Below are 71,907 nucleotides of genomic sequence, written 5' to 3'. Positions count from 1 at the left end.
TATGTATATTCATGTAAATAGAAAGGTCTCTGTTGAAGGCGGGCAGTGCCCCCTGCTGTCTGTCCAGTGAAAGTGTCTCAGACCAAACAGTTTGTCTGTGACGAAGGTTGTAGCAGGGGACGGGTTTCTTTGTAACACGGGTCACAGGTTGTAGCAGGGGACGGGTTTGTTTGTGACAGCATGTAGAAGGGGACCGGTTTCTCTGTGATACGGGTTGCAGCCGGGGACCGGTTTCTTTGTAACACGGGTCACAGGTTGTAGCAGGGGACGGGTTTGTTTGTGACAGCATGTAGAAGGGGACCGGTTTCTCTGTGATACGGGTTGCAGCCGGGGACCGGTTTCTTTGTAACACGGGTCACAGGTTGTAGCAGGGGACGGGTTTGTTTGTGACAGCATGTAGAAGGGGACCGGTTTCTCTGTGATACGGGTTGCAGCCGGGGACCGGTTTCTTTGTAACACGGGTCACAGGTTGTAACAGGGAACAGGTTTCTCCTAAACCTGACACAGGTTGTAAGTGGGGCCAGATCTCTCTGTGACACAGTCACCTTCCACCTCGTAGACATAGTCACAGCGATGGGCATAGTCCATGAGAGGAGCCTCTGACAGGGTACAACTCTGGACACTCTGGCCACCGAAGGAGATCACTGTGTCCCTCTGCACAAAACACACACACAGAGAGAGGGAGAGAACACAGTTAGTCAAAGAGCAGATTCAAACACAGTAAAACCTGGTAGTATATAGTTGTATTGTGGAGCGGTTAGGGATGGGGTCAGTGTAAAGGTAGTATATAGTTGTATTGTGGAGCGGTTAGGGATGGGGTCAGTGTAAAGGTAGTAGTGTTGTATTGTAGAGGGGTTAGGGCTGGGGTCAGTGTAAAGGTAGTATATAGTTGTATTGTAGAGGGGTTAGGGATGGGGTCAGTGTAAAGGTAGTATAGAGTTGTATTGTAGAGGGGTTAGGGATGGGGTCAGTGTAAAGGTAGTATAGAGTTGTATTGTAGAGGGGTTAGGGCTGGGGTCAGTGTAAAGGTAGTATAGAGTTGTATTGTAGAGGGGTTAGGGATGGGGTCAGTGTAAAGGTGGTATAGTTGTATTGTAGAGGGGTAGGGATGGGGTCAGTGTAAAGGTAGTATAGTTGTATTGTAGAGGGGTTAGGGATGGGGTCAGTGTAAAGGTAGTAGTGTTGTATTGTAGAGGGGTTAGGGCTGGGGTCAGTGTAAAGGTAGTATAGAGTTGTATTGTAGAGGGGTTAGGGATGGGGTCAGTGTAAAGGTAGTATAGTTGTATTGTAGAGGGGTTAGGGATGGGGTCAGTGTAAAGGTAGTATAGAGTTGTATTGTAGAGGGGTTAGGGATGGGGTCAGTGTAAAGGTAGTATAGAGTTGTATTGTAGAGGGGTTAGGGATGGGGTCAGTGTAAAGGTAGTATAGTTGTATTGTGGAGCGGTTAGGGGGGGTCAGTGTAAAGGTAGTAGTGTTGTATTGTAGAGGGGTTAGGGATGGGGTCAGTGTAAAGGTAGTATATAGTTGTATTGTAGAGGGGTTAGGGATGGGGTCAGTGTAAAGGTAGTATAGAGTTGTATTGTAGAGGGGTTAGGGATGGGGTCAGTGTAAAGGTAGTATAGTTGTATTGTAGAGGGGTTAGGGATGGGGTCAGTGTAAAGGTAGTATAGTTGTATTGTAGAGGGGTTAGGGATGGGGTCAGTGTAAAGGTAGTATAGTTGTATTGTAGAGGGGTTAGGGATGGGGTCAGTGTAAAGGTGGTATAGTTGTATTGTAGAGGGGTTAGGGATGGGGACAGTGTAAAGGTAGTATAGTTGTATTGTAGAGGGGTTAGGGATGGGGTCAGTGTAAAGGTGGTATAGTTGTATTGTAGAGGGGTTAGGGATGGGGTCAGTGTAAAGGTAGGTATAGAGTTGTATTGTAGAGGGGTTAGGGATGGGGTCAGTGTCAAGGTAGTATAGAGTTGTATTGTAGAGGGGTTAGGGATGGGGACAGTGTAAAGGTGGTATAGAGTTGTATTGTAGAGGGGTTAGGGATGGGGTCAGTGTAAAGGTAGTATAGAGTTGTATTGTAGAGGGGTTAGGGATGGGGTCAGTGTAAAGGTAGTATAGAGTTGTATTGTAGAGGGGTTAGGGATGGGGTCAGTGTAAAGGTAGTATAGAGTTGTATTGTAGAGGGGTTAGGGATGGGGTCAGTGTAAAGGTAGTATAGAGTTGTATTGTAGAGGGGTTAGGGATGGGGTCAGTGTAAAGGTAGTATAGTTGTATTGTAGAGGGGTTAGGGATGGGGTCAGTGTAAAGGTAGTATAGTTGTATTGTAGAGGGGTTAGGGATGGGGTCAGTGTAAAGGTAGTATAGAGTTGTATTGTAGAGGGGTTAGGGATGGGGTCAGTGTAAAGGTAGTATAGTTGTATTGTAGAGGGGTTAGGGATGGGGTCAGTGTAAAGGTAGTATAGAGTTGTATTGTAGAGGGGTTAGGGATGGGGTCAGTGTAAAGGTAGTATAGAGTTGTATTGTAGAGGGGTTAGGGATGGGGTCAGTGTAAAGGTAGTATAGGTTGTATTGTAGAGGGGTTAGGGATGGGGTCAGTGTAAAGGTAGTATAGTTGTATTGTAGAGGGGTTAGGGATGGGGTCAGTGTAAAGGTAGTATAGAGTTGTATTGTAGAGGGGTTAGGGATGGGGTCAGTGTAAAGGTAGTATAGAGTTGTATTGTAGAGGGGTTAGGGATGGGGTCAGTGTAAAGGTAGTATAGTTGTATTGTAGAGGGGTTAGGGATGGGGTCAGTGTAAAGGTAGTATAGGTTGTATTGTAGAGGGGTTAGGGATGGGGTCAGTGTAAAGGTAGTAGTAGTTGTATTGTAGAGGGGTTAGGGATGGGGTCAGTGTAAAGGTAGTATAGAGTTGTATTGTAGAGGGGTTAGGGATGGGGTCAGTGTAAAGGTAGTATAGAGTTGTATTGTAGAGGGGTTAGGGATGGGGTCAGTGTAAAGGTGGTATAGTTGTATTGTAGAGGGGTTAGGGATGGGGTCAGTGTAAAGGTAGGTATAGTTGTATTGTAGAGGGGTTAGGGATGGGGTCAGTGTAAAGGTAGTATAGAGTTGTATTGTAGAGGGGTTAGGGATGGGGTCAGTGTAAAGGTAGGTATAGAGTTGTATTGTAGAGGGGGTTAGGGATGGGGTCAGTGTAAAGGTGGTATAGTTGTATTGTAGAGGGGTTAGGGATGGGGTCAGTGTAAAGGTAGTATAGAGTTGTATTGTAGAGGGGTTAGGGATGGGGTCAGTGTAAAGGTAGCTAGTAGTTGTATTGTAGAGGGGTTAGGGATGGGGTCAGTGTAAAGGTAGTATAGTTGTATTGTAGAGGGGTTAGGGATGGGGTCAGTGTAAAGGTGAGTGATGTAGGGGGTAGGGGGGCGTGTAGGGGGGCCCGGCCAGAGTTAGCGTTTGACTCCCTCCTCTCAAAGTCCTTCTTACAGAGGTGGCACATGATGCCTGCAGCCAGGGCATCTCCCAACACATTGATCATGGTCCGGAAACGATCCCTGCCAGACACAACCAACACAGGGAACTTAGATGTACTGTTTAAAGTATCTATGGTAGGGTTCTGTCAGACACTTACAGGACCCAGTCCACAAACACTCTCACTGTCAGACACTTACAGGACCCAGTCTACAAACACTCTCACTGACAAACACTTACAGGACCCAGTCTACAAACACTCTCACTGTCAAATACTTACAGGACCCAGTCCACAAATACTCTCACTGTCAAACACTTACAGGACCCAGTCCACAAACACTCTCACTGTCAAACACTTACAGGACCCAGTCCACAAACACTCTCATGGTCAAACACTTACAGGACCCAGTCCACAAACACTCTCACTGTCAGACACTTACAGGACCCAGTCTACAAACACTCTCACTGACAAACACTTACAGGACCCAGTCTACAAACACTCTCACTGTCAAATACTTACAGGACCCAGTCCACAAATACTCTCACTGTCAAACACTTACAGGACCCAGTCCACAAACACTCTCACGGTCAAACACTTACAGGACCCAGTCCACAAACACTCTCACTGTCAGACACTTACAGGACCCAGTCCACAAACACTCTCACTGTCAAACACTTACAGGACCCAGTCTACAAACACTCTCATGGTCAAACACTTACAGGACCCAGTCTACAAACACTCTCACGGTCAAACACTTACAGGACCCAGTCCACAAACACTCTCACGGTCAGACACTTACAGGACCCAGTCTACAAACACTCTCACTGTCAAACACTTACAGGACCCAGTCCACAAACACTCTCACGGTCAAACACTTACAGGACCCAGTCCACAAACACTCTCACTGTCAAACACTTACAGGACCCAGTCCACAAACACTCTCACTGTCAAACACTTACAGGACCCAGTCCACAAACACTCTCACTGACAGACACTTACAGGACCCAGTCCACAAACACTCTCACTGCCAAACACTTACAGGACCCAGTCTACAAACACTCTCACTGTCAAACACTTACAGGACCCAGTCCACAAATACTCTCACTGTTAAACACTTACAGGACCCAGTCCACAAACACTCTTACTGTCAAACACTTACAGGACCCAGTCTACAAACACTCTCACGGTCAAACACTTACAGGACCCAGTCCACAAACACTCTCACTGTCAAACACTTACAGGACCCAGTCTACAAACACTCTCACGGTCAAACACTTACAGGACCCAGTCCACAAACACTCTCACGGTCAGACACTTACAGGACCCAGTCTACAAACACTCTCACAGACAAACACTTACAGGACCCAGTCCACAAACACTCTCACTGTCAAACACTTACAGGACCCAGTCCACAAACACTCTCACGGTCAGACACTTACAGGACCCAGTCGATGGCCACGATCAGTGTGATGTCAGCGGGCGGCAGCCCCACAGAGGTCAAGACGATCACCATGGTAACCAGGCCCGCCTGCGGAATCCCAGCAGCCCCGATACTGGCCGCTGTCGCTGTGATACTGAAGAGACAAGAGCAGGGTCAGGGTGTGTGTGTGTGTGTGTGGTTGCTGTGATACTGAAGAGACAAGAGCAGGGTCAGGGTGTGTGTGTGTGTGTGTGGTTGCTGTGATACTGAAGAGACAAGAGCAGGGTCAGGGTGTGTGTGTGGTGTGTGTGGTTGCTGTGATACTGAAGAGACAAGAGCAGGGTCAGGGTGTGTGTGTGTGTGTGTGGTTGCTGTGATACTGAAGAGACAAGAGCAGGGTCAGGGTGTGTGTGTGTGTGGTTGCTGTGATACTGAAGAGACAAGAGCAGGGTCAGGGTGTGTGTGTGTGTGTGGTTGCTGTGATACTGAAGAGACAAGAGCAGGGTCAGGGTGTGTGTGTGTGTGTGTGTGGTTGCTGTGATACTGAAGAGACAAGAGCAGGGTCAGGGTGTGTGTGTGTGTGTGTGGTTGCTGTGATACTGAAGAGACAAGAGCAGGGTCAGGGTGTGTGTGTGTGTGTGTGTGTGTGTGTGTGTGTGTGTGTGTGTGTGTGTGTGTGTGTGTGTGTGTGTGTGTGTGTGTGTGTGTGTGTGTGTGGTTGCTGTGATACTGAAGAGACAAGAGCAGGGTGTGTGTGTGTGTGTGGTTGCTGTGATACTGAAGAGACAAGAGCAGGGTCAGGGTGTGTGTGTGTGTGTGTGGTTGCTGTGATACTGAAGAGACAAGAGCAGGGTCAGGGTGTGTGTGTGTGTGTGGGTGCTGTGATACTGAAGAGACAAGAGCAGGGTCAGGGTGTGTGTGTGTGTGTGGTTGCTGTGATACTGAAGAGACAAGAGCAGGGTCAGGGTGTGTGTGTGTGTGGTTGCTGTGATACTGAAGAGACAAGAGCAGGGTCAGGGTGTGTGTGTGTGTGGTTGCTGTGATACTGAAGAGACAAGAGCAGGGTCAGGGTGTGTGTGTGTGTGTGTGGTTGCTGTGATACTGAAGAGACAAGAGCAGGGTCAGGGGTGTGTGTGTGTGTGTGGTTGCTGTGATACTGAAGAGACAAGAGCAGGGTCAGGGTGTGTGTGTGTGTGGTTGCTGTGATACTGAAGAGACAAGAGCATTGTCAGGGTGTGTGTGTGTGTGTGTGTGGTTGCTGTGACACAAAGTAACTAAGAGAGTAACAGAGAGAGCTCTTGTGTAGACAGTCCTGACCTGATGGTGACCAGCTGACCAAAGTCCAGTTCGTACTCGTTGACTTGAGCGATGAAAATGGCTGCCACGGCCTCGTAGAGGGCTGTCCCGTCCATGTTGATGGTGGCTCCCACTGGAAGGACAAACCTGGCGATCTGTCTGTCCACTCCACAGTTCTCCAACAGACACTTCATGGTGATGGGCAGGGTGGCGGAACTGGAGGAGGTTGCCAGGGCGATGACCAGAGCCTGTAGCAGGCCTCTGATGTAGGTGAAGGGGTTTTTGCGTGTGATTACAAAGTAGAAGAGCGGCAGCAGGATGAGTCCGTGGACAAACAGGCCGGCTAACACTGTGATGAAGTACATCCCCAGCTTCTCTCCCAGGTGGGCGGGGTCATGCATGTCCAGGATCTTCCCTGCTACCAGGAACACAATGCCGAAAGGGAAATACCTGGAAAAAGATCAATAAATTATAAATACCTCAAAATAAATTAGGCAAGCAAGCAATGGGCCCTTGTGATTCTGTCTCTGTCCACCAGGCGTTGTCATGCCACCTGTGTTTTGGGCTTCCTAAGAACTAAAGCAGCTTTGGTTTGACCTGGCTCACCTTGATGACCTGCTACACCTGAAATGCAGACATATACTGAGCTAATGACTAAGGTCTAGGGGGAGGAGGGAGGGAGGAAGATGTGTTGGTGAGATCCACTTCTAATCTCAATCTAAATGAATCCTCCCATTCTCAATCTAGCCAGATCAGGGTTACCAGACCTTTACATGTGAAGGAGAGTTCAGACAGGTGACTTTGCTGTGTGTGTCTCAACAACTCACCACATGGCAGCGTTGATGATCTTCATAACACACTCGTTGACACACTGACACACATTGACCAATGGAGCGCCTCTCTCGCCCATCTTCCCCAGGAGCAGGCCTGCACAGAGAAAACACACAGGGTCAGAAGCAGGCGTGATTGGAAGGGTGTGTGTGTACTCGTGTATCCAGTGTGTCATTTGTGTGTGTTCACTCATGCATACTGTGTGTGTGTGTGTGTGTGTGTGTGTGTGTGTGTGTGTGTGTGTGTGTGTGTGTGTGTGTGTGTGTGTGTGTGTGTGTGTGTGTGTGTGTGTGTGTGTGTGTGTGTGTGTGTGTGTGTGTCACCCATAGTAGCAGAGAAGATGACAATCCCCAGTACGTTCATGCCAGAGCTGTGGCCAGGGACGATCTTGTACTTGATGTCTGGAGCTGGGGTGATCTCCAGGAAGACAGGGTGGCCCAGCTGAGGGTTGTTGTGGTCGGGCATCACGTAGACGTAGTTAGCCTGGGACTCCACCACACTGGAGGCCACTATGGGCACCAGGTCTGTACGGTACTGTTGAAAGGTTGCCTCTATCAGATTGGAGGGAATCATATTCCTGTCAAAGGGAGAATAACATGTTAACTATAAAGTCTACAACGTTATTGGATATGATGGGAGTTATTCCCTGAGTAATGGGGTGATAATAAAACTTTTTATATGATGTGTGATGTTATATTGTCATATGATTTGTTCCGATTTTTTAAGTGAAATCTCTACCTTCAGGTGGACAATCTATTCTATTCTGCTGACCCTGTCCTGTGTTCCGGTAGCCCTGTCCTGTCACACTGAGCATATAACATGTCAGAAGGTTGGGTTATCTTCTTTCTGTTATCGTCTCAATTCTATCCTGAGAAGGGTCAATTTCTCCTGGTCCGGCCAGAAGCCAAGAGGTCCTCTATCTCAGAAAGACTTAACAAGACCCTGGACAGAGAGCTTGCTGGCAGATACTCATAGACTTCCAGTCATAGCGCTAACGCTGGTTAGCATTGGCTTGTAAAACTACCTCTAATTTCCTTCATACTGGACACAGAGACATAAAAATGGTATCCAGAAGTTCGTCTGACTCTGGGGAAGTAGATAAAGGGTGTCATTGCCAAAATCCAGAAGTATCCCTTTAAGCTGTCAACCAAACCACAAAACTTGTAGATAGACACAAGGAAACCGAAAGGTTACATTTCCCAAAAGCCAAAGTCCTTGCTCTGACTAGGGTCGTTGTTGACTAAAATACTCTTCATAGTTGGTCTCGTATTCTCCTGCAACGTCAAAATGTTTCAGGTGTTCTGCAGCCTTCCTAATTAGCATGTCGAAGTAATAAAGTTGTAAGAACGATGTCAAAATGTGGTAACATCACCAGGCTGGTTGCCTGTGTTGGTGGTTAAGAGTCCTCATCATTAGGAGTCCTGGTGTATTCATAAAGGATCATGTTAAGGCCACTGCCCCAGGGCCTGTCAGCCTATCAGACGTGTCACAAATGACCTAAAGCACCTCTGACAGTCATACAGTCTACATCCGCCTGCCCGTACACAGCTTTCACTAAAAATACCCATAATCCTCTGGGCTTTGGAGGATTCTTCACACGGAGGGCCTAAGCCACTGTCGATCCTCCACCGCCCTGCAGTGTGTTCTGGGCAAAGCATTTAGGACACGGTGTGTTCTGAGAAGAAAGAGACTTCGTCGTCACCGGGGTAAGTTGAGCCAAGGGGTAAGTCGAGCCGCCCTTGTTTCTAGGAAACCATACACAAAATGTATAATTTGACCAAATATTTAGGATGAGGTCATGATTTTATGGAGTCTGTGAAGGAAGAAACCACATGGAAAAAGTGGTAAGCAAGTTAGGTACAAAAAATAGATTTGCACCATGTCAAATTAATTTATTGTGTTAGAGGTTTCATAATGCTTGTATCTAAACCAAAGTAGATAAGAAAAAAATTGTTCTTGGGGTCTCTATAAGCTTCAATATGAGGTCCTAATCCTAGCATGAACGTGCATCCTTGTAGTTGTGTGGGCTAATACAGTCAAAGTGTTTGCCTTGGGGTATGTTGAGCCATGGCAAGTTGAGCAAATTCAAGTGTTGTCTTCCCAGGCATAATGGAAGGCATTATTGCTGGGATATGAGGTAACAACAGGGCCTGGTCTATGTTAAAAGAGTTTTAAAAAGTACAGTGTTAATTAGGTGTTAAGGCAGTGTTAAAAGATGCTTAAAATGATTAAAAAACAAAAAGTGATTGTGTTGAATTGTGTTTGGGAAATAAAGATAGACATAGTTTTAAAAGGTAGTGGTAATATTTCATTCAGTACAGACATTTGTAGGCGGCTTAACTTACCCTGTCTCACGGCTCAACTTACCCCATACCCAGGGTAAGTTGTGCCAAGAGACCACTTTGTTTTGGAAAAGCTATGTTTTTCCAGGTATACATGCTGAAATATATATACATACAGTATCTTTGTTAGAAATAATGCTGTATTTCCCTAGACTGAGTGATACTGAATGTAAAAAATGTCTCAACTTCCCCCACTCTCCCCTAATGATGCCTATTATTAACATGGCCCGCTGGAGGGTTGACTTGTTTCAGAAGTGAATGTGAAAAATAGAACCAATAGAATAGTCCCAAATGTGCAAATCCCTCAAGCCACGTGAGCTAAATGACCTTGTACTGGTGTTGTTGTTTTAAATGCTATTTACGACCTAAAGACCCCCTACTTAATACAAGCTTCCAGGTAGCTGTATTTAGCTGTACTAGGGGGACTGGGTTGGACTGGAGTTCACTGGTTCTGTATTGGTTTACTGGTCTAAATGATTCAATCCAAACAGAACCACAACACTGCTGGTAACAAAAAAAGAAAAGATCTGATTCCTTGAAGAGTCAGTATTAGCAAGCTATTTAGCTAGCATGGTCTTAACCCCTTTAGCTAACCCTCCACAAATCTTAAACCTAACCTTAACCTTTTAACCTAACTCCTAAACTTAACCCTAACCTTAACCCCTAACCCCTAGCCTAGCTAACATTAGCCAGCTAGCTAAAATTAGCCACCTAGCCACCTTGCTAGAATTTCATAACATATCATACTTTTTACAAATTCGTAACACATACTACAAATTGTATTCGTAGCATATCATACGAAATGGGTGATGGACATCACAAATTAATACATACATTACAAAACGTAACATATCATACTACATGGTGTGTCCCGGATTTACGTACAGAATAATACGAAATGCTCTGAGACCAGGTTGGGGATTCAATCAAAGGCGCGTTGGACAAGCCCATTGCTCTTGACTTTTAAAGGTAATTTACGCTTGAGCTGGAATCCGCAGCGTTTACCATGAATGCAATATCCACCAACGTCAGGAAACTTGCCTTTACAAGGCACATTTTTCCATAATGCAATGTGCTTGTATACAACACGCCTTTTGTTGAATCCCAGCCCTACAAAACCTTTATGGTTTAGACTTAGCAGAGGAAAACTGGAGTTCACTGAGTTCACTGGTTGACTGGTTTATTTATGGGTTAATCCACACAAACCCCGACAGGAAGAATCAAATCTAAAATATTTGATTCTTTCTAACGTCTGTATTATCAGAGCAGACAGAATCTGTTGTCTGAGTCTTGTGGAAATCTGGAATCTCGTCCCGTGAGGGATGTTAAGGATGAAAAGGTGGGAGCTAAATAACTTAGACTGACTAAAGACAGAAAACTCTGGAATCTGGTACAGCCAACTGCTGATACAGGCAATGTGTCTGTTGACCATACTATTCAAATATGCCCCACAAGATACTTCACCATGTGTATGTGCACACGTGCGCATTTGTGTGCGTGTGTCTGTCCGTGCGTGTTTGCATGCGTGCGTGTGTGGGTAAATGCTAGCTTGTGTGCGTGTTTTTGTCCGTGCGTGTTTGCATGCGTGCGTGTGTGGGTAAATGCTAGCTTGTGTGCGTGTGTCTGTCCGTGCGTGTTTGCATGCGTGCGTGTGTGGTTAAATGCTAGCTTGTGTGCGTGTTTTTGTCCGTGCGTGTTTGCATGTGTGCGTGTGTGGGTAAATGCTAGCTTGTGTGCATATGTACCGGATGAGGTCCAACAGAGCGTCAGCAGAAGTCATAACGGGCCCTGACCCTCCTCTGTGCCCGTCCTTCTCTGTGCCCGTACCAGGGTGGATGACCAGCACCAGGATGATGCCGACGATGACAGCGATGAAGGTGGTCCACAGGTAGTAGGTGATGGTTAGCACCCCCAGCCGCCCGCTGGCCTTAGTGTCCATGGCTGACAGCCCTGACATCAGACTGGCCACGGAGTTAGGATTCATAGAGCATTCAGTTAATGTTGTATTTTATTCGAATTCAGAGAGTATTCTGATCGCATTCTCTTTCTTTAGAACTCCTAGAGTATTCATTTAGTGTTGTATTCCATTAGAATCCATAGAGTATTCGATTAGCATTTTATTCCATTATAATGTATAGAGCGTTCTATTGAAGTAGCATGGGTTGTGGTGTAGACCGGGGAGAAGAGCAGTAGGGACATGGGGAACAGACAGTAGTGATGATGTGTTACCTGGACGTGATGAGAGGCAGGATCAGCATCTTCAACATCCTCATCAGCAGTTCTCCAGGGAATGAGAAGTAGATCTTAGCCTGGAAAGGGGAGACACACAACACTCTGGGTCAGGGGACATGCTGTACATGGCAGACCTGGGGCAAATACATACAGTTGGTAAAATACTTTCAAATAAATGAGGTGTGCACCGTTTGCACTTTAGGGACTATTCTATTGGTTCCATTGTACCAGGCCAGCTAAGTCAAACCCACTTCTTGGTCTGGTGCATGGTATGTTATATATTTTTGGTTTTACATTGCGTTACATGATTTTACATGACTAATAAAGTTCAATCAATCATTCTCAGGTGACGTGCTTTCCCATTGGGCTATGCCTGATGCTGTGTATTTGTTGACAGGTTGAGGTTAGCGCGGATGCAGATTACAACAGTGCGTCAGATAATTAGAAGCTGCTGACCCATTAATCCACTACTGAAATAGTGGATGTCAAGGGTTGGATAACCATGGCTGCTATTGACCCAGGTAGAGCAGTTGTGAAGTCCAGCCTCTACTCTAGCTAGCTGAATCAGTACTGTATAACTGGGATGTGCAGGTTATGGTTCAGTTGATATTGTTGCATTGCATCTGTTCTGAATTCAATACAGCAGTTATCAATCTGCAGTCAGAGTAGGTTCCCATGTCAACAACATGGTACAAGCTTTGTGAGTCAGGGTTTTATGTTGTGTGAAAGTGTCTTGCTGGTCACTCTCTCTTCGGTCTCTGTCTGCACTATCCCAGTGTAAGGTCCTCTCAACCAACCCCTCCGTGGTTTACTATCCCCCTGTCTAAGACCCAGAGCCCTCTGTGTTAACACTATCCCCCTGTCTAAGACCCAGAGCCCTCTGTGTTAACACTATCACACTGTCTAAGACCCAGAGCCCTCTGTGTTAATACATCACCCTGTCTAAGACCCAGAGCCCTCTGTGTTAACACTATCACCCTGTCTAAGACCCAGAGCCCTCTGTGTTAACACTATCACCCTGTCTAAGACCCAGAGCCCTCTGTGTTAACACTATCCCCCTGTCTAAGACCCAGAGCCCTCTGTGTTAACACTATCACCCTGTCTAAGACCCAGAGCCCTCTGTGTTAATACATCACCCTGTCTAAGACCCAGAGCCCTCTGTGTTAACACTATCACCCTGTCTAAGACCCAGAGCCCTCTGTGTTAATACATCACCCTGTCTAAGACCCAGAGCCCTCTGTGTTAACCGTATCACCCTGTCTAAGACACAGAGCCCTCTGTGTTAACCCTATCACACTGTCTAAGACCCAGAGCCCTCTGTGTTAACACTATCACCCTGTCTAAGACCCAAAGCCCTCTGTGTTAACCCTATCACACTGTCTAAGACCCAGAGCCCCCTGTGTTAACACTATCACACTGTCTAAGACCCAGAGCCCTCTGTGTTAACACTATCCCCCTGTCTAAGACCCAGAGCCCTCTGTGTTAATACATCACCCTGTCTAAGACCCAGAGCCCTCTGTGTTAACACTATCACCCTGTTTAAGACCCAGAGCCCTCTGTGTTAACACTATCACCCTGTCTAAGACCCAGAGCCCTCTGTGTTAACACTATCACCCTGTCTAAGACCCAGAGCCCTCTGTGTTAATACATCACCCTGTCTAAGACCCAGAGCCCTCTGTGTTAACCGTATCACCCTGTCTAAGACACAGAGCCCTCTGTGTTAATACATCACCCTGTCTAAGACCCAGAGCCCTCTGTGTTAACACTATCACCCTGTCTAAGACCCAGAGCCCTCTGTGTTAACCGTATCACCCTGTCTAAGACACAGAGCCCTCTGTGTTAACCCTATCACACTGTCTAAGACCCAGAGCCCTCTGTGTTAACACTATCACCCTGTCTAAGACCCAGAGCCCTCTGTGTTAACCCTATCACACTGTCTAAGACCCAGAGCCCCCTGTGTTAACACTATCACACTGTCTAAGACCCAGAGCCCTCTGTGTTAACCCTATCACACTGTCTAAGACCCAGAGCCCCCTGTGTTAACACTATCACACTGTCTAAGACCCAGAGCCCTCTGTGTTAACACTATCACCCTGTCTAAGACCCAGAGCCCTCTGTGTTAACCCTATCACACTGTCTAAGACCCAGAGCCCCCTGTGTTAACACTATCACACTGTCTAAGACCCAGAGCCCTCTGTGTTAACCCTATCACACTGTCTAAGACCCAGAGCCCCCTGTGTTAACACTATCACACTGTCTAAGACCCAGAGCCCTCTGTGTTAACACTATCACACTGTCTAAGACCCAGAGCCCCCTGTGTTAACACTATCACACTGTCTAAGACCCAGAGCCCTCTGTGTTAACACTATCCCCCTGTCTAAGACCCAGAGCCCTCTGTGTTAACACTATCCCCCTGTCTAAGACCCAGAGCCCTCTGTGTTAACACTATCACACTGTCTAAGACCCAGAGCCCTCTGTGTTAATACATCACCCTGTCTAAGACCCAGAGCCCTCTGTGTTAACACTATCACCCTGTCTAAGACCCAGAGCCCTCTGTGTTAACACTATCACCCTGTCTAAGACCCAGAGCCCTCTGTGTTAACACTATCCCCCTGTCTAAGACCCAGAGCCCTCTGTGTTAACACTATCACCCTGTCTAAGACCCAGAGCCCTCTGTGTTAATACATCACCCTGTCTAAGACCCAGAGCCCTCTGTGTTAACACTATCACCCTGTCTAAGACCCAGAGCCCTCTGTGTTAATACATCACCCTGTCTAAGACCCAGAGCCCTCTGTGTTAACCGTATCACCCTGTCTAAGACACAGAGCCCTCTGTGTTAACCCTATCACACTGTCTAAGACCCAGAGCCCTCTGTGTTAACACTATCACCCTGTCTAAGACCCAAAGCCCTCTGTGTTAACCCTATCACACTGTCTAAGACCCAGAGCCCCCTGTGTTAACACTATCACACTGTCTAAGACCCAGAGCCCCCTGTGTTAACACTATCACACTGTCTAAGACCCAGAGCCCTCTGTGTTAACACTATCCCCCTGTCTAAGACCCAGAGCCCTCTGTGTTAACACTATCACACTGTCTAAGACCCAGAGCCCTCTGTGTTAATACATCACCCTGTCTAAGACCCAGAGCCCTCTGTGTTAACACTATCACACTGTCTAAGACCCAGAGCCCTCTGTGTTAATACATCACCCTGTCTAAGACCCAGAGCCCTCTGTGTTAACACTATCACACTGTCTAAGACCCAGAGCCCTCTGTGTTAATACATCACCCTGTCTAAGACCCAGAGCCCTCTGTGTTAACACTATCACACTGTCTAAGACCCAAAGCTCATCTCATCTCTCTGTAGAATACCTGAGTGCTATAAACCTTAGGCCCACTAGAACCAAAACCTTGTTGCATGGCTCAATAGCTGTGTGTGTGTGTGTGTGTGTGTGTGTGTGTGTGTGTGTGTGTGTGTGTGTGTGTGTGTGTGTGTGTGTGTGTGTGTGTGTGTGTGTGTGTGTGTGTGTGTGTGTGTGTGTGTGTGTGTGTGTGTGTGTGTGTGTGTGCGTGCGCCTCCGTACCTGCGTGGAGAGGTTGAAGCTGCGGAGGGAGAAGCCGAGCACACAGCCAGAAACCACGGCGATGACCGAGAGCGTCAGCAGCCCGTTGCGTTTACAGTAGCCCTTGATGTACGCCCAAACCTTCACAGAGACCATGCTCTTTATAATGTGTTTTATGCACTCCATCCTGAGGCCCAGTTACTCCACGGGCTGAAGGAAAGAGAGGCGTGAAGAGATAGGCCTGGTGACCCAAGATCCTGCCTTACGTCCAGTCAATTAATGATTCCCAAACAGGTGGGTCGCGAGTCACTGGTGGGTCCCACCTGATTCCCTTTAGGTCCCTGTTCAGTATCCTGTCCTGGCTTGAAATATGTCTCTAGTCCTCCTTGACGGTTCACAAGAAAACTCCAAAAGCTTTAGGTGGATTCCCGCTGTAAAAGGTTCATGTGGTGAGTCAAGGCAGTAAAATCACTAAGGACCGATCCCGGCCATTGCAGAAACTGAAGGATAGCTGACGATGCAGCAGGACTGGCTATCTGTGCGTCCAGCCAGAGAGTCAGTCAGTCAAACACTTTCTGATCTAAACGGTTGTCAGAGAGGAGGTGGAAGTGGACAGAGTAAGTCTCTGTAAACCTCCGTCTCCTTCAGGAGATTAAGCCCATGAAAATAATGCTTCCTAGACACACACACACACACACACACACACACACACACACACACACACACACACACACACACACACACACACACACACACACACACACACACACACACACACACACACACACACACACACACACACACACACAACATCCCCTTGGGATTAGCAGGTTGTAGGTCAGTAGCAGTCTCTGACACTGAGGTCTCACTCCCATTAATAACCCATTATGTCTTATTACCACTGACTGACTAGGAACTCGCTTTATTCAGAAAGAATCAGGACTGCTTAAGTCAGTTAATTTCAATAATTATTTCAAAGTTGACCCCGTCTGAAAATAACAGTTGTCAAAGTCCTGAATGACAGTGAATGACAGTGAGGTACGTTGATATGAAAATCAAGCATTAACAGTGCCTTCGGAATGTATTCAGACCCCTTGACTTTTTCCACATTTTGCCACTGTCACGATTCCCACCGACGGTGGCGCCCCCTCCTGCTCGGGTGGCGCTCGGCGGTCGTCGTCACCGGCCTATTAGCTGCCACCGATTCCCTTTGCTTTTCCCTTTTTTTAAAAAATTTTAGACACCTGTGGTCAATTAGCCATTAGAAGGGCTATTTAGGTTAGCTGGCCCGCTCCTTTTCGTGCGGGATTAATTGTTGTTTCCGACTGTCTTGTTCATGTTCGGCTTGGCATTGTCACACCTTATTTATTCCCCTGTGTTTGGGAACTTTGGTTTTGTTTCTCAAAGTGTTAGTAAAAAACCACACTCCCTGTGCTCGTTGCTTCCTGCGCCTCATTCCTAAAGCACGACTACCAACGCCGTTACAGAATCCCGCACCACAGTAAAGGCAGGGAATCAGCGGAAGCAGCGGGCACTCCTCTGCCCTCGATGGAGGAACGCGTGCTCCACCACACGACAGTCCTACATCGCATCGGATCGGCAATGGACCAGATGATGGAGAGGATGGACCGATGGGAGAGAAGTGGTATCCTCTCTCCACCTCCACCTCCACCTCCCCCGATACAGCCATCTTCGCCTCCCATGACGTCTGGCTCTGGCGCGCTTCGTTTGGCGCTCCCGAGGGAGTACGATGGGGCGGCGGCTGGGTGCCAGGGGTTTTTGCTCCAGCTTGAGCTGTACCTGGCCACCGTCAGACCTGCTCCCACGGGGGAGGAGAGCGTGAGTGCCCTCGTTTCCTGCCTGACGGGCCGAGCTCTGGAGTGGGCTAATGCGGTCTGGAACGGTCCAGACTCGGCGAGGGACCACTACCCAGAGTTCACCCGCCGCTTTCGGGCCGTGTTTGACCACCCTCCGGAAGGAAGAGCGGCGGGTGAACGGCTGTTCCACCTCAGGCAGGAGATGAGGAGTGCTCAGGACTTCGCGCTGGAGTTCAGGACCTTGGCTGCTGGGGCGGGGTGGAACGACAGGGCCCTCATAGACCACTACCGCTGCAGTCTCCGGGCGGACGTCCGCAGGGAGCTGGCCTGTCGGGACACAGCTCTGTCCCTGGACGAGCTGATTGATATGTCCATACGTCTGGACAATTTGCTGGCTGCCCGTGGGCGTTCGGAGAGGGTCCTGCCCATTCCACCCCCGTGCACCCCCGCCCCTACCCCTATGGAGGTGGGGGGGGCCGTGCCAAGGGGCACCGGAGGAGGTGGCTCCTCCTGCACCAGCTGTGGTCGGAGAGGACACATGGCCGACCGGTGCTGGAGGAGCCAGTCTGGGAGTCGAGATGGCAGGCAGAACACTTCTCGGTCACCTCAGGTGAGTCAGCACCAGATTCACCCAGAACCCCCTGTTGGTCACCTGTTTTTACCTGTTTTTTTTACTACATTTTTCCCCTCTTCCCAGCATAGGGCGCTAGTCGATTCAGGCGCAGCTGGGAATTTTATGGATCGTGGACTTGCCATTAAGCTGGGCATTCCGCGGGTGCCGATAGATTCCCCTTTCCCCGTGCACTCCCTAGATAGCCGACCATTAGGGTCAGGGCTAGTCAGGGAGTCTACGGTGCCACTGGACATGGTAACGCAGGGGAATCATATGGAACGCATTAGTTTTTTCCTTATTGATTCGCCTGCGTTTCCGGTGGTGCTGGGGGTCCCCTGGCTGGTCACAAACCCTGTATTTCGTGGAAACGGGGTTCTCCAGGGGTGGTCAGAGGAGTGTTCAGGGAGGTGTCTAGGAGTTTCCATAGGTGCCACGTCGGTGGAGAGTCCAGACCAGGTGTCCACCGTGCGCATTCCCCCTGAATACGCCGATTTGGCGATCGCTTTTTGTAAAAAGAGGGCGACTAAATTACCACCTCATCGACAGGGGGATTGTGCGATAGATCTCCAGGTAAACGCTGCGCTTCCCAGGAGTCACGTGTACCCCTTGTCACAGGAGGAGACGGCGGCTATGGAGACATATGTCACGGAATCCCTGGGACAGGGGTACATTCGGCCCTCCATCTCACCCGCTTCCTCGAGTTTCTTTTTTGTGAAGAAAAAGGAGGGAGGTCTGCGTCCGTGCATTGATTACCGAGATCTAAACGCTATCACGGTGGGGTTTAATTACCCACTACCTCTCATCGCTACGGCGGTGGAATCATTTCACGGAGCACAGTTATTCACAAAATTGGATCTCAGGAGCGCGTATAATCTGGTGCGTATCAAGAGGGGAGACGAGTGGAAAACCGCCTTTAGTACCACATCAGGCCATTATGAGTACCTCGTCATGCCGTATGGGTTGAAAAATGCTCCAGCCGTCTTTCAATCCTTTGTTGACGAAATTCTCAGGGACCTGCATGGGCAGGGCATGATTGTCTATATCGATGACATTCTGATATATTCCGCCACCCGCTCCGCGCATGTGTCCCTGGTGCGCAAGGTGTTTGGTAGACTGCTGGAGCATGACCTATACGTTAAGGCTGAGAAGTGTGAGTTTTCCAAACGAGCCGTCTCCTTTCTGGGTTATCGCATTTCCACCACAGGGGTGGTGATGGAGTGTGACCGCGTTAAGGCCGTGCGTAATTGGCTGACTCCGACCACGGTGAAGGAGGTGCAGCGGTTCTTAGGCTTTGCCAATTACTACCGGAGGTTTATCCGGGGTTTTGGCCAGGTAGCGGCTCCCATTACCTCACTGCTGAAGGGGGGGCCGGTGCGTTTGCGATGGTCGACGGAGGCGGACGGAGCCTTCAAGAAGTTGAAGACGCTGTTCACCGACGCACCCATGTTGGTGCACCCGGACCCGTCTTTAGCGTTCGTAGTGGAGGTGGACGCATCCGAGGCTGGGGTGGGTGCCGTGCTATCACAGCGCTCGGGTACGCCATCGAAACTCCGCCCCTGCGCTTTCTTTTCGAAGAAGCTGAGTTCGGCAGAGCGTAACTACGATGTGGGGGACAGGGAGTTGCTAGCGGTGGTCAAAGCTTTGAGGGTGTGGCGGCACTGGCTTGAGGGGGCTAAACACCCCTTTCTCATCTGGACCGACCACCGAAACCTGGAGTACATCCGGGCAGCGAGGAGACTGAATCCACGTCAGGCGAGGTGGGCCATGTTCTTCGCCCGGTTTAGGTTTACCATCTCCTATAGACCGGGTTCCCTGAATACTAAGGCCGACGCGCTGTCCCGTCTCTATGACACGGAGGACCGGCCCATCGATCCAACTCCCATCATTCCAGCATCTAGGCTGGTAGCTCCAGTGGTATGGGAGGTGGACGCGGACATCGAGCGGGCATTGGTGTTGGAACCTGCGCCTGCGCAGGTGCCCGTGGGGCGCATGTATGTGCCGCTCGGTGTTCGTGATCGTTTGATTAGGTGGGCGCACACGCTACCTACTGCGGGTCATCCTGGTGAGGCGAGGACAGTGCGGAGTCTAAGGGGGAAGTACTGGCGGCCCACCTTGGCTAAGGACGTGAGGTCCTATGTCTCTTCCTGTTCGGTGTGTGCCCAGAGTAAGGCTCCTAGGCATCTACCGAGAGGGAAGTTACAGCCCCTCCCCGTTCCACAACGACCATGGTCGCACCTGTCCATCGACTTCTTAACAGATCTTCCCCCCTCTCAGGGGAACACGGAGATTCTGGTGGTTGTGGATCGGTTCTCTAAGTCCTGCCGTCTCCTCCCATTGCCCGGTCTCCCTACGGCCCTGCAGACTGCGGAGGCCCTATTTACCCACGTCTTCCGGCACTACGGGGTGCCGCAGGACATTGTCTCTGATCGAGGTTCCCAGTTCACATCCAGGGTCTGGAAAGCGTTTATGGAGCGGCTGGGGGTCCCGGTCAGTTTGACCTCCGGTTATCACCCCGAGAGCAATGGGCAGGCGGAGAGGGTGAACCAGGAGGTGGGCAGGTTCCTGAGGTCGTATTGCCAGGACCGGCCAGGGGAGTGGGCGAGGTATATTCCCTGGGCTGAATTAGCCCAGAACTCACTTCGCCACTCCTCAACTAACATATCACCCTTTCAGTGTGTGTTAGGTTACCAGCCGGTCCTGGCACCATGGCACCGGAGCCAGACCAAGGCTCCTGTGGTGGAGGACTGGGTTCAGCACTCCAAGGAGACCTGGAGAGCAGTCCAGGACTCACTAAAGGAGGCCAGTGTGCGGCAGAAGAGGAGTGCTGACTGCCACCGCAGTGAGGCGCCCGTGTTCGCACCGGGAGACAGGGTCTGGCTCTCGACCCGGAACCTGCCCCTCCGCGTGCCCTGCCGGAAGCTGGGGCCGCAGTGTGTGGGGCCCTTCAAAGTCCTGAGGAGGATAAACGAGGTGTGTTATCGGTTGCAACTCCCTTCCTATTACCGTATTAACCCCTCGTTTCATGTGTCTCTCCTCAGGCCGGTGGTAGCTGGTCCCCTTCACGAAGATGAGGTGCCGGAGGTCCCTCCACCCCCTCTGGACATCGGGGGTCCCCGGCGTACAGCATACGGGCCATTCTGGACTCGAGACGCCGGGTGAGGGGCCTGCAGTACCTCGTGGACTGGGAGGGGTACGGCGCGGAGGAGAGGTGCTGGGTGCCGGCGGAGGACGTCCTGGACCCATCTATGTTGAGGGATTTCCACCACCTCCGTCCGGATCGCCCTGCGCCTCGCCCTCCGGGTCGAACTCGAGGCCGGTGTCGGCGCGCTGCAGGAGCCGTGCGTCAGGAGGGGGGTACTGTCACGATTCCCACCGACGGTGGCGCCCCCTCCTGCTCGGGTGGCGCTCGGCGGTCGTCGTCACCGGCCTATTAGCTGCCACCGATTCCCTTTGCTTTTCCCTTTTTTTTTTTTTTTTAGACACCTGTGGTCAATTAGCCATTAGAAGGGCTATTTAGGTTAGCTGGCCCGCTCCTTTTCGTGCGGGATTAATTGTTGTTTCCGACTGTCTTGTTCATGTTCGGCTTGGCATTGTCACACCTTATTTATTCCCCTGTGTTTGGGAACTTTGGTTTTGTTTCTCAAAGTGTTAGTAAAAAACCACACTCCCTGTGCTCGTTGCTTCCTGCGCCTCATTCCTAAACCACGACTACCAACGCCGTTACAGCCACGTTACAGCCTTACTCTAAAATGAATTAAAAAATCAATCTACACACAATATCCCATAATAACAAAGCGAAAACAGGTTTTTAGAAATGTTTGCAAATGTATATATATATATATATATATATATATTTTTATAGAGAGAGAAAATTACATAAGTATTCAGACCCTTTGCTATGAGACTCTAAATTGAGCTCAGGTGCATCCTGTTTCCATTGATCATTCTTGAGATGTTTCTACAACTTGATTGGAGTCCACTTGTGGTAAATTCAATTGATTGGACATGACTTGGAAAGGCCCACACCTGTCTGTATAAAGTCCCACAGTTGACAGTACATGTCAGAGCAAAAACCAAGCCATGAGGTTGAAGGAATTGTCCGTAGAGCTCCAAGAGGATTGTGTCGAGGCACAGATCTGGGAAGGGTACCAAAACATTTCTGCAACATTGAAGATCCCCAAGAACACAGTGGCCTCCATAATTCTTAAATGGAAGAAGTTTGGAACCACCAAGACTCTTCCTAGAGCTGGCCGCCCGGCCAAATTCAGCAATCAGGGGAGAAGGGCCTTGGTCAGGGAGGTGACTAAGAACCCGATGGCCACTCTGACAGAGCTCCAGCGTTCCTCTGTGGAGATGGGAGAACCTTCCAGAAGGACTACCATCCCTGCAGCACTTCACAAATCAGGCCTTTATGGTAAAGTGGCCAGACGGAAGCCACTCCTCAGTAAAAGGCACATGACAGACCACTTGGAGTTTGCCAAAAGGCACCTAAAGGACTCTCAGACCATGAGAAACAAGATTCTCTGGTCTGATGAAACCAGTATTGAACTCTTTGGCCTGAATGCCAAGCGTGACGTCTGAAGGAAACCTGGCCCCATCCCTACGGTGAAGCATGGTGGTGGCAGCATCATGCTGTGGGGATGTTTTCAGTGGCAGGGACTGGGAGACTAGTCAGGATCAAGGGAAAGATGAATGGAGCAAAGTATAGAGAGATCCTTGATGAAAACCTGCTCCAGAGCACTCAGGACCTGGGGTGAAGGTTTTACCTTCCAACAGGACAACGACCCTAAGCACACAGTCAAGACAACGCAAGAGTGGCTTCATGACAATTCTCTGAATGTCCTTGAGTGGCCCAACCAGAGCTCGGACTTGAACCCGATCGAACATCTCTGGAGAGACCTGAAAATAGCTGTGCAGCGATGCTCCCCATCCAACCTGACAGAGCTTAAGAGGATCTGCAGAGAAGAATGGGAGAAACTCCCCAAACACAGGTGTGCCAAGCTTACAGCGTCATACCCAATAAGACTTGAGGTTGTAATTGCTGCCAAAGGGGCTTCAACAATATACTGCGTAAAAGGTATGAATACTTATGTAAATGTTTTATTTCAGTTTTTTATTTCTATATATATATGCAAACATTTCTAAACGCCTGTTTTTACTTTGTCATTATGGGGTATTGTGTCTAGATTGATGAGGGAAAAAAGTATTTAATACATTTTAGGATAAGGCCGTAACCTAACAAAATTAAATACTTTCCAAATGCACTGTAGGCCTAATAAATGGTTTGTGAAGGATTAAAGTAACATCCACTACAGCTAAAACAATCAAACAAAACATTGCAACACTTTGGAAGCTAAATCAAGACAGCCAATCAAAAAAAGCAACAAAACACTGATCCTTATTGGGCTCCTCAGTTGGATCCCTACAGGAATATTTAACCCTATACTGGAAAAAACAACAGGTCTACAACCACTGCTGTGGGCTTTTTAATCGTTCCCCCCTTCCCCCCGTACCACTGGTGAAGGATGTTCCTTTGTTGTGTGTTGTTGCCAAAGCTTAGTGATTATTTATCCTCGTTGGTCTATTCAGGGCCCACAGGTGCTTCTCCCAGCAGTTATAATGTCAGGACTTAAAGGGATTGCCTGCTGGCTGCGAACAGTATGGCAGCTGCATACATGGCGGGTGTGCGTGTATGTAAGTCTAAGTCTAAGTCTGTGTGTGTGTGTGTGTGTGTGTGTGTGTGTGTGTGTGTGTGTGTGTGTGTGTGTGTGTGTGTGTGTGTGTGTGTGTGTGTGTGTGTGTGTGTGTGTGTGTGTGTGTGTGTGTGTGTGCGTGCGTGCGTAAGTGTCAGTATAGGCGTGATAGAAGGATATACATGTAAACAGGGCTGAAAAGTGAGCAGGAATATATAAATACTTATGGTAGTGTACTAGTGGTAATATATACATGTAAACAGGAGTAATGGTGACCAGTAGCAGGATAAATAGATAGATACTAGTGGTAATATATACATGTAAACAGGAGTAATGGTGACCAGTAGCAGGATAAATAGATAGATACTAGTGGTAATATATACATGTAAACAGGAGTAATGGTGACCAGTAGCAGGATAAATAGATACTAATGATAATATATACATGTAAACAGGAGTAATGGTGACCAGTAGCAGGATAAATAGATAGATACTAGTGGTAATATATACATGTAAACAGGAGTAATGGTGACCAGTAGCAGGATAAATAGATAGATACTAGTGGTAATATATACATGTAAACAGGAGTAATGGTGACCAGTAGCAGGATAAATAGATACTAATGATAATATATACATGTAAACAGGAGTAATGGTGACCAGTAGCAGGATAAATAGATACTAATGATAATATATACATGTAAACAGGAGTAATGGTGACCAGTAGCAGGATAAATAGATAGATACTAGTGGTAATATATACATGTAAACAGGAGTAATGGTGACCAGTAGCAGGATAAATAGATAGATACTAGTGGTAATATATACATGTAAACAGGAGTAATGGTGACCAGTAGCAGGATAAATAGATAGATACTAGTGGTAATATATACATGTAAACAGGAGTAATGGTGACCAGTAGCAGGATAAATAGATACTAATGATAATATATACATGTAAACAGGAGTAATGGTGACCAGTAGCAGGATAAATAGATAGATACTAGTGGTAATATATACATGTAAACAGGAGTAATGGTGACCAGTAGCAGGATAAATAGATAGATACTAGTGGTAATATATACATGTAAACAGGAGTAATGGTGACCAGTAGCAGGATAAATAGATAGATACTAGTGGTAATATATACATGTAAACAGGAGTAATGGTGACCAGTAGCAGGATAAATAGATAGATACTAGTGGTAATGGCAATCAATAATAATTTGAGCAGCAGCATAGGTGTGAGGGGGAGCAGTAGTAGGTAGACAGTTACATTTTAGTCATTTAGCAGACGCTCTTATCCAGAGCAACTTACAGTAGTGAATGCATACATTTCATTTTCATTTCATGCATTTCTTTCTTTTTTTTTGTACTGGCCCCCCATGGGAATTGAACCCACAACGCTGGTGTTGCACACACCATGCTCTACCAACTGAGCCACTGGTCTGTGTCTCGGGTGGCTGGAGTCTTTTCCAGGCCTTCTCAGACACGGCCTGGCATGTACGTCCTGGATGAATGGTAGCTCACCCCCAGTGATGCACTTGGCAGTCCGCACCACCCTCTCCAGGGCCTTCCGGTCGAGGGCGGTGCAGTTGGCATACCAGACGGTGATACAACGAGTCAGGATGCTCTTGATGGTGCAGCTGTAAAAGTTCCTAAGGATCTGTTAACACATACTCTCCAAGGACCTTGATGACTGCCTAGTGTTTCCTTTACAGACAGTGGTTAAGAACCAGGACATTATCCTGGGTGAGAGCTTTAGAATGGGCTTTGGTCAGATGACAATAAAAAATGTTTTTGGTGGTGAAGCCTGATCTGAGTGTCCCATAATGTAGCTGCCTGACTTTTAATATCATGTCTGTCCCATGTCCTGTCTATATCATGTCTTTCCCATGTCCTGTCTATATCATGTCTGTCACATGTCCTGTCTATATCATGTCTGTCACATGTCCTGGCTATATCATGTCTGTCCCATGTCCTGTCTATATCATGTCTGTCCCATGTCCTGTCTATATCATGTCTGTCACATGTCCTGGCTATATCATGTCTATCCCATGTCCTGTCTATATCATGTCTATCCCATGTCCTGTCTATATCATGTCTGTCCCATGTCCTGGCTATATCATGTCTATCCCATGTCCTGGCTATCTCATGTCTATCCCATGTCCTGTCTATATCATGTCTATCCCATGTCCTGTCTATATCATGTCTGTCCCATGTCCTGTTTATATCATGTCTATCCCATGTCCTGTCTATATCATGTCTGTCCCATGTCCTGTCTATCTCATGTCTATCCCATGTCCTGGCTATCTCATGTCTGTCCCATGTCCTGGCTATCTCATGTCTGTCCCATGTCCTGGCTATCTCATGTCTGTCCCATGTCCTGGCTATCTCATGTCTGTCCCATGTCCTGGCTATCTCATGTCTGTCCCATGTCCTGTCTATCTCATGTCTGTCCCATGTCCTGGGTATCTCATGTCTATCACATGTCCTGTCTATATCATGTCTATCCCATGCCCTGTCTATATCATGTCTGTCCCATGTCCTGGCTATATCATGTCTGTCCCATGTCCTGTCTATCTCATGTCTGTCCCATGTCCTGTCTATATCATGTCTATCCCATGCCCTGTCTATATCATGTCTGTCCCATGTCCTGGCTATCTCATGTCTGTCCCATGTCCTGGCTCTCTCATGTCTGTCCCATGTCCTGGCTCTCTCATGTCTGCCCCATGTCCTGTTTATCTCATGTCTGTCCCATGTCCTGGCTATATCATGTCTGTCCCATGTCCTGGCTCTCTCATGTCTGTCCCATGTCCTGGCTCTCTCATGTCTGTCCCATGTCCTGGCTATCTTATGTTTGTCCCATGTCTGTCTATAGCATGTGTTTACCCTTTTTTATGCCATGTCATCCCATGTTCTATCTGTGTGTCCTGCCTGCGTGTAGAGACATGCCATGTCCATTCCACGTGACCTGTCGATCAGACAATGGCCGCTAACTCCAATTCAATCAGCTAATCCCTGCCCTGGACAATGGACAGGATGAAGGATGACCAGTAGGACACACACACACACACACACACACACACACACACACACACACACACACACACACACACACACACACACACACACACACACACACACACACACACACACACACACACACGACAAACGTCTTGACCCTCCTGTATCTCCTGACGAGTGATTCATTGTGACCTCTTCCTTGATTCCTAGAAAAGAGGATTATCAGTAAGGCCCTGTCCTCTCGACTGCAGGAGCCTGTTCAAACCCTCCACTGATGTAAGGAATGGTCATGTGCTGTAATGCTTACTAGCGTACTAGAGGCAAGGTGCAACCTTTCATATCTGGCCTCTGACACACACACACTTCATCCCAAAGCCTAGGACTAAGAGGCATGGAGAGGCAGCCTTTAGTTACCACACCCCCAGCCTCTGGAATATCCTGCCAGAGAACCTGAGGGGGGCCAAAACTGTGGACATCATTTAAAAGAGCTCCTAAAATATTTTTAGCTTTGCTTTTCCGCAGGGTGCTTTTCAGTCGTTCAGTTTTTATTGTTACTAGAGCGTTTTTTTTCCTCTTATGTTTGTTGTGTAGTAAATTTAAAATTTCATTGTTTATATTTGTTTTTCCCTGTGAAGCACATTGTGTTGTATTCCATGTCTGAAATGTGCTATAGAAATAAAGCTTGATTTAGGTCAGCCGTATCAGCTGGAGGTGAATGTCATCCTCTGACTGATGTCCAGTCTAGTTTACTCAGGATTAGGTCTGGGAGATGCCCCAGTGTGGTACAGGACAGGTACTGGTGGAGGCATTAGGAGGTTGTGTGTGTCTGAGCATGTTTTTATTTTTGATTTTTTTCCCACCTTTATATAACCAGGTAGGCTAGTTGAGAACAAGTTCTCATTTGCACCTGCGACCTGGCCAAGATAAAGCATAGCAATTCGACACATACAACAACACAGAGTTACACATGGAATAAACAAAACATACAGTCAATAATACAGTAGAACAAAAGAAAACAAAAAGTCTATATAAAGTGAGTGCAAATGAGGTAAGTTAAGGCAATAAATAGGCCATGGTGGCGAAGTAATTACAATATAGCAATTAAACACTGGAATGATAGATGTGCAGAAGATGAATGTGCAAGCAGAGATATTGTGGTGCAAAGGAGCAAAGGATTTTGTACGTTTGCCCACTGACAAAGAAATGATCAGTCTATAATTTTAATGGTAGGTTTATTTGAACAGTGAGAGACAGAATAACAGCAAAATAATCCAGAAAAACGCATGTCAAAAAATGTTATAAATTGATTTGCATTTTCATGAGGGAAATAAGTATTTGACCCCCTCTCAATCAGAAAGATTTCTGGCTCCCAGGTTTCTTTTATACAGGTAACGAGCTGAAATTAGGAGCACACTCTTAAAGGGAGTGCTCCTAATCTCAGTTTGTTACCTGTATAATAGACACCTGTCCACAGAAGCAATCAATCAGATTCCAAACTCTCCACCATGGCCAAGACCAAAGAGCTCTCCAAGGATGTCAGGGACAAGATTGTAGACCTACACAAGGCTGGAATGGGCTACAAGACCATCACCAAGTAGCTTGGTGAGAAGGTGACAACAGTTGATGCGATTATTCGCAAATGGAAGAAACACAAAAGAACTGTCAATCTCCCTCGGCCTGGGGCTCCATGCAAGATGTCACCTTGAGGAGTTGCAATGATCATGAGAACGGTGAGGAATCAGCCCAGAACTACACGGGAGGATCTTGTCAATGATCTCAAGGCAGCTGGGACCATAGTCACCAAGAAAACAATTGGTAACACTACGCCGTGAAGGACTGAAATCCTGCAGCGCCCGCAAGGTCCCTCTGCTCAAGAAAGCACATATACATGCCCGTCTGAAGTTTGCCGATGAACATCTGAATGATTCAGAGGACAACTGGGTGAAAGTGTCGTGGTCAGATGAGACCAAAATGGAGCTCTTTGGCATCAACTCAACTCGCCGTTTTTGGAGGAGGAGGAATGCTGCTTATGACCCCAAGAACACCATCCCCACCGTCAAACATGGAGGTGGAAACATTATGCTTTGGGGGTGTTTTTCTGCTAAGGGGACAGGACAACTTAACCGCATCAAAGGAACGATGGACGGGGCCATGTACCGTCAAATCTTGGGTGAGAACCTCCTTCCCTCAGCCAGGGCATTGAAAATGGGTCGTGGTTGGGTATTCCAGCATGACAATGACCAAAAACACACGGCCAAGGCAACAAAGGAGTGGCTCAAGAAGAAGCACATTAAGGTCCTGGAGTGGCCTAGCCAGTCTCCAGACCTTAATCCCATAGAAAATCTGTGGAGGGAGCTGAAGGTTCGAGTTGCCAAACGTTAGCCTCGAAACCTTAATGACTTGGAGAACATCTGCAAAGAGGAGTGGGATAAAATCCCTTCTGAGATGTGTGCAAACCTGGTGGCCAACTACAAGAAACGTATGACCTCTGTGATTGCCAACAAGGGTTTTGCCACCAAGTACTAAGTCATGTTTTGCAGAGTGGTCAAATACTTATTTTCCTCATTAAAATGCAAATCAATTTATAACATTTTTGACATGCGTTTTTCTGGATATTTTTTATTCTGTCTCTCACTGTTCAAATAAACCTACCATTAAAATTATAGACTGATCCTTTCTATGTCAGTGGGCAAACGTACAAAATCTTGCCCAGAAATGAATACGCTATTGTCCGGTTGGAATATTATCGCAATTCTACGTTAAAAATACCGTAAAGATTGATCGTAAACAACGTTTGACATGCTTCTAAGTACGGTAATGGAACATTTTGACTTTTTGTGTCTGAAATTACGCTCGGGCGTTATGCATTTGGATAGTGACCTGAACGCACAAACAAAACAGAGGTATTTGGACATAAATATGGATTATTTGTAACAAAAACAACATTTCTTGTGGAAGTAGCAGTCCTGGGAATGCATTCTGACGAAGATCAGCAAAGGTAATACAATATTTCTAATACTAATTCTGAGTTTATGTTGCCCCGAACTTTGCGGGTGTCTGAATAGCACGCCGTGATGGCTGAGCTATGTACTCAGAATATTGAAAAATGTGCTTTCGCCGAAAAGCTATTTTGAAATCTGACACAGCGGTTGCATAAAGGACTACTGTATCTATAATTCTTAAAATAATTGTTATGTATTTTGTCAACGTTTATGATGAGTATTTCTGAAATATTTGTGCTCATTCACCGGAAGTTCTGGAGGCTAAACATTTTCTGAACATCACGCGCCAATGTAAAATGCTGTTTTTGGATATAAATATGAACTTTTCGAACAAAACATACATATATTGTGTAACATGATGTCCTAGGAGTGTCATCTGATGAAGATCGTCAAAGGTTAGTGCTTCATTTAGCTGTGTTTTCGTTTTTTGTGACATATCTCCTTACTTGGAAAATGGCTGTGTGGTTATTTTTGTCTATGTACTCTCCTAACATAATCTAATGTTTTGCTTTCGCTGTAAAGCCTTTTTGAAATCGGACAATGTGGTTACATTAAGGAGAAGTGTATCTTTAAAATGGTGTAAAATAGTGGTATGTTTGAGAAATTGAAAGTATTCGATTTCTGCTGTTTTGAATTTCGCGCCATGCTATCTTGTCAAACAATCCCGTTAACGGAATCCTATCTCGAAGGGGTCCCCAAGAAGTTAAACACACAAAAACAGTTCAGCAGCATTGTTAAACATTTTATATTGTAAGCATGTAAGTTTCATTTCTGTACTGTACTTTAACACATCACTGACTGTAGTGTGTGGTCATGCTTCATCGATGATATTGGAGGGAAGTAAAAGACTTTGTAATAAATATTTATAGACTATATTATACAATATGAATATCATATTTGTATCTTCATATTAAAGTTGCTGAAAGTTCTTCAAGGTTCTTGTCCAGTTTAACCCTTACATGTCATCTCTCCTTCCCCCTCATCCTCTCTCTCCTAGTGGGTGTGGTACCTCCCTCCCTGACCGTTCTACTTCCCTCCAGTGAGGAGCAGGACCAGGGGAATGTGGCCCTAGTGTGCCTGGCCAACAGGGGCTTCCCGGGGGGGTTGGAATCTGGGTTGGAGGCTGGGGGCCGGGGGGGCCTTGCAGGGCAGCCAGAGCCTGGAGGTCCTGGAGAAGGATGGTCACTACAGCTGGAGCAGCAGCCTCACTCTCCCCACTGACCAGTGGAGGAAGGCTGGCTCAGTCACCTGTGAGGCCTCCCTAAAGGACCAGACCCCCATCACTCACACACTGGAGCCACACCACTGCTCCCAGTAGACACCCTGTACACAGAGAACATCTACCTATCTGTCATTCTATCATTCTAAATATCTATCTAGAGCTTCAGCTCTGGTCATCAACTTGGGATTCTGCATCTTTAAATCTGTACCTGTGTTTTATTGTTTCTGCTTTTAGATTGGAAATGTTAACAAAATAAAATACTTTGTATTCATGTCAAACAAGGTGTCCCTGATTTTTATTATGTAAAGAAATAGAAGTGAATATCTGTGGACTTGTGGTTGTTAAACAAAGACTAAACTGCTCTGTAACAACATGAACATCAGAAGGTTGGTAGGGGTGAGGGAGGGTGAGGGAGGATGGGTAGTGGGTAGACCCCCTGGGGACAGTGAATATCTGGGGACAGGAGCAGAACCACATCCTCTTACCATTACAGACATGGGAGGGGGTTATGGGATATAGCTGTTGGTTTTGATTGTGACTAAACTATTTGGTGAATTTGAGATTCATTTGTGAGTTGTATCCAGATGTCCTGACCATTGGTGGTAAAGTAGTGTTTTTTTTATCACCAGGACCTGAGTTGTGTGTTCAGTGAACCAGTGTTTCATATCATAGTCTGTTGTTCCTCAACACCTGCAGTAGATCCCAGCTGCAGCAGTACAGTCTCTGTGCAGTCTGACTGAGGGAGGTTTTTGTACGACTCTAAATCACTGTGTGATCACTGGGCCTTCATATACACCCATACCATAGTAATCTCCTGCATCTTCAGCTTGGAAACCAGTGATTGTAAGAGTGTACTCAGTACCTGATCTACTGCCACTGAATCTAGATGGTGTTCCAGACTGAAGGGTTTTTACTTTATAGATGAGGAGTTTAGGAGCCTGTCCAGGTTTCAGCAGGTACCAGCTCATGTCATCACCAATGCCTGAACCTCCTGTAGCACTGAGAGACACAGTCTTTCCCAGACCAACAGACTTTGATTCATCAGCTTGATTCAGGAACTTATTTGCAGATGACTCTGAAATGAAACAGTGTATAACAATTTTTGATTAGTCACAATAATCTAAATAAAGGCATCGGAAAGTTGTACAAACAGTAGCAAACTACTGTACTCAAATCTTCTCTGTTTCTTAACAGATGCTGTCCTAATACGACCGTTCAGAAAGGTCAGAGACATTCTCACCCTGAGTCAGGAACCCCAGAGTGATCAGCAGTGGAATCAGTGATATCATCATCATCCTCATCTTCATCATCATCATAATCTGTGCATCTGAGAAGACTGAACAGACTGAACCCAATGCTGCTAACACTGAAGTCTTAAAGTGTCTGGACCAGTGAGATCTCAACAGGTATGCAAAACACCACTCTATAGGCTGCCGGGTGTGTGAAACAGAGAAAGGGGAAGGAGAGAGAGAGAGACAGAGAGAAAGACAGAGAGAGAGAGAGACAAAGAGAAAGACACAGAGTGAGAGAGTGACAGATAACTTTCATATCTGTTATTTTGCTGTTAGCTGTGAGTCATTCCATCCTAAGGGGAATTTCAATCAAAGGATGATTACTATAGAGACATAGGCACACCCCAAAATCAAAGTTTGTCAGACATTACTATATTATACCTCCATTATACCTACATAGTCTTATGTAAAGCTGAGTCCAAATTCCATTTCATTTCAGGATGAACCTCACACTGGTATACCATTCCTCAAATGTTAATAGTCTGAATCGAAGACTTCACAAAATGTTAAGGTACCTGTTTATCAATGGCTCGGATATTTGCAGGTTGATGGCGTCCTCTTGTGGTAAAGGGGTGTCATGCTGAAGTTCAGTTCAGACCATAGAGTATGATAGCGAATTCTAGATGGAGAAAACCAGTTTCTGCGTAGGGAAGATCTCAATTGAATACTCATCATGTCCTCTCTCCTCGCCTCCTTCTCAAAACCCATTGGAGGAGAAGGACAGAGGGGAGGGACCTCTGGTTTTTCTTTCAATGGGTTTTGAGAAGGAGACGAAGAGGGAGGAGAGAGGACTCAACAGGGTGGGGAATCCTAAGGGTTAGCGAAAGATCAAATAATTCCATCCAGGTCATCAGGAGGGATCAGCCATTGAAATATACTCGGGAGCAAACATTCAATAACTGCAGGTGGTAGTAAATCGCCTACCTGTTCAAACAACACAGTCTAGGTGTACAGGCTGTACACACTTTATCAGTCTCTCATTCACAGTTTGACAAGCACTTGATAATGCTTTGAATTTCACGGCAGCATCCCCTTTGTGTGGCCGTAAAGCCCCCCTCAAAAAAAATCCATGCCTTTTGCGGCCAGTGGCTATTGTGCCCTTGGCCCGGAGTGCTGCGTTGTGCCCTTCTCCCTGGGTGCTACGTGCTCTGAAGCACCTCTCACTCACATGGCTCTCCATCATGTGATCGGGTCTTTCTCACAGGCTACAAGTGAAGACACAAACATCGGGGATGCAACTGTGAGCGCCCTTATCCAATTCTGAGTTGCATATTGAAGATATTGGAAGAACTGTCCACATTTACTTTCGTCAGCCAACAAGATGAGTAGTCCTAACAAACAGCAAAAGCACTAGCCTATGTCAATGTACTATCCCCATACAAAGTTGACCTGTTCTATTCCATGCGAGAAATAAATATTCCAAACATAGTCTGGGACAGTTGTGGGATGTGATAGATCCCAAATTAATATAACCACTAGCATCAAAAATACTTTTTTACACAATGTGCCTGACGCAACAGATCAGAACATTTAGCTATAAATGTTGATAAACTATTAGGCTATTTATTCACGTTAAAAGCGCAGCAATGCACACATGGCAGTAGGCTATAAGCACAAATGTTCCATTAGCGGGAAAACACCATTATCAAAAGTTACCGCAAATGCGATTATCCATGTAATGCTTTTATTATAAAGGTACATTTTTATGGTGAAAATGTTCTTCCCCCAACTTAAAACTCGCATGCTGCTTATGTATGCCAGTTAGGCTCTACACCCATTGCATAGTGGATTAATGTGCTTAATTTTAAGAAGTTATTTGGCCACATTAGTTGTGATACAAACCTTATCAAAACATATAGGCCTATGGTTTAGGCTACATGAGGTGTGCGCCTATGATTCGAAAAGGGGAAAAAAGGCATTTTTTCTTGCCTTATGATGGGCATATAGTGATAATTGTCACGGTTGTCGTCGGTAAAGGAGAACCAAAATGCCGCAGGTATGTGTAAACTCATCTTCTTTATTATATGGAAAGAAGGAAAACCCAAAATAAACACGTATACAAAAGAAACACACCGACAATAAACAGTCCTGTAAGGCTTGACGCTATACACGGAACAATCTCCCACAAATACACAGACAAACACACCCAACTAATATAGGACTTCCAATCAAAGGCAACACCACACAGCTGCCTTCAATTGGAAGTCCACCCCAATTAATCCAAACATAGACATACAACCAACTAGATCAACATAGAAATACGTAGACAAGGAACAGTGCCCAAAAACCCCGGAATACTAAATCAAATGCCCTTTTAGAAAAAACACCACCCCGAGCCACATAAAACAAATACCCTCTGCCACGTCCTGACCAAACTACAATAACAATTAACCCTTATACTGGCCAGGACGTGACAATAATATATAATTCACAAGTGATAGGTTAATATTGTCACCCATCAGACTAGTCTTGATTTAATCTTGTCTTTACATATACTAAATAATATATCTTTGAAATTTGTTTTGATTTAGAAAGCACCATTATCATAGACCTGTCTAGAAACATGGGCAGCGGGAAAAAAATACATGTCATCTATGCACTTAAATAGCAAATGGAGGACGTTTTTTTGCCGTTAATTTTCCTGCCAGGCATGAAGGCTATACTCCAGTTGTAAAGAGAAGCAATGTGCTTAATATTAGTAAAGTTGAGAAATAAATATGGTAGGCCTAGCCTATAGAAAGCTGATGGGATCCTCCTCTTTTTAATAGAGGGCATCACTCTGTTTTGTCACGCAATTGCATAGCCTACAGAAAGGTTGCGCAACATGAGCTCATGGGCTCTCATGACAAATACCTTTGCATTGATGTTAGAGTGATTACAGGGACAATAGACTACCAGGCAGTTAGCAAGTTTGGTAGGCTACTAATGACCAGCAGCATCAGAGCTTGGAGAAGCCTAATTACCATGACTCAACAGTCATGTGGAATTTGACTGCCTTCATGACGTTTCACATATTATTGTTACAAAGTGGGATGAAAATGTATTTGTCATTTTTGTCAACATTCTACACAAAATATTCTGTAATGTCTGAATGAAAAATCACATTTTCTATTAGAAAAATGAAAAATTCATAACTAAAATAGAGTCGTTGCATAAGTATTCAGCACCTTTAGTTAGTCAAGCCTAAATTAGTTCAGGAGGAAAATTGGGCTTAACAAATCACATAAAAAGTGACATGCACTCACTCTGAAAAAATAGAGGTTGACATTATTTTTTAATGACTAACCCTTCCTCTGTCCCCCTTACATACATTTACATGTTACATTGTAGTCATTTAGCAGCTGCTCTTATTCAGAGTGACTTACAGGAAATTTTAGCGTTAAGTGCCTTGCTCAAGGGTACATCAACAGATTATTCACCTAGTCGGCTCTGGGATTCAAACCAATGACCTTTCGGTTACTGGCCCAACACTCTTAAGTGCTAGGCTACCTGCCACCCATCTCTACGGCCCATTAGTCAAGTATTGAATTTCATCCACAGATTCGACTACAAAGACCAGGAAGGTTTTCAAAAGCCTCATAAAGAAGGAGGTAACAATAACAGATCAGACATGAAATATCTCATTAAGCAAGGTCAAGTTAATAATTATGCTGTGGATTATGTATTAAGCCACCCAGACCCCTCAAAGATACAGTTGTCCTTCTAAACTGAGCTGCAGGAAAGGAATGAAACTGCCCAGGGATGTCACCATGAGGCCATTGGTGATTCTACAGTCTACAGAGTTTAATGGCTGAGCTGGGAGAAAACTAGAAAGGATCAACATTGTAGTGAATCACAACAATGACATTAATGACAGATTGAAAAGAATACAAATATGCAGAATATGCATCTTCTATGTAACAAGGGACTAAAGTAATACTGTATAAAATACAGAAAAGGAATACACTTTCTGGCCTAAAGCCTTATGTTTGGAGCAAATCCAACACATCACTGAGTAACTGCCTCCTTATTTTCAAGCATGGTGGTGGCTACATCATGGTATGGGTATGCTTGACATTGACAAATACTGTGGAGTTTTTCAGGATACAAAGAAGCGGAATGGAGCTAAGGTCAGGTAAAATCCTATAGGAAAACCTGCTTCAGTCTGCTTTACACCAGAGACTGGGAGAGGAATTCACCTTTCAGCAGGACAATAACCTAAAACACGAGGACAAATCTACACTGGAGTTGCTTACCAAGAAGACAATGAATGTTCCTGAATGCCCAAGTTACAGTTTTGACTTAAATCTGCTTGAAAATCTTTGGCAAGTTTGGAAATTGCTGTATAGCGATGATCCCCAACATCTTGATAGAGCTTTGAGAATTTTGTAAAGAAAAAATATTGCACAATTCAGGTGTGGAATGCTTCTCAGAGTCTTACCCAAGAAGACTCCAAGCTGTAATCGATGTCAAAGGTGTTTCTATCATGTATTGACTGTGGGCTGAATAGTTATGCAATGATTATATTTTAGTTATAACATTTGTATTAATCTTTAGAAAAATATAAAAATGTTCTTGTACTTTGACGTAACGACTCTCGTTGGTAGTAGGAAGAGTAGACCAAAGCGCAGCGTGGAAAGTGTTCATGATTCCTTTATTCACAAAACACTTAAACAAAATACCAAATGGCGAAAACGAAAGCACACAGTTCTGTCAGGCACAGACACTAAACAGAAAACAAGATCCCACAAAAACCCAAAAGGAAAATGACAACTTATATATGATCCCCAATAAGAGACAACGATAGACAGCTGCCTCTGATTGGGAACCACACTCGGCCAAAAACAAAGAAATAGAAAACATAGACTTTCCCACCCGAGTCACACCCTGACCTAACCAAACATAGAGAATAATAAGGATCTCTAAGGTCAGGGCATGTCAATTGGAGTATTTTGTGTCGATTGTTGAAAAAAAAACATTTAAATTAAATCTATTTTAATCCCACTTTGCATTACAATAAAATGTGAAGAAATCCAAAGGTCCCGAAAACTTTTGCAAGGCCCTTTATTGTGTGGTGGAATATTCTATTCAAGTGAGAGACACTTTGTAATTTATTCAAACAATCTTCATTCAATATGGATTAATTACTACAATAATGAAACCGTCGACTCAACAGTCTTGACTGTTGGGCCGAGAGCCTAACAGATAATTAAAAAACAGAGACCTTAAATAGGACCTAAAAATGTTTAGTCATCCTGTTCCAACTTCCCAAAAGCCACCTTGGTCCATTTCCTGGTTATCTTAATGGGATGTTGTCTTACCCCCAACCCCGGGTTAGTTTCCCAGATGTCAGGATGAGACAATGAGACATTGTTCTAAAGTCTTCCAGGCATTCTCTGTCTCAGGTCACACACACCACATCTTGTCTATGGAATGCCAGCTTTAGATGTTTTATCACCAAGCCATTGTCAGCTCAAGCAAAACCCATTTCCTTAACCATACGTCCAGACTAACTATACAGGAAGCTAGAGTGGAAACCATCTCTTTAACAGTTGCCAGGTCAAGCCCTTACTCTAGTTCATAAAACAACCATTTGGTGCAAACATAACAATCTTATAATTATGCTACCACATTTGCCATGGAGCAGAGAGAAAATATCAGTGTTTTTAAAGCTAATCTCATGTTATTCTACACATTTTCCAATGAGGTTGTTTGCTAGTTCTGTCACGTCCTGACCATAGAAAGCTTTTATTTTCTATGGTAGAGTAGGTCAGGGCGTGACGGGGGTTTTGTCTAGTTTATATTTTCTATGTTGTGTGGTTCTAGTTTCTGTATTTCTATGTTGTTTTTTGGGGGGATGATCTCCAATTAGAGGCAGCTGGTCATTGTTGTCTCTAATTGGGGATCATATTTAGTAGCTGTTTTTTCCCACCTGGGTTTGTGGGAGATTATTTTGACTAAGTGTATGTTGCACCTCTTCGTCACGGTTTGTTGTTTTGTTTATTAGTATGGCTTGCATAGTTTCACAGTTTAAATAAAATGTGGAACGATACACACGCTGCGCCTTGGTCTCCTCATTCTGACAGACAACCGTGACAAGTTCCTAGTTTCCTGCAATTCAAATTCTCTTTGTCTTGGCTTAGGATGTGTTTATATCCTATCTGAGGGTGGTGAGGTGTGACCCAAGTGCAGAGAAGAGACCAGATGAGGAATCAGTGGTTAAGGATAAACAAATACTTTGCTGATAACCAGTAGCCGAAGGATCACAGTAACACTGGAAAAACAATAAAATCTTAAACTCACTCAGGAAACAAACACACACAGTAAACAATTCAAGCTTCTGCAAAGGAAACCAGGAAACACCTCTTTTAACAGGGAGATCATCATGAGTAATAGGACACACCTGAGTGTCATTAATGTCTCTAGGATGGTCTCTAATCGCCCTCTGGTGAACCAGGTGGAACCATAGAGCTTCATTCAAAATATACAGGTAAAGACAAGAGGATTCTAATATCGCATCATTCTTTGAAATTCATGGGACTAGCGTTGCTAGTTCCAAACGGCGCTAGTAGTTACCAAAAGAGCTGGTCCCATGAATTTGTTTATTTTTGAATGCTTCTGCATGGAATTACTTCAATGTCTTAACCTTCCCATCTTCAACCTAGCCATAGAGATCCTATTAAATTACTCGAGGGCCTATGTCATCAACGCTCAAAGTTCCAGAATAGGATGAAAATGGCAGCCATTGTGGTCAGGGAGAAAACCAGCCTAATTGGAATGAGGTATAATCTTGATTTTACTTATGCAGGAAAATAAAAGTAAGGCATGTGAAATATCGGAAATTGGGTAATAGAATTACTGTCAACCTAAAATATTGTCAGATAATCATAAATACAGTTTATATGGGTTTTCAACAAATTTTCTGTAAGTAGCCTCTAAAATATATGTAAACAGACCATAAATGTCTAAATAGTTGTTTTCTTGGAAAGCTGAGAGTGCTATTATATGATACAATATCAGTACTTGTTGCATTTACAACTTGTCTAAGTCCCATCATCTACTGATTTGAGACAGTGTATATAAACAGACCATACATGTCTCAGATTCTTGGAAAGCTGAGAGGTCTATTACATGATACAATATCAGAGTCCTATCATCTACTGATTTCAGACAGTGTATATAAACAGACCATAAATATCTCAGATTCTTGGAAAGCTGAGAGGTCTATTACATGATACAATATCAGAGTGCTATCATCTACTGATTTCAGACAGTGTATATAAACAGACCATACATGTCTCAGATTCTTGGAAAGCTGAGAGGTCTATTATATGATACAATATCAGAGTCCTATCATCTACTGATTTCAGACAGTGTATATAAACAGACCATACATGTCTCAGATTCTTGGAAAGCTGAGAGGTCTATTATATGATACAATATCAGAGTCCTATCATCTACTGATTTCAGACAGCGTATATAAACAGACCATGAATGTCTAAATATTTGTTTTCTTGGAAAGCTGAGAGTGCTATTACATGATACAATATCAGTACTTGTTGCATTTACAACTTGTCTAAGTCCCATCATCTACTGATTTCAGACAGCGTATGGTTGTAGATTGACTGCATTGTTTAAATGGAATGTGGGCATAGTGGCAGTTAATTTGAAAAATTAATGCAATCAATACCTATAAAAATGTCTGACTAGCTAGTTAACAAAAATACAGTGCAGATACATTCTTCAAATTCATTATTTTACACAATATCTTATCCAGGGTTGGGTAGGTTACTTTCTAACAGTTAATAATTACCTGTACAAAATTGTAATCATTAATGTACATTTTGAACTCAGTAATGTAATCTGATTACATTCAGTTACATTTAGATTACTTTCCCCTTAAGAGGCATTAGAAGAAGACAAAAATGTATCTACCAATTGAACCACATCTATTACAGGATAAATCCATGTTAAAGTGTACATAGCTGGCCATATAAGGATGTTAAACTTTATTTTATGGGTTGGTTAAGTGTGTCATGTGTTCTTTAGTGACTGTTTGTTGTATGTGTGTTCTGATGTTTCATTCTCTCTCTCTCGCTCTCTCGCTCTCCGACCCCCTGGGGACAGAACCTCTCTATTCTAGCAGAAGTAAAACCATCCCACCCTGACCATGCAAATCAGGGCTGCATTCAGTGAGATGAAATGTTTAGAAGATTAAAGATAGAAATGCAACGAATAAAGCTAATGATAATGATGTCTGTTCTACACAATGAATTTCTATCTGAACATTCAAGAGGTGAATGTCAATGGTGTGGTAGTGAAGTGGTGGTTTCCATATGGAGGTGAAGTTCAAATCAAATCAAATCGTATTTATATAGCCCTTCGTACATCAGCTGATATCTCAAAGTGCTGTACAGAAACCCAGCCTAAAACCCCAAACAGCAAGCAATGCATGTGAAAGAAGCACGGTGGCTAGGAAAAACTCCCTAGGAAAAACTCCCTAGAAAGGCCAAAAACCTAGGAAGAAACCTAGAGAGGAACCAGGCTGTGAGGGGTGGCCAGTCCTCTTCTGGCTGTGCCGGGTGGATATTATAACAGAACATGGTCAAGATGTTAAAATGTTCATAAATGACCAGCATGGTCAAATAATAATAATCATAGTAGTTGTCGAGGGTGCAACAAGCACGTCCGGTGAACAGGTCAGGGTTCCATAGCCGCAGGCAGAACAGTTGAAACTGGAGCAGCAGCACGGCCAGGTGGACTGGGGACAGCAAGGAGTCATCATGCCAGGTAGTCCTGAGGCATGGTCCTAGGGCTCAGGTCCTCCGAGAGAAAGAAATAAAGAAAGCGAGAAAGAGAGAATTAGAGAGCATATTTAAATTCACACAGGACACCGGATAAGACAAGAGAAATACTCCAGATGTAACAGACTGACCCTAGCCCCCCGACACATAAACTACTGCAGCATAAATACTGGAGGCTGAGACAGGAGGGATCAGAAGACACTGTGGCCCCATCCGATGATACCCCCGGACAGGGCCAAACAGGCAGGATATAACCCCACCCACTTTGCCAAAGCACAGCCCCCACACCACTAGAGGGATGTCTCCAACCACCAACTTACCGTCCTAAGACAAGGCCGAGTATAGCCCACAAAGATCTCCGCCACGGCACAACGCAAGGGGGGGAGGGGGGGGGGCGCCAACCCAGACAGGAAGACCACGTCAGTGACTCAACCCACTCAAGTGACGCACCCCTCCCATGGACGGCATGGAAGAGCACCAGTAAGCCAGTGACTCAGCCCCTGTAATAGGGTTAGAGGCAGAGAATCCCAGTGGAGAGAGGGGAACCGGCAAGGCAGAGACAGCAAGGGCGGTTCGTTGCTCCAGCCTTTCCGTTCACCTTCACACTCCTGGGCCAGACTATACTTAATCATAGGACCTACTGAAGAGATAAGTCTTCAGTAAAGACTTAAAGGTTGAGACTGAGTCTGCGTCTCTCACATGGATAGGCAGACCATTCCATAAAAATGGAGCTCTATAGGAGAAAGCCCTACCTCCAGCTGTTTGTTTAGAATTTCAAGGGACAATAAGGAGTCCTGCGTCTTGTGACCGTAGCGTACATGTAGGTATGTACGGCAGGACCAAATCGGAAAGATAGGTAGGAGCAAGCCCATGTAATGCTTTGTAGGTTAGGAGTAAAACCTTGTTATGGTTATGGTTGTGTAGAGGAGGTGGTTTGGTGAACTATGATCCTGTCATGAGTAACCAGAGTAACATTGTCCTGGTGTGGGACTGTCTAATGCTGTGTGAGGATGTTCATTCTGTGTTCAGTGGACCAGCTTTCAATGTCATAATCTGTTGTCCCTCAGCACCTGCATTAGGTCCCAGCTGCAGCAGTTCAGACTCTGTGCAGTCTGACTGAGGGAGGTTTTTGTATAGCTCTAAATCACAGTGTGAACACTGCACCACTGTATTAAATCTGACAGATGTAAACTGCTGCATCTTCTGTATGAGCTCCACTGATGGTCAGGTCCCCTCCTCTACCACTGAATCGAGCTGGACCCCGGTGTATTTCAACAGTGTAGGAGCTTCTCCTTTTCTCTGCGACAACCTCCATCTGAATATATTGTAACTGCAGGATTGGTTGTACAGGTCAGAGTGATGGTGTCTCCTGGAGAAAATGAAACTTCACGAGGTTGAGTCACAGGATACTGGCCGCTGGATCCTGCAGACATAAAATAATACAATAAGTCACATATTCCAGATAAGGTTTAATATTTTACAATGTAAAAGTAATGCAGGTTCTGATATTGATACAGTGGGATTGATATCAAAGACGCTATCGAAACGAATGATTAATATTTCCAGTTAAAGGGTTCTTAAATGTCCCAGACCGTTGAGGCAGCAGCAGATCAGTGTCCAGATGAAGATGCTGAGTCATGGTTGCCGTGGTTTCTGTTGTGTTGATGGACAGATCTCAGTCATAAAGTGTGAAACTCTCAGGGCTATAGCAGTCCCAGAGCACTGAAGCATGAGCTGTCAATGCAAAGCACCTGCTCTATGGAAACACCCTACCTGATGAAACAATGAAGTAGTCACAGTATAATGAAGTAGTTTACCTTAATCTGTGGAAGGCCTGAAATTGACTACAGTATTTAGTTATATGTAAGTGTATTCATTCAATACTAGTGTATTTCTATTCTATATGGCTTCCTTCCTGTACTTAGTGAGTTTGTCAGAGATATTTGACATATCCAACATTTATATTTTATACATTTATATATATAGTTTATATTTTATAGGGAATTTAGGTAAAATGAAAAATATCAAATATCAAACTTAAATGAATTTTAAAAGTTATGACCTACACATGCTGTTTTTGACAGACAATCAGTGGTAGGGTTGAATGTGTGTTGTGTAGAGAGTTACTGGTGTGTGTAAAGTGCAGGAGGTTTTTGTACGGCCGTTCAATGAGTCTGTATCACTGTGGTACACTTTCGGTGGAGGCACCAAACTCATCGTTGACTGTAAGTACAAGAGATCTATCTTTTTTATAATACATGAAGGAACATTTATAAAGTCACAAAAATGTGATAATTAATAAGAAATATTTGTAGTTTTAATGTACTTAATTCAGATTATTTGCAATGTTTCCATATGCTCTGATGATCATTCAAGGACAAAAACTTCATATACCAAATATCTGTAATAATAGTTTTAGTGTTTGATGTCTTTAAATACACTTAACCAGTTCAGATTCAGTATTAAAGTTTTTATATTTTAATTATGAAAGTTTAATTTCTGTACAGTAATTTAACACTGACTGTGGTGTGTTTTCAAGCTTCATAGATGTTCATGGAGGGAAGTGAAAGAGACATTAGAAGATATATAAATAACCTGCCATTTTCACTGACATTGTGCTATTTATACAGTATCATACTTGTTTCTTCATATTAAAGTGGTTGAACGTTCTTCAAGGTTCTTGTCCAGTTTAACCCTTACATGTCATCTCTCCTTTCCCCCTCATCCTCTCTCTCCTAGTGGGTGTGGTACCTCCCTCCCTGACCGTTCTACTTCCCTCCAGTGAGGAGCAGGACCAGGGGAATGTGGCCCTAGTGTGCCTGGCCAACAGGGGCTTCCCTGGGGGCTGGAAGCTGGGTTGGAGGCTGGGGGCCGGGGGGGCCTTGCAGGGCAGCCAGAGCCTGGAGGTCCTGGAGAAGGACGGTCACTACAGCTGGAGCAGCAGCCTCACTCTCCCCACTGACCAGTGGAGGAAGGCTGGCTCAGTCACCTGTGAGGCCTCCCTAAAGGACCAGACCCCCATCACTCACACACTGGAGCCACACCACTGCTCCCAGTAGACACCCTGTACACAGAGAACATCTACCTATCTGTCATTCTATCATTCTAAATATCTATCTAGAGCTTCAGCTCTGGTCATCAACTTGGGATTCTGCATCTTTAAATCTGTACCTGTGTTTTATTGTTTCTGCTTTTAGATTGGAAATGTTAACAAAATAAAATACTTTGTATTCATGTCAAACAAGGTGTCCCTGATTTTTATTATGTAAAGAAATAGAAGTGAATATCTGTGGACGTGTGGTTGTTCAACAAAGACTAAACTGCTCTGTAACAACATGAACATCAGAAGGTTGGTAGGGGTGAGGGAGGGTGAGGGAGGATGGGTAGTGGGTAGACCCCCTGGGGACAGTGAATATCTGGGGACAGGAGCAGAACCACATCCTCTTACCATTTCAGACATGGGAGGGGGTTATGGGATATAGCTGTTGGTTTTGATTGTGACTAAACTATTTGGTGAATTTGAGATGAATGTGTGAGTTGTAACCAGATTTTCTTTATGGTGGTAAAGTGGTGGTTATGAATATCTGTGGTGCTCTATTCTGGGAACCATATTATCTGACCATTGGTGGTGAAGTAGTGGTGATTTATGCTTGGTGATGTCGTATAACCAGGACCTGAGTTGTGTGTTCAGTGAACCAGTGTTTCATGTCATAGTCTGTTGTTCCTCAACACCTGCAGTAGGTCCCAGCTGCAGCAGTACAGTCTCTGTGCAGTCTGACTGAGGGAGGTTTTTGTACGACTCTAAATCACTGTGTGATCACTGGGCCTTCATATACACCCATACCATAGTAATCTCCTGCATCTTCAGCTTGGAAACCAGTGATTGTAAGAGTGTACTCAGTACCTGATCTACTGCCACTGAATCTAGATGGTGTTCCAGACTGAAGGGTATTTACTGTATAGATGAGGAGTTTAGGAGCCTGTCCAGGTTTCATCAGGTACCAGCTCATGTCATCATCAATACCGGTTGAACTTGCAACAGCACTGATAGACACTCTGTCTCCCAGTCGAACAGACTTCAATTCATCAGCTTGATTCAGGACATGTTGTGCAGATGACGCTGAAATTGAAACGGAGAAATTAACTTTGAGTAGTCTTAAAAATCAACTTAAATGGTATTGAAACATTTCCCATGGACAAACATTTACAAGCTCAATAAAACCAGTAGACCACAGAGAGAATGTTGAGAGTTTCTCACCCTGAGTCAGAAACCCCAGCGTAATCAGCAGTGGAATCAGTGATATCATCTTCATCATCTTCATCATAATCTGTGACTCTGAGAGGAGTGAGCAGACTGGACCCAATGCTGATAACACTGGAGTCTTAAAGTGTCAGGAGCAGTGAGGCTCAACAACTATGCAAAACAGCACTCTATTAGTAATCACACACCTGCTGGGTATGAGGGAGGGAGAGAGGGAGAGAGAGAGAGAGAGAGAGAGAGAGAGAGAGAGAGAGAAACAAATAGAGAGAAACAGAGAGAGAGAGAGGGGAAGAGAGAGAGAGAGAGAGAGAAACAAATAGAGAGAAACAGAGAGAGAGAGGGAAAGAGAGAGAGAGAGAGAGAGAAACAAATAGAGAGAAACAGAGAGAGAGAGGGAAAGAGAGAGGGAGAGAGAGAGAGAGAAACAAATAGAGAGAAACAGAGAGAGAGAGGGAAAGAGAGAGGGAGAGAGAGAGAGAGAAACAAATAGAGAGAAACAGAGAGAGAGAGGGAAAGAGAGAGGGAGAGAGAGAGAGAGAAACAAATAGAGAGAAACAGAGAGAGCGAGAGAGAGAGAAAGAGAGAGAGAGAGAGAGAGAGAGAGAGCAAGAGCAAGAAACAGATAGAGATACTTATTTTACTATTCTTTTGCTGTTGTGAGTCGTTCCAATCTAATGGTCAACTATAGGAGGACAACTAAATTGTGTATTAAAGGGTAGGTTCACCCCCAAATAAAAACATGTGTTGGACATTATATTACATTGAAAGGGAGTTATGTCAAGCTGAGCCCAAATGTCATTTGATTTCAGGATGAACCTTCCACTGGTGTAACATTCTTCACATGTTAATAGCCAGGATCCAAGACTAGACCAATGGAGACAGGTGATGCTTACTGGAGCCTTACTATCTACAGTAAATCTATGGCTCTGATATTTTCAGCTTGTTGGCGCCCTCTTGTGCCAGAATGGCGTCATCCTGAAGATCAGTTCAGGTTCAGAATAAATAGTTATTAGTCAAACAGTGGCAGGGTCAGACTGTTGGTGGAATTACAGACTGGGCCTGCAAACTGTTTATTGCTTTTTGTAAATAAATAACTAGATAGGTGTAAAATGACAGAACAGTATCAATATCACCAGATATTAATAGCATACTGGTTAACTATATTTGACTGCTGGTAATAAAAAGTGAATTTCATTGGTTGTTGCTTTAGCTAGTGGGGCGTACACATGCTGTCAGAGTTATCAAAAGTTAGGAGTTCTGACTGGGAAGTTTCACTTGAACGGACATGCACCATACAGACAGACAGAGGACTCATCTTTCTATTTGTGCCGTGATAGCATGGGCAATGCCATTCAGGAATTGCCACCCAGTTGAGTACTTTGACTACTTTAAAATGGCAGAAGTTTGGTGGAAGCCCTCCATGGCGCTGCCCATGCTAAAACATTATTTTAACCACTAGAGGCCTCTATCATTCTCTATGACATGAACCATCTTACGAAGCGATAAAGGTCAGCCATTTTGGTCAGGGAGTTGGTCAACCATGGTTTGCCAGAGTTGTGATAAGATATTGTTTAAAATTCTACATTTGAAGAATTTATCTGCACTGTATGTTTATTAGCTAGCTAGCCAGACAGTTTAAGAGGAATGATTGGATTAATTGTTCACAGTCACGGCTGTCGTAGAGAGGAGCGGACCAAAGTGCAGCGTGTGTGTCTTTCCACATTTTATTTACACTGTGAAACTATGCAATACATAAATAAACTGAATGACAAAAAAAACAACAAACCGTGACGTCGAGGTGAAACATACACTGACTCAAAATTAATCTCCCACAAACCCAGGTGGGACAAACACCAACTTAAGTATGATCTCCAATTAGAGACAACGATGACCAGCTGCCTCTAATTGGAGATCATCTCAAACAAAGACCAACATAGAAATACAAAAACTAGAACAACCCAACATAGAAATACAAAACTAGAACATAACAACATAGAAAAACAAAACTAGAAAACCCCCGTCATGCCCTGACCTACTCTACAATAGAAAATTACAGCTTACTATGGTCAGGACGTGACATTCACATTAATTGCCAATATACCAACATTCCATTTAAAAATGCAGTCAATTCACAGCAATACACTGTCTGAAATCAGTAGATGATAGGACTTAGACAAGTTGTACTGATATTGTATCATATAATAGAACTCTCAGCTTTCCAAGAAAACAACAATTTAGACATTTCTTTTCTTGTTTACATATATACTTTAGAGGCTATTTATGCAGAAATGTTGTATTAAACCCATATAAACTGTATTTATGACTATATGACAATGTTTTAGGTTGACAGAAATTCTATTACGCAATTTCCAATACATCACACAACTTACTTTAATTTTCCTGCATAAGTAAAAACAGGACTATACCTCTACTATCATTCATTCCAATTAGAATGGTTTGGATTTCTCCCTGACCACAACGGCAGCATTTTCATCCCATTCTGGAACTTTGAGGGTTTATGACGTAACCCTTCTAGTAATTTAATAGGATCTCTATGGCTAGGTTGAAGATGGAAAGTTTAAGACAGTGAAGTAATTCCATGCGGAAGCGTTGACAAATTCATGGGACCATTGACAACTACTAGCGCCATTGCTAACTAGCAGCACTGGTCCCATGAATTGCAAAGAGTTATGGGATATTAGATTCCCCTTGTCTTAACCATTATATTTTGAACCAAGCTATATGGTCACCCCACCCTCCTCAGATAGGATATAAACACATCACAACCCGTGGCATAAATGTTTAGAATTACAGGAAATTATTTCAAAATGACAAATTCTCTCAGCGTCATTGCAAAATGTGTTGAATAGCATGAGATTTTTTGTAAACTGCAAATGTTCCTCTCTGCCCCATGGTAATATGTGTAGGATTGCAGGAAACTAACTTTAATAAATAAAACATTAATCCAGCCTTATTGCAAAATGTGTTGAATAGCATGAGATTATAAAACTGCACATTCTTCTCCCTGCCCCATGGCAATACAGTGCCTTGCAAAAGTATTCAGACCCCATGGATTTCTTCACATTTTATTGTATTACAAAGTGGCATTAAAATGGATTTAATATACATTTTGTTGTCAACAATCTACACAAAGTGGTAGAACATGTTTATATTTTGTAAAGATTGATACAATTTAAAAACAAAAATATAGTCGTTGCATAAGTATTCAGCTGCCTGAGCCAATACATGTTACAAACACCTTTGACATCGATTACACTTGTGAGTCTTCTTAGGTAAGTCTCGAAGAACTTTACACATCTGCATTGTGCAATATTTGCCCATTTTCCTTTTCAAAATTCTTCAAACTCTGTCAAGATGTTGGGTTATCATGGCTATACAGCAATTTTCAAAACTTGCCATAGATTTTCAAGCAGATGTAAGTTAAAACTGTAACCTGGCCATTCAGGAACATTCATTGTCTTCTTGGTAAGCAATTCCAGCATAGATTTGTCCTCGTGTTTTAGGTTATTGTCCTGCTGAAAGGTGAATTCCTCTCCCAGTCTCTGGTGTAAAGCAGACTGAAGCAGGTTTTCCTATAGGATTTTACCTGACCTTAGCTCCATTCCGCTTCTTTGTATCCTGAAACCCTCCCCAGTATTTGTCAATGTCAAGCATACCCATACCATGATGCAGCCACCACCATGCTTGAAAATAAGGAGGCAGTTACTCAGTGATGTGTTGTGTTGGATTTGCCCCTAACATGAGGCTATGCATTTAGGCCAAAAAGTGTATTCCTTTGGTGTGTTCTTTTTGCAGTGTTACTATAGTGCCTTGTTGCATACAAGATGCATGTTTTGGAATATTTTTATTGTCTATATTTGTATTCTTCTTTTCACTCTGTCATTTAGGTCATTATTGTGAAGACACTACAATGTTGTTGATCCATCCTCAGTTTTCTCCCGTCACAGCCATTAAACTCTGTCACTGTTGTAAAATCACCAATTTCCTCATGGTAAAATCCCTGAGCAGTTTCCTTCCTGTCCTGCAGCTCAGTTCAGGATAAACTGGATGACTGGATCTTTGATGTGTCGAATACATCATCAACAGCATCATTATTAATTTGACCATGCTTAAAGAGATATTCAATGTCTGATTTGTTATTGTTACCCATCTACCAATCACTGCCCTTCTTTATGAGGCTTTAGAAAAAATCCCTGGTCTTTGCAGTTGAATCTGTGCATTAAATTCAAGACTTGACTGAGTGGCCTTGCAGATGGGAGTCAGGTAGCCTGGCACTTTAAACTATTGGGCCATTAACTGAAAGGTTGCTGGTTCAAATCCCCTATCTGACTAGGTGAAAATTCTGCCAATGTGCCCTTGTGCAAGGCACTTAACCCTAATTGCTCCTGTAAGTCACTCTGGATATGAGGGACAGAGGAAGGGTTAGTAATTCCAAGTTCTTGTCAACCCCTATTATTTAACACAGAGTGAGTCCATGTATCTTATTATGTGATTTGTTAAGCCAGATTTTACTCCTGAACTAATTTAGGCTTGACTAAACAAAGGGGCTAAATACTTATGCAATGATTATATTTTAGTTGGATTTAAAAAAATCTTAATCCCACTTTGTTACACAATAAAATGTGAAGAAATCCAAGGGTATGAATACTTTCTGTGGCTCTGTATGTGTAGAATTGCAGGAAATTAGCTTTAAAACAGCAACATTTTCTCTCTTCCTCATTGCACAATGTGTAGAATTGTAGGAAGGTAGCCCCCACCTCCCCTTGACGAGGGCCTGCCAAACTACGGTACGTCACCAGCTCTGACCTTTTAACCTTTGAACTCAACCAGTCTGGCTGACTTCCGGTGGCCAACCCTTTCCACACCACACCACACCACAAGACAAGTGAACTGACTTGTCTCCCCAGATGACCTGTGACTGATATCTGATCTCTGATTTGATATTTGACCTCTGCCAGTCTGTCTGGTGTCCACTGTCCAACCTCCTCTGGTCTAGCTCTGGTACCGTGTTAAGGATGTTAAGGATGGGGGAACATCTGGGGAGTGTACTGCTCTATTCTGGGAGAGGGGCCACGCAAATCTAAGTTTCTGTAGGTTGGGAGGGTTATGAAACTAGTTTGTAAGCATTATTTCTGTGAGTTAGTAAAGTGGTTATACTTGGTGATGTCATATAACAAGACCCTTAGTTCTGTGTTCAATGGACCAGTGATGTGTGTCATTTTGTACAGGAGGTTTTTGTACGGCTGTAAATCACTGTGTGAACACTCCTCCACGGTGACGACTCTGACAGTAGTAAACTGCAGCATCTTCAGCCTGGACTCCACTGATGGTCAGAGTGAAGTCCCTCTCAGACCCACTGCCACTGAATCTAGCAGGAATCCCACCTAGCCGTTTCTTCGCGTATTTTATCAGGAGTTTGGGAGCTTCTCCAGGTCTCTGTTGATACCAGGACAAGGCTTCATCTCCATCACTGAATCTGTACACTTCAGGGTTGGTTGTACAGGTCAGAGTGACGGGGTCTCCTGGAGAACATGTCACTACAGGAGGCTGAGTCACAGTCACCTGACCTCTGGATCCTGAAGAGGAAAAATATTAATCGATCAACGAGTATAAATAACAGATCATTTATATTTCATAATATTTTATACAGGGTCATTTATTAATTTGTGATCCATTTCAATGATTATACAATGCACTCAACAATATGTCATTTTCCATTGTAAGAGTTAGAAAACAACAGACCTTTGAGGCAGCAGCAGATCAGTGTCCAGATGAAGATAGTGATCAGAGTCATGGTTGTCCTGGTTTCTGTTGTGTTGAAGGACAGATCTCAGTCCTGCAGTGTGAAACTCTCAGGGCTATAAACACTTCCAGAGCACTGAAGCATGAGCTGTCAATGCAAAGCACCTGCTCTATGGAAATACCCTTCCTCAGGACAGAATAATAAACTGCAAATAATAATCATGTGAAATGATTTATATTTCTGTTGTTGACAGTAAAATGGCACAATTGTCAATATTGATATTTGTCGTAAATGACAATGTTTCACTCTGCCATATGATATCATTGGACGAAAACACATTTTGCAGTGAATTTGGGTGAAGAGACATTAAGGAGGTTCAAGTCAGAGACTTCATTAATCAGTATGCTATATAGGTACATGATGTGCTTAATTATTGTGGTTGTCTCATCTAGTTACCTTAAGATGAATGCACATAGATTCTCTGGATGAGAGTGTCTGCTAACTGACTCAAATGTCATGTAAATGATAAAACATGAGTATTACTTGCTATAATATTTCCTATGTAAAGAGTGTAAAATGGTATAATTGTATGTAAAGGTGTGTAATGCTTTATGAGTATAGTAAAGCTCTACAAAGCTGTGTGGGCTATATGAGTGGTTCTGTTAGTGCAGAATGTGCTCACTCTTGTGTGAAGGAGGTTTTTGTAAAGCGTCTTAACTAGACTGAATCACTGTGGAACACGTTCGGTGGAGGGACCAAACTGCTGCTGAAAAGTAAGTGTTTTTTCCTTTACTACTTCTTACAAAACACTACAGAATATAGAAATACTGAACACCAGATATTTTAAGACTCCAACTCTGTAAAGGAAACCCCAATATTAGTATTTATTTTAGAATGAAAAATGTTAGCTACAGTCTGTGGGAGACTTTCAGTTGTGCAGCCAAGCATCCTGTCTTTGAGCAAGTTTTACAAAAGTTAAGTTCTCTGCTATGACACGTGAATTACACAGTGAATGTTGTTAGTATAACAAAAAACCTTCTGGTTCCTTTTAATGTCTGATATTATTGTGAAGTGGACTGACTTTAAATTGGGCAGTCTGTGATTGCTACATACATTTTGGGACTTTTAAATTAATTATATATACCTTTTGATTCTTGAGTAATATAGAAATATTTTTTATATATGCCTCATGAGCTTAGTTCAACTGCCATACTCTTATCAGAACCCTAAATAGAATCATGTTTTACTAAATTGTTTGTGAACAATGTAATACTCTAGCTTCAAAACGTGGTTGAAATTACAATGTGTAACTTATTGATGGTCAGTCCTTTCATCCATAGTTCTGTCTATGAACTTGAGAGAGGTTCAATTTCTCCAGCCCTATCCCTCAGCTGTTTACCAAAAACAATGGTGGGGTGCCCACTTTCTTGTTGTTTTAACAGCAGACTGCCCTTTAAACGCCACAAACGCTTTATTGAAGTAAGGGACACGGAAGGTGCACCACAACACACAGCAGAGTATAAAGTTACTTAATATCTACTTTTAGCGGTGTTATTGAGCGATAAGATCCTTAATGAAGGGGGTATTTGTCCCTAGTACAGCAAATATAAATGAAAATACATGGATAAATAAAAACTCAGCAACAGTGATGTACTTTATTGTGCATTGATGTATTTGTTGTTGAGTTGTGAGGTGTTGTGGTCTCTGTGAACCTTAATAAGTTATATATTTTATAGAGCACTCTATTTCTCTCTCCTCTGGAATGTAATATTAAAACGTTCTCTTCTCTCCAGCTGGTCCTACTGTCAGTCCCACAGTGTCTCTGCTCCCCCCCTCCTCTGAGCAGCTCTCTGGAGGCTCTGCCTCACTGGCCTGCCTGCTGACTGGCTACTCCCCTCAGGGGGCGCTGGTGAGCTGGGAGGTGGACGGGCTGGAGGTGAGCCAAGGGGTCGTGACCAGTCCAGAAGAAGAGAAGGAAGGCCTTTACAGACGCAGCAGCACCCTGACCCTGAGCAAGGCAGGCTGGGAGCAGGGAGAGCTCTACACCTGCAGGGTCTCCCACTTCCAACACACCCAGGCCTCCCCCCTTCGTAGGAGCCAGTGTCTGGGCTAGGGCCTACTGGAGGAGGCCCACAACAGGAGAGCTCTGTCTGGGGAAGCAGGAGTAGTCGAGGCTCTGGTCTGGTCTGAGGCCTGGTTGGAGCAGTAGTAGTGTGTTAGAGTGTTAGAGTAGTTTACTGAGTAAACGCTAGTACTGCTGAAGAGTTGACAACATGGGGACTAATGTGTATTGTATAGAGTACAGGAGGCTTCTGTGTGTTCTGTACTCAGACTGTTATTGTGATGTTGCTGTCTGCCTCAGTTCTAATAAAGTTGGATTAGGAAAATAACATGATGGATTAGTTGACTCATTTGTTTACTGTGACAACAAATGGAAATGTAGCTACAGCCAGGTCTAATTCTTTGTCAGATCTATATTTCTCTTCCTAATGTGAGTAAGCTATCATATGACATGTGTCCTGTAGTGACTATTTGTTGAATGTGTGTTCTGCTGTTTCAATCTCTCTCTCTCTCTCTTTCTGTCTCACTCTCTGTCTCACTCTCTCTCTCTCTCTCTCTCTCTCTCTCTGTCTCTCTCTCTCTCTATGTCTCTCTCTCTCTCTCTCTCTCTCTCTCTCTCTCTGTCTCTCTCACTCTCTGTCTCTGTCTCTCTCTCTCTCTCTCTCTCTCTCTCTCTCTTTCTGTCTCTCTCCGACCCCCTGGGGACAGAACTTCTCTATTCTAGCAGAAGTAAAACCATCCCACCCTGACCATGCAAATCAGGGCTGCATTCAGTGAGATGAAACGTTTAGAACATTAAAGATAGAAATACAATGAATAGAAATAACACTCAAAATTGACAAATAATTATGTCTGTTCTACACAATTAATATATCATCTGAACACTCCAGAGGTGAAGGTCAATGGTGTGGTGGCTTCTATATGGGGGTGTAGTAAATGTTATGGTTGTGTAGAGGAAGTGGTTTGGTGAACTATGCTCCTGTCATGGGTAACCAGAGTAACGTTGTCCTGGTGTGGGACTGTCTAACGCTGTGTGTTCAGTGAACCAGTGTTTCATGTCATAGTCTGTTGCTCCTCAACACCTGCAGTAGGTCCCAGCTGCAGCAGTACAGTCTCTGTGCAGTTTGACTGAGGGAGTTTTTGTACGACTCTAAATCACTGTGTGTTCCCATCAGTGTACGAACCCATGCAGTAGTAATCTCCTATATCCTCAGCCTGGACTACACTGATGGTCAGAGTAAAATCTGGTTTAGATCCACTGCTACTGAAATGACCAGGAGTTTCAGACTGACGCTGACTTATTTTATAGAAGAGGAGTTGAGGGGACTGTCCAGGTTTCTGCAGGTACCAGCTCAGGTCATTACCCACCCCCTTACTGGCTGTGCATCTCAGATATACAGTCTCTCCCAGACTAACAGACTTGACAGTAGGAGACTGAGTCACAACTCCAGCAGACGATTCTGGAAATGAGAGGTGGAGAACAAGTCATAAGAATCCATATAAAATAACAGTAATCTCTCACCATGTACAAGCAGTATCAGAAAGGCTTCTCAAACTCCTGTTCTCAAAACTTCTCTGTTTCTTAACAGATGCTCTCTGAAGACGGCAGTTCAGAAAGGTCGGAGAGCAGACTTTCTCACCCTGAGTCAGGAACCCCAGAGTGGTCAGCATGGGAATCAGTGATATCATCTTCATCATTTTCATCATCGTCTGTGGCTCTGAGAACACAACAGACTGGACCCAACAATGATAACACTGAAGTACTGAAGTGTCAAGACAGATATAATTCATGAAGTGTGAAACTCTCAGGGCTATAAACACTTCCAGAGCACTGAAGCATGAGCTGTCAATGCAAAGCACCTGCTCTATGGAAACACCCTTCCTCAGGAGAGATGATGAAACTGTTAATGCAATGACATAAACACAATAATCTTAAGTATGGAGGAAATAGCTTACCTAAAACTGTGGAAGGCCTATAATTGACCATAAAATGTAGTTACATGTAAGTGTGTTAATTCAGTACTAGCGTATTGCTTTTCTAGACTTGCTATTCTAGACTTGTGCTAAAATGGCGTCATGCTGATGTTCAGTTCAGGCCATAAAGAACGATTGAGGCCTCAGATGGATATAAGCGTTTTTTCATGGACATTGCCATTGAGGGATTCCACCATTTTGAAGTAGTCAACTAGGTGGGACTTCCTATGGGTTAAGGAGTGATCACATAATTCAGTAAATTGGCAGTAAATTGCCAACCTTGGCTTAACAAGCAAGTTCTCTGCATGCAAACGCTCAGAAATCCCTCCAGCCAATAATGTTTATTTTCACAGCATTCAGCTCATGGTCTGGTTACAAGATCAACTGGTCTAAATCAGCTGTACTACCTCTTAACTCCGCTAAAGGAAGCGTTCAACTACCACCCATGATCCCAGTGAAGAAACAAACCACCTACTTAGACATTACATATCCCCCTCTATTCACACTACTTTCAGGAAGAACTACTTAGAAACCTTTCAGAATATCCAGAAATACATAAAAAGATGGCCTGCTATGGCCACTTCTTTGCATGCTAGAATCTCAATTATTAAAATGAATGTCCTCCTTCGTATCAATTTTATGAGTTCCATGTTACCACTGCCTCTTCCTATAGCCTATTGGTCTAAACTTGACTCTGTCATAAAGTTGTTAATTTGGGGGAGAAAGAGACCACAGATTGAATATGCAACACTACAGACAACAAAAGCATCAGGTGGACTTACTGTTTGGACCCATTAAAGCATATTCAGTAAATGTGTAGAAAGCTACAGGGCTCCTGAGTGGAGCAGCGGTCTAAAGCACTGCATCTCAGTGCTAGAGGCATCACTACAGACACCCTGGTCTGGATCCAGGCAGTATCACAACCGGCCCGTGATTGGGAGTCCCATGGGGGAGCTCACAATTGGCCCGGGTTTGGCCGGTGTAGGCCGTCATTGTAAATAAGAATTTGTTCTTTACTGACTTGCCTAGTTAAATAAATAAATACAGAGAAGCATATGAGATCTAATCTTCAATGGCATTCATACTCTCCAATATGGGGTATTCTTAGTGTGTAAGAATTCTTAGTGTGTAAGAAACCATTTATATCAGATTCTTGGTCTAAGAAAGGTGTTTATTCTTTCAAAGACATATTCAATGTGAATGGACTCCTCAGTTTCCAGGAAATCCACCAGTGTTTTAATGTCCCAGGTCCATCATTTAGTCTTTACCTTCAACTCCGCCCTATCCACGCCAGCCTATGGGGTCCCATGGGGAGCAGAACTAGCAGTACACCAATTGGTCAAACATCTAACGGACAGACACCCCTCTAATATCTAAAGTCAATTAATTCTAACTGCACAAAAACCATTAACTCTATCCACTGTATGGGAAAATGATTTTACACTTGCTGACAGACAAATAAATTGGGAGACAGTATGGAAAAATACATTTGCATCATCTAGAAACCCCAATCGCCAATGAATTAAAACATTTGCCATAGAACCTATCTAACACTTAAAAAAAGACTTCACATGGTATTAGTCCATCACCATTATGTGAGTTCTGCACCACAGGGGACCTTGGTACTTTTCAGCATGTGCTGTGGAAATGACTGGGGGGGGGGGGGGTTGAATTCTGGGGGAAAGTCAACCATGTCGCCTCTGTACTTATAGATGAAATACTGTCATTAGATCCAATAGGGATGTTGCTTTGTGATGACTCTGATTGGCACTTCTCAGAACTCCAACGGAGAGTGTGGTTGGCAGGAACCACAGTTGCTAAGAAAATGATTGTATAAAGGTGGATTCCACCTCATCAGTTACCATTGCAACAATGGCTGCTCACATTTAAGGAAACTTAAATGTACTTATGGAGCTCTCCACGGCCAGGATCCACAGGGACAAGGTGTCCACTCTGGACACATGGAAAAAGTAGCAGGGGATATTTCAGAACCGTTAACCAACGGGCCTTTACATCCAGGAATGTGTATCAATAATTTGTCACTATTTCTGAGACTGTATGATGTATTGTTCAGTAAATGTACTATGTAACATTCATTTATTTGTTTTTATCTCATGATTTATTTGACATGCCATCAGATTGCTGGTGGGTTGTGGGGGGGGGGGGGGGGGGGGTTTAAAAAAATCTATCTATAAATGTATGAATCCTATGAATTGAAATAAAAACTTGATGTAAAAAAACTAGGTGGCAACAAAATAGTTTTCTGATCGGTTGTGTCTTTATCACACTCCTCCCACTTGCTCTTTCTCTTCGCCTGGAACCATATGCCCAGCAGCTTGTAGGAGTGCACGGATATTACGACAAACTTTTACCAAACTAAATATTGTACCTTTATTTGTATTTCTTTTTACCCCGCTTTTTCTCCCCAACTTCATCAGATCCAATCTTGGTCTTGTCTCATCGCTGCAAATCCCAAACAGGCTCGGGAGAGGCAAACCACACTCCTTAACATCTGCCAGCTTAACCAATGTGTTGGCGGAAACACCATTCAACTGACGACCGAAGTCAGCCTGCAGGCGCCCGGCCCGCCACAAGGAGTCGCTAGAGCTCGAGGAGCCAAGTAAAGCCCCCCGGCCAAACCCTCCCTAACCTGAAAGACGCTGGGCCAATTGCGCGCCGCCCTATGGCACTCCCGGTCGGTTGTGACACAGCCTGGGATTGAACCTGGGTCTGTAGTGACGCTTGTTTCATGCTTGTTTTATCGCTTGTTTACTTGACAATAACATTTTGGTTTGATTTGTGTTTGTGTAGGCTACACAGCCGAAAATCAACAAGTTCAACATGGCGCCACTGCAACGTTTGCCCAACTTCATATCCACTATGAGGCTTTTCTTAATGTCAATAACGATGTGACACATCTCCTAGTTACGGGATACAGAGAAAATACATTGCTTCAGACTCCAGTGATATAAGGAATGGTAATGTTCTGTAATGCCTTAAACTTTCTGGTGTAGAGGCAAGGTGCAACCTTTAAAATCTGACCTATGACCTTGCTAGGTCAGACATATCACACGGAGGTGAATGTTATCCTCTGTCTGATGTCCAGTCTAGTTTACTCAGGATTAGGTCTGGGAGATGCCCCAGTGTGGTACAGGACAGGTACTGGTGGAGGCATTAGGAGGTTGTGTGTGTGTCTGAGCATATGACTCTGGAACTGTTGACCTTTGCCACTGGCTGACCTGTCAGTGACCCTGGAGGTATTCTAGACTGGGATGAAGGACTTCCATCTGGCTCAGTGCTGATTCCTGATGAATTCATGATGAATCTGTCTCAGTGCTGATTCCTGATGAATTCATGATGAATCTGTCTCAGTGCTGATTCCTGATGAATTCATGATGAATCTGTCTCAGTGCTGATTCCTGATGAATTCCTGATGAATCTGTCTCAGCAGGGGCGAAAATCTGATATCCACTTTGGAGGGGACAATTACATTAAATTTTCTCAAGAGCAATTCCTGAGGGGGACACCAAAAGTAGTGCTGTAACACATAGCCTACATTGTAATATGGTAAATGTATATTGAGGAGCCAAAGAAATAAGGTGTTTGCCGTACTCCTAACTACCGGTACCCAAAACTACACAACTAATCACAACAGCAATACCATTGCCTTTAACAAATCTTAGTTCAGTCACCAGTCACCAGTTTAAGTTGAGAGTGGGGGTATCCATGGCATTTTCCAATTATGTTCCTATTTTACAAGTCCAAAAAATTGAGAACCTTTCATAATGTTGCCAAACAAAGACTCAACAAACTTACCTGAGACTCCCTGTCTCTGCCAGTCTGTCCCTGCATATCTGTCCCCAACTCTGCTGTCTGTGTGCCATCTGTTGCCTGCTCTGCCTAATGACATCATTGTGAAACATTTCGATTAGAATTTCATTTCTTTCTTATGAACATTTTATCAACTAGTCTTTGAGATATTAGGCTACTAGGGTTCTTACTATGCGTTTTGGTGTATTGAAAAATACTCTGATGTCCGTCTTTTATTTTTCTGCCATTTTTCTACCTGGCTGGCTACACACACAGTGTGTAGGTTATTTACAGTAGGAGATGGGCTTCTATCATCTTCAATCATTCTATATGGGCTTCGATCTAAAAGGTAGCTAGCAAATGTGAAACGGATTCAAATGACAAGAGTTGACAGCTGTATGAGTTCACCATTTACACAACATATGCTGCAACCTTTTGTAATTTTAATAGTTTGTTTCATATTGGCTGGCTTCCAACAATAGCTGAATTTGCAAAGCTAGCGAGCACCAATTCAGTTTCAGTGGTGTTTGCTATAATCTTTGCTACCCGGGTTAAATAAAGGTGAAATAAAATAAATAAATAAAAGTTCCCTTGCGACAATTTAGCTTTTGCAACGAGACCATTAAATATATTTAAGACAATGGTAGAAGAGAGTGTAGTTCTGTTCAGTTTGGACTTCAGTTTATCGCTAACCTTATCACAGGGACTTTGAAGCACTAACTTACATCATCTGCATGCTGATTCCATCTTTGATGACCCCACATAAATGGAATAGGTACTAGCTAGCTTAATAGTTAATATTTGCGCGCTAGCTCTGCATATTCCGCTAGTGTGTGTGTGCGCGATTGACTGGATGAACCTCACGGCAGTTACGTAGCAAGCTAAGGAACTGGCAGTGGATCAAACCATTGTGAGGCAAAGGGCGGGGGGGGTCGCAATCTTTTGAAACTTAAAAACGCGCTATTAAGTGTCTATAATCAGCACAATTGCTTTCATTGCGTATTATTAATATTATTTAAATTACATAGTTATGTTTCAGTGATATATTGGGGGGGACAAATCATATTTTTCCCAGGATGGGGGGGTCGTGTCCCCCCCCGTCCCCCCCGGGATTTCTGCCCCTGTGTCTCAGAGCTGATTCCTGATGAATTCATGATGAATCTGTCTCAGTGCTGATTCCTAATGAATTCATGATGAATCTGTCTCAGTGCTGATTCCTAATGAATTCCTGATTAATCTGTCTCAGTGCTGATTCCTGATGAATTCATGATGAAACGGGCTCAGTATTGATTCCTGATGAATTCCTGATTAATCTGTCTCAGTGCTGATTCCTGATGAATTCATGATGAAACGGGCTCAGTATTGATTCCTGATGAATTCCTGATGAATCTGGCTCAGTGCTGATTCCTGATGAATCTTCAGATGTACATCACTAGTTATCTAATACTTCCTCATGCCATTCTAGTGGGCACTAGTGTTGTAAACTTTGACCTTAGAAAATTGTGCTCTTGTCAACTAGTCTCTTTGTTAAGATAACTAAAAGCTGACTGCATTGAAGTGACAGGCAGCCTGGTGGCATGTTGGGGTTGGACTGACTGTCTTCCCTGGGCAACTGACCTCTGACCTTTTTATCTTTGACCTCTACCAGTCTGGCTGATGTCCGGTGTCCAACCTCTTCCTGTGCACACCACACAAGATTATTGCAGTGACCTATAAAATGGCCTTTGACTGATCTTTGACCTCCTCTGGTCTAGCGCTGGTGGGGTGTTAAGGATGGGGGAACATCTGGGGAGTGTACTGCTCTATTCTGGGAGAGGGGCCACGCAAATCTAAGTTTATGTTTCACAGCGCTCTCTCTCAGTCAAACACACGCATGCACTTACACACACACACACACACACACACACACACACACACACACACACACACACACACACACACACACACACACACACACACACACACACACACACCGAGACACACACACACACACACACACACACACACATACACAAACAAACAATTATGCTCCACAGAAGTCTTGGCAGATGTGTGTGTCTGGTTGGTCTGTCAAGCATTGAGTCTCACCAACACTTAGGAACATTTAGCTTCACACATGATTTTATGTTGACATAATATGGATTATTTATCCTCAATAGGAATGTTTTACCTGTATCTTTCTGATAAGAAGGAACATAAAATGGCCTGTGACTGACATCTAACCTCTGACTTTGATCTTTGACCTCCTCTGGTCTAGCTCTGGTGTCGTGTTAAGGATGGGGGAACATCTGGGGAGTGTACTGCTCTATTCTGGGAGAGTGGCCATGCAAAACGAAGTTTCTGTTTCACAGGGCTCTCTCTCAGTCAAACACACGCATGCACTTACACACACACTCAATACTGCTCCACGGAAGTGTTGGCAAGCTGTGTGTGTCCGGTTGGTCAACCAAGCATTGAGGCACACCAACCTTCTTGCTTCACACATGATCTTATGTTGACATGATACAGATTATTCCTCCTCAATGGGACTATTTCACCTGTATCTTCCTGAAATAGAGAACATTTGTAGACATGGGAGGTTGGGAGGGTCATGAAACTAGTTTGTAAGCATTATTTCTGTGAGTTAGTAAAGTGGATATACTTGGTGATGTCATATAACAAGACCCTTTGTTCTGTGTTCAATGGACCAGTGATGTTTGTCATTTTGTACAGGAGGTTTTTGTACGTCTCTAAATCACTGTGTGAACAGAGCTTAATCATTGAGCTCATGATAACTCTGACAGTAGTAAACTGCTGCATCTTCAACCTGGACTCCACTGATGGTCAGAGTGAAGTCCCTCTCAGACCCACTGCCACTGAATCTAGCAGGAATCCCACCTAGCCGTTTCTTCGCGTATTTTATCAGGAGTTTGGGAGCTTCTCCAGGTCTCTGTTGATACCAGGACAAGGCTTAATCTCCATCACTGAATCTGTACACTTCAGGGTTGGTTGTACAGGTCAGAGTGACGGGGTCTCCTGGAGAACATGTCACTACAGGAGGCTGAGTCACAGTCACCTGACCTCTGGATCCTGAAGAGGAAAAAAAAAAAAATCGATCAACGAGTATAAATAACAGGTCATTTATATTTCATAATATTTTATACAGGGACATTTATTAATTGAGATCCATTTCAATGATTATACAAGGCACTCAACAATATGTCATTTTCCATTGTAAGAGTTAGAAAACAACAGACCTTTGAGGCAGCAGCAGATCAGTGTCCAGATGAAGATGGTGATCAGAGTCATGGTTGTCCTGGTTTCTGTTGTGTTGAAGGACAGATCTCAGTCCTGCAGTGTGAAACTCTCAGGGCTATAAACACTTCCAGAGCACTGAAGCATGAGCTGTCAATGCACCTGCTCTATGTAAACACCCTACCTCAGGACATATGATGAAACACAATAATCTTAAATATGGAGGAAATAGCTTACCTAAATCTTTGTGAAGGCCTGTAATGACCATAGCATTTAGTTACATGCAAGTGTATTCATTCAATGCTAGTGTATTGCTATTCTATACTGGATATTCTAGCCGTGTGCTAAAATGGCATCATACTGAATTTCACTTCAGGCCATAAAGAGTGATTGAGGCCTCCACCTTTTTTGAAGTAGTCTGGGTGAAACTCGGTGGGAGTTCCTATGTTAAGGAATGATCACATAATTCCACCCAGATCATCAGGAGGGATCAGCCAATGAATTATACTCATGAGGAAACAGTAAATTGCCAACCTTGGCTTTATACCTGTTCAAACAACACAGTCTAGGTGGCAGTTTGCACCCTTTCAGTTTGTTTCCTAATAAAACTAGTAGAAGAAGAAAATGGACTACTTCAAAATGGAGACGCCTCAATGGCACTGCCTGTGTTCTCACAGACGCTATAATGGGACAGACACAAAAATGATGTGGTCTATCTAAGTCTATGGTTCAGACCGAAAATAAAGAGTTATTAGTCAAACAGTATCAGGGTCAGCTGTTGGTGGAATTACAGACTGGGCCTGCAAGCTGTTTTATCTCTTTTTGACATTCATATGTAGATAGGTGCGACAAAAACACTATTTTCAAGGGAGTAGGCTTATCCACTTACTGGCACTGCGGCTTAAACATGCTGAAACAAGATCATCAATACAGTTGATCAAATCCCCTACTAAGGAACTGATATCTGATCCTACAGAAATAAATACAACTTTTAGAGCGTATTATTCAGATTCATACAGTTCCTCACATAGCTTTGATACTTCTGCTTGTCCGCAGTTCCTGGAGAACCTTACTTTTCCCAAACTCTCTCAAGAAGAAACAGTTTTTTTAGGGAACCTGCCACTTTATCTGAACTGAAAGATGCTCTTTTAAATATGAAGAAAGATAAAGCGCCTGGTATTGATGGAAAACCTCCTGAACTCATTCTCAACATTTGGTATGACCTAGGACCAGTTATTCTTGAATCGCTTAACATTGCTATTAAAAACAGGACAATTCCACAGAGACGTCAATACAGCTATTTTATCCCTAACCTCTAAGAAAGGAAAAGACCTCACAAATTGTGCAAATTATCGGCCAACCAGTTTGATCAGAACAGAAATGAAGATGCATAACAAAGTTCTAGCCATGCGCCGAGAGAATGTAATTACAAGCTCATACATCCTGACCAAACAGGGTTTATTAAGGGTCGCCAGGCAGCCGATAACATGCTCCACTTGTTTCATGTGGTTGAAGAGGCTTCCAATCTGGATACTCTGTGTGCTGTGTTATCATTAGATGCAGAGAAAGCCTTTGACTGCTTAGAGTGGGAATATTTATGGCTTGTCCTTGAACATTTTGGTTTTCGGGCTAGATTTATACATATGAACTGCACCATGTATGTGAATCTTTCTTCTATTATATATACTGGCACTACTCATTCTAATCCATTTATCATACAACCAGGATGTATATCTACTGACACTACCCATTCTAATCCATTTACCATACAATCAGGATGTATATCTACTGACACTACCCATTCTAATCCATTTATCATACAACCAGGCTATATATCTACTGACACTACAAATTCTAATCCATTTACCATACAACCCGGATGTATATCTACTGACACTACCCATTCTAATCCATTTATCATTCAACCAGGATATATATCTACTGACACTACCTATTCTAATCCATTTATCATACAACCAGGATGTATATCTACTGACAGCTCTTCACCAGTGATTGTAAGAGTGTACTCAGTACCTGATCTACTGCCACTGAATCTAGATGGTGTTCCAGACTGAAGGGTTTTTTCTTTATAGATGAGGAGTTTAGGAGCCTGTCCAGGTTTCATGAGGTACCAGCTCATATCATCATCAATACTGGTTGAACTTGCAACAGCACTGATAGACACTCTGTCTCCCAGACGAACAGACTTTGGTTTATCATATTGATTCAGGACACGTTGTGCAGATGACTCTGAAATGGAAACAGTGGGTAATTAGCTTTGAGTAGTTACAATAATACAAATAAAGGCATTGGAATCGTGTTCCATGTGCAAACATATAGAAGCCCATTAAAACCTCTTAAAAGCAATAGAAAACAATGAGAGATGCTGAGAGTTTCTCACCCCGAGTCAGGAGGAACCCCAGCATGAGCAGCATCTTCATCATCTGTGGCTTTAAGAAGACTGTGTGGACACAACGATGATAACACTGCAGTCTTAGTGTCAGGAGCAGTGAGGCTCGACAGCTATGCAATACACCGCTCTATAGGCAAACACACCTGCTGGGTGTGAAAGAGAGAGAGGAGACAGAGAGACAGATTGAGAGAGGTGACAGAGAGATAACTTTTATATCTGTTATTTTGCTGTTAGCTGTGAGTCATTCCATTCTAGGGGTCAATTATAGGAGGATAACTAAATCATGTATTAAAGGGTAGGTTCACCACCAAATAAAAACATGTGTCAGACATTATATTACATCCAAAGTGTTGTGTCAAGCTGAGCCCAAATTATATTTGATTTCAGGATGAACCTCCCGCTGGTATACCATTCCTCAAATGTTAATAGCCAGGATCCAAAAGACTGCACAAATGAGTAGGCCTACAGGTGATGCCTAGCCTAACTGGAGCCTTACTAACTGCTATAAAGTGATGACTTTCATATTTGCAGGTTGATGGCGCCCTCTTGTGCTAAAATGGAGTCATGCTGAAGTTCAGTTCAGACAGAGAATAAAGTTATTTGTCAAACAGTGGCAGGCTCAGCGTCAGCTGTTTGTAGAATCCAGACTGGGCCTGTAAGCTATTTTATTGCTTTTTGACATAAATAACTAGATAGATGTGCAATGACTAGGGCCCTGTGTTTAGGACAATCATGTCACATGACCTGGATTTTAACCTTTGTTTAAAGCTTTTTCATCAAACTGTCCCCTTTACTTTTTATGCCAGATGGTCCAGCACCATCCTCAAACAATTGCTTTCATTTTTGGTCTAACTCTCATTTATGGAAAAGGCTTCAAATAAATGTTCAAATCTAGGTCGCATGACATGGTAGTCCAAAACACATGGCCCTATCAATAACAGAAAAGTATAAACGCCACCACTCACCTAGATAATAGTAGCGTAATGGTTAACTGAACTTTACTTCCGGCAATAAAACGTTTATTTCATCACCTGTTGCTTCAACGAGGTGGCAACGAACTCGTTTTCTGATTGGTTGTACCTTAATTAAACTCCTCCCTCTCGCTCGTTCGCTTCTCCTGGAATCATGTTCCCAACAGCTTGATGATTCCGTGTGGAAATTATTTCATATGGTTACAGTTTGAACGTTTTTCGTTTGTTAATTGACCGTGACATTTTGGTTGGATTTGTGTTTGTGTAGGCTACACATCCTAAAATCAACAAGTTCAACACGGCGGCATTAAAACAATGTTTGCCCAACTTCATAACCGCTATGAGGCTTTGTTGAATGAAAAGAACTTTGTGACAGATCTCCTAGCTACGGTGGAGGAGAAAACTGGGATACAGAAAAAATATATCGCCTCAGGTAATAGTTAATATTAAGTCCACTTGCAATGTAGGACTTTGCCAGTTGCTCGGTTATAATGTTTCTCTATGTCAATGTTGAAACATTGTAACTTCACCGGCTAGTCTAGTGGATACTTTCTCGAGTTGCAACGTTGGCTGCTTTGGCAAGGTCAGCACATATGACCGTTGTTTAGCTGACATTTTACATTAACTAACCTACCAGCAACAGTTGTAGCTGATAAACGGTAACGCAAACGAGCCCAGTTAGGCCTAACACAAACAAACCACAGAAACAAACGGTGTCACCAGGCCAAATATTGTTTTAACGTGACTGTTGATGACCATATAGGCCTAGGCTGCCAACAAAATGACTTTACGACTCATTTGATATAGCAAAGGTCGGAGAGGCCTAGACTGCAGTTAATCCACTGTTAATGGTCGGTCGATTTAGCTCCTTCCAATGTCTAGCTAGCAGCTGGTCCCTAGCCAAGGGGTGTATTTATACCTCCTACAGAAATACCAACTGCTATGTTGAGATGGCAGATTTTAGGGTGACCTGCTGTCTTCAGTTGAGTTGTGCTCCTTCAGAGGTTCTGCTGTTGTGCCTGATTGTTTTTGCCATAATGCCTGCTCATTCACTCATTGTTGACATTGACAAGAGCACAAACATATCTGAGACTAGGCTAGTTCTGTTGTTGTAATGTTGTCCTTTTTTAGGTGTTATTAACACAAGGTCTGCCAGTACTGATGTTTAAGGAAATGCCCTGAGAGCATCAACAGAATTTTACATTGGGCTGAGATGGACTTTCTGTTCACTACTGAACTAACTGGACCTAATATGCAAAATAGAGAATATGTATGTGTGTATGTATGTATGTATGTGTCAATATATCTTAGAGGTGTGTGTGCGCCTTGGTCTGGTCAAGTATGAAGTGAAATACTTTTAATGTCTGTGAGATTCTCTATGGCCAATGTGTGTTCAGTACCGGGAGCTTAGAGAAGTTTCCGGTAGGCTATACTGTGTAGTTTAGCTCTTCTGGAGAAGGAACCCCAGGCCATTAGTCTTCCATCAATGTCAGAGAGGGACTCTGTCTGCACTATCGCTGCCTATGGAGGGACTCTGATCACATCACCAAGCATTCAGACGTTGTCCACTGGGCAGTCTAAGCTGCTGGGTGGAGGAAGGGGAACGCACTGGTTAGTCACTATATTAATGCTGCCTAGGACTAGTGTCATGTACAAACTAGGGCTCAGGGAAATTCCCAAGGTTGACAGGTCTGCCAATGTAACCCGCTTTAGTCTGCGACTTGGCTTTAGTCTGCGACTTGGCTTTAGTCTGCGACTTGGCTACTTCAAGCAGCATGGCAATGAAGGACTCTTATAGCAAGGTATTCAAACAGTCTCTGTTCTGTTATGGGGGAATGGGTTTTTGATTGTCTGTAGCTTCACGGTCAGTATGTGGGGAGTGCCAGCATGTTTGTGGATGACCAACATTGGATGCACTCCAAATCAGGAATTTAACAAAACACCACTGACACATTTGAGAATAATTTCGATGTGCCCCAGTGTTGCATTTCCAAATCATAGTTTTATGACCATATAAAGCCTTCTGCCCATAACTGACACTGGTCGTCGGTCTTAAAGATCATGAGGTGAATTGATTTTTGGTTAGATCGATTGGTGTATTGGACTATAACTGATGATGAGACAACCTGCAGAGGAAAAGCCTGGTGCCATAGGTCTAAATGATTTCCCTATGCAAACAGGCGCTAAACCAAACACAAGCCGTTTACCTGCTAGCTAGGGTTACAATAGCAGGCAGCAGCTGCTTCTCGCCTTATCTCTGTCCAGCTCTAAAACTCACAGATTTAGCCTAGTTTTTTAACATGGGAATCCATTGTACATATGTTGACTGAAATGTGTGAAGGATTAATTTGACAGACTGTGACGTTCACGGCTGTAGGTTAATGTAGTTGCTAGTTTGTTGGTTTAGGTTAGAGGGGACCAGTATCTATGTGGAATCTCACTCCTGTTCCATGGTTCATATTCCACATGGTTACACTAGGTGTCTTATGTACATCAACGTTGAATTTGTCAGCGTTTTAATTGAGTTTCACATGACGTCCTGTTTATTCATCCGACATCCTCTAACACACACACACACACACAGAAATGTATCATGATATGAAGATGCTTTGAAATGTTTCCAGATGAACAGATATCTGGTAAGAATCTCTCTCTCTGTCTCTAGGTGTGGTCTCTCTGATCAGTCTGTATCTGTTGTTTGGCTATGGAGCCTCTCTCCTCTGTAACCTGATTGGCTTTGTCTACCCGGCGTACCTCTCGTAAGTAGCACCTCAAGAACATATCTAAAAAGTGGTGTTGTCATGCTCACATCATATGCTCCAGGTGAAAGGTTAAACATGATTTATTTTAATTATTTCCATTCATCACTTGCCCTGTTGTCCAATCAGAATCAAGGCCATAGAGAGTAAGAAGAAAGAGGATGACACTCAGTGGTTGACCTACTGGGTGGTCTACGGATTCTTCAGTATCGCCGAGGCTTTCTCTGACATCTTCCTCTCCTGGTTCCCCTTCTACTATGCTGGCAAGGTGTGTGTGTGTGTAACATTTAATATAGAGGAGGCCAAAACATCATGATTCTCCCTCTCTCTCTCTCTCTCTCAATCCCCCTCTCCCACAGTGTTTGTTCCTGGTGTGGTGTATGGCTCCAGTGACGTGGAACGGTTCTGCTATTCTCTACTCCCGTGTGGTCCGTCCCGTGTTCCTCAGACACCAGGCCACCCTGGACAGTGTTGTCAACAATCTGAGTGATAAGGCCAAGAACATGGCTGATACTGTCACTAAAGAAGGTGAGACACAGACACACAAGTTAGATTTCTATTGTGGAGATGCGGAAACAACATTCCCAGCTCCCGACACCTCCGTTTTTCCCCCAACACAGCCGAGGCAAATGAATACTGTTAGAGTAGTGGTCACCCATGGCACGTTCAAATGAATACTGTTAGATTAATGGTCACCCATGGCACGTTCAAATGAATACTGTTAGATTAATGGTCACCCATGGCACGTTCAAATGAATACTGTTAGATTAATGGTCACCCATGGCACGTTCAAATGAATACTGTTAGAGTAGTGGTCACCCATGGCACGTTCAAATGAATACTGTTAGAGTAGTGGTCACCCATGGCACGTTCAAATGAATACTGTTAGAGTAATGGTCACCCATGGCACGTTCAAATGAATACTGTTAGAGTAATGGTCACCCATGGCACGTTCAAATGAATACTGTTAGAGTAATGGTCACCCATGGCACGTTCAAATGAATACTGTTAGAGTAATGGTCACCCATGGCACGTTCAAATGTAAAGTGATTGCACGTCGGGCTAAAAAATGATCCGGGAGAATCTGACTGCTCCGAACTCTAATTCACATGTAAAGTATGATACTTAGTTATCCCACATCTCTGCAATGTAAATCTAGCTGTACACACAGGTCACCAGATCTGTCAGTCAAACTAATAACTCATGTTTTTCTCTCCAGCTGTCAACCAGGCCCTCAAGAATGACAAGAACCAGTGACGGACCGATGTATGACCACAAGCCTCAGACGCCTCGACTCCACTAAACACACAGAACCACATCATGTGTAATGTCCCATGATGAAGGAAGGTAATGGACCCTGTCACGTGATCAGTGGCTGGTGACCACCCTGCAGCAAACAGAAAAGGAACTTGTTTATTTTTTTTCACTCTAATGCATTTTCTGCTTTCTAGTCTGTCTTTTTAACAGTCATATGTATCAGTCTTATATGATGAGATTCCGCTAATCCAGCCATTGTAGCATCTGATCATCTGCGCAGCGTGACTGTTTTTAAAGACTGGTTGGAATGCAACCAGAAGCTTAGGGTAGCCACCACACAATCCAGCTGACCTCTAAACAATGTGAATGTCTTAATGTAATCTGTAGCCTACTGCCAGGAAATCCATGTGTGTAGACGTCTGTGAATCAGTGGACTCTCTTGACGGAGCCACGTTGACTTCACAAATCCACCCTTAGCCTATTCCCCTTTGACCTACCCCAGCACTAACACACCACATTCATTAAATCAGATGGTGGGTTAGTGCTGGGCTAGAACAAAAATGTCCCTATATTAATGGATTGGGAAATATGTTACCAAGGGGTAGGGGCTAATGGAAGTGTCTAGGGAGTAGATGCTAGGGGTATGTTTTGATGGAGCTGTTTTGAGCTGGGTCATTTCCTACAAAGTAGCCATGTAATTTCAGTCTCTTGTAATTAGTGCATACAGTAGCATGTCTCCACAATGTCTGCAGATCTGTGCCAAAGATGTTTTTACTCCCATCACCTTGCCTGAACAAAATGATTATTTATGTATGTGAACTGAACTGGAAAGTGTTTGTTTGTTTAGTACGGTCTCTATTCTCATTAATAAATCACACTGGAACTTGAGTAATGTGCCGTCTGTACTCCGTTCACGCTTTTCCACAACTGGAGTCCGTTACACCATGCCTTTCTCAGTTTTTTTAGGAATTCTGAAATATGAATTTATTTCAGACTATTTAGGAAAGATGGCTAACACATTGATCCTACTTTATGGCATACACCCGATGTTATCAATTTAATGACCACTGAGAAAGGCCAACCAGCAGTACTGTATATATCAAGGCTGGAGTGGAATAGCCCTGTACTAAGATGTTGATATGCCCTGTTGACCTGTGCACAGTACATTTACTGGTATACAGGAAGTTAAATCATCTGGGATGTGTTTTGGTGAACGTTGACGCTCAGAGGAGTCTGAATGGGATGGCTCTTGTGTCCATGCTGTCAGTGTAATGTCTGACTAAACTGACAGACTGATAATGGCTCCCCACTGCCACAGGGACTGTGTGGTGTTTTCTCTCTGTTTTGTATAGTAATGTGGGAACCTGGCAAAAGTCTAAATGCACTTCCTTTAATCAAACCATAGAGGCCAGACTGTTGGGGTGATAGACATGCAATGCTCTGCTAACTCGTCCTGTACTGTCTCTCCATTCTTCCCTGAGGCTTTTCTCCCCAGCTGTTCCTTTACTCTGGAGACTGCCTTTGCTGTGCATGCGGTGTTGAGTTTCCCTGGGGGACTGTGGTGTGCAGGCCTTGCAGTACTCTAACTCACTGACAGAGGGAGACAAACTCTTTACAGGCAGTACAGGCTTTAGTTCCAGCCCTGGTCCTGGAGAGATACAGATCAAATCACTATTTATTTAAAGTGCATTTAAACATGTCTTAATAAGCTTTTAATTCAAATTCTAATATAAAAAACAGCAAAGAAATCAAAAACAGAAACGGCAGACATCCAGAGTGTACTTTGACACAACTTGAAGGGGCAACACAGAGTAGGCTACAGGGAAATACATGGGTTTAAGACAGCAGTAAAACATTAGGGAGTTCAGTAGGGTAGGAGTGACAGCCATGATAAATGGCGGAGTGATCGCAGGGTAGGACTTTGGAGTGGATGGATCGGTGGGTCTGGTGAGCGGGTCAGTGTGTGGACTGGTGGTTGAATCCTGGCTCATTACATTTTATGTCTGTATCCTTGCTTCCCTAACTTTCTGCCTCTCACCATCCCCCGCTTAGGCTCACAGATTGGTGGATACAGACATAAAATGCTAAAATGTACCGGGTTCAAAGCTTTAGTTCCAGTCCTGGTGACCTGGTCCTGGGGTGCTGCAAACACCACACACTCCATGCCAATGTCCACTCAGAATGTGATTCTTAGATTTTTTAATGCCAAGATGGCATCCTAGGATCTACATTTTAAAAAAGTTTGTGGAACTTCGTGTATGGCTGTGGATGACTGGACTCTACCCAAGCAGTTGGCGCCAAAGGACTATTGGGTAACACAGTTGAATGGGCTGTGGTTTATTAAGCATCAACCTCTTTAGCTGGCACCTGAAAGCCTTTACTAACGGTACCCAAATCTGACAGCTGACTTTAATTTGAAACTGTGCCTTTAGCAATTAAAAAATCAATGGGCCTTTATGGTTAGGACTGATCATGCAGTAGGTTTAGCGACCATTTTTGTTTAACCACAAAATATAAGCTATAGGCTATAAATAAGTGTAGAGCATCTTCAGCACCCCTACTTCCTGCGGCTATGGAGGGACAGTGGGATGCAGCTAGAAGGGTCACTTTCTACAGTTTACTGACAAAACATATTTTGCTGTTAATTCGACAATCTGACTAAAGTATGACTTCACTTGATATGCTGAAATAAAAACTCGGTAATTCACGAAACCGTGCCTGGTCCTGTGTTTTCAGTCGCTAAAACGTTAGGCCTGTCTGTGCGTTTCTGTGTGTGTATGTGTGTTGTGTGATGACGCGATGATCCGCAAGCCATAGAGGGA

The 71,907-nt window shown here is 43.9% G+C and overlaps 3 protein-coding genes, 3 long non-coding RNA genes and 1 gene segment (V, D, J or C); 4 read left to right on the top strand and 3 right to left on the bottom strand.

The window, feature by feature from the left end:
- The window catches only part of LOC106595420 (excitatory amino acid transporter 5), a 17,205-nt gene extending 1,509 nt beyond the window's left edge, over positions 1-15,696 (bottom strand). Inside the window, exons 1-9 of the mRNA XM_045698955.2 lie at positions 15,158-15,696; positions 11,574-11,653; positions 11,090-11,305; positions 7,326-7,579; positions 6,999-7,098; positions 6,193-6,621; positions 4,895-5,029; positions 3,423-3,537; positions 1-654 (exon numbers count right to left, since the gene is read on the bottom strand). The exon at positions 1-654 is cut by the window's left edge and continues 1,509 nt beyond it. Of these exons, the coding sequence (XP_045554911.1) occupies positions 493-654; positions 3,423-3,537; positions 4,895-5,029; positions 6,193-6,621; positions 6,999-7,098; positions 7,326-7,579; positions 11,090-11,305; positions 11,574-11,653; positions 15,158-15,322 (1,656 nt within the window). The 5' untranslated portion in view covers positions 15,323-15,696 and the 3' untranslated portion in view covers positions 1-492. The remainder of the gene's footprint in view (positions 655-3,422; positions 3,538-4,894; positions 5,030-6,192; positions 6,622-6,998; positions 7,099-7,325; positions 7,580-11,089; positions 11,306-11,573; positions 11,654-15,157) is intronic.
- An 18,089-nt stretch (positions 15,697-33,785) lies between these two features.
- Positions 33,786-43,825, top strand: LOC106575435 (Ig lambda-3 chain C region-like). The segment is given in 3 exon segments: positions 33,786-33,794; positions 42,701-42,806; positions 43,321-43,825. Coding segments are annotated over 3 exon segments (435 nt in total).
- A 6,963-nt stretch (positions 43,826-50,788) lies between these two features.
- Positions 50,789-52,996, top strand: LOC106575432 (uncharacterized). The gene is made up of 2 exons (XR_006759993.2): positions 50,789-51,379; positions 52,400-52,996. It is a non-coding gene; the product is annotated as an uncharacterized LOC106575432 (long non-coding RNA).
- LOC145861358 (uncharacterized) lies at positions 52,555-55,315 on the bottom strand. The gene is made up of 3 exons (XR_014381098.1): positions 54,308-55,315; positions 54,036-54,127; positions 52,555-52,799 (listed from the first exon to the last, which is right to left on the bottom strand). It is a non-coding gene; the product is annotated as an uncharacterized LOC145861358 (long non-coding RNA).
- A 5,216-nt stretch (positions 55,316-60,531) lies between these two features.
- Positions 60,532-65,154, bottom strand: LOC106575428 (uncharacterized). The gene is made up of 4 exons (XR_014381097.1): positions 65,064-65,154; positions 64,087-64,241; positions 61,688-63,935; positions 60,532-61,520 (listed from the first exon to the last, which is right to left on the bottom strand). It is a non-coding gene; the product is annotated as an uncharacterized LOC106575428 (long non-coding RNA).
- A 49-nt stretch (positions 65,155-65,203) lies between these two features.
- LOC106575427 (receptor expression-enhancing protein 6) lies at positions 65,204-69,973 on the top strand. The gene is made up of 5 exons (XM_014151927.3): positions 65,204-65,502; positions 67,735-67,828; positions 67,958-68,096; positions 68,188-68,356; positions 69,048-69,973. The coding sequence occupies exons 1-5, from the start codon at positions 65,385-65,387 to the stop codon at positions 69,083-69,085; spliced, it is 558 nt and encodes a 185-aa protein (XP_014007402.1). The 5' UTR covers positions 65,204-65,384; the 3' UTR covers positions 69,086-69,973.
- Positions 69,974-71,850: 1,877 nt separating this feature from the next.
- LOC106574480 (DIRAS family, GTP-binding RAS-like 1b) overlaps positions 71,851-71,907 on the top strand; it is a 13,540-nt gene continuing 13,483 nt past the window's right edge. Inside the window, exon 1 of the mRNA XM_045698953.2 lies at positions 71,851-71,907. This exon is cut by the window's right edge and continues 287 nt beyond it. The gene's annotated coding sequence lies outside the window, so the exon portion shown is untranslated.

Source organism: Salmo salar, chromosome 17 (assembly GCF_965601325.2).
Source record: "Salmo salar chromosome 17, fSalSal1, whole genome shotgun sequence".
Classification (NCBI taxonomy): domain Eukaryota; kingdom Metazoa; phylum Chordata; class Actinopteri; order Salmoniformes; family Salmonidae; genus Salmo; species Salmo salar.
This window is presented reverse-complemented; position numbering and strand designations above follow the sequence as displayed.

Coding starts and splice junctions, on each gene's coding strand:
- LOC106575427 (XM_014151927.3), top strand. CDS start 65,385: ATGTTTGCCCAACTTCATAACCGCTATGAGGCTTTGTTGAATGAAAAG. Junction 65,503..67,734: donor GAAAAAATATATCGCCTCAG/GTAATAGTTAAT, acceptor CTCTGTCTCTAG/GTGTGGTCTCTCTGATCAGT. Junction 68,357..69,047: donor TGATACTGTCACTAAAGAAG/GTGAGACACAGA, acceptor TTTTCTCTCCAG/CTGTCAACCAGGCCCTCAAG.